Raw genomic sequence first — 72,089 nt, forward strand, 5'->3', positions numbered from 1 at the left:
GAGCGAGAATCGATTCTTCAATCATTTGTTCTGTGCTTTGCATGTTAACTGTTACCCATATCTCATTTTACACACTGTCCTTTAGGAACCTGGTTTAAAATGTTCATTGCTGATGACACCAGGAATCTGGGCCAACTTTATTCAAATTGAACAGGGCCGGTTATTTCCACCGTGCACAGAAAATAGAATCAGCAGTGAATATCAACTGCAATGGTGCTGACTTTCAGATTTAACGCAGTCAGATTTGCAATCAAGTGAAATAATTTCACAGTGAAAAGATTGTAAGTGTTACTTGCATTTGAGCTTTTAATTAATGTTTGTGGCGTCTGACTCCCGTTCATGTCTCTTCTTCCTCTTTTGAATAAAACAGGAGGGGCTGGACGTTGACCAGACTGCACTGCCCCTGATATCTGTGAGCTCATCCTTTATATTGAGTAGTTTCTCGCCCTTTGATCGGCTGCAGTGTGGCGGTTACCGTGTTCGCCTCACACGCGATGGATCCTCGGTGAATCAGTTTACTCTCACTCAAAGTTATCTATTTAGTGAAGTGAAATAAGAGCAATTAAAGAATAAGTGAGCAGTCACTGCAGCCCTTTTGGTTAGAAAATGAACTCGGAAGCAAGCATTAAACATAATGCTCTCGCCCGGGATCGAACCGGGAAACTCCTGCGTGCAAAGCGAACGTGATAACCACCACACTAAGGGAACCGCTGGCGAACGATTTTTAACAGAGGGGAACTGACCAGTGAAGCAACTCTCTGCTGATTGGTTCACCTTAAACAGCATCACTCAAGTAAAGGATGAGCTCACTAATATCAGGTGCAGTGCAGTATGGTTAACGTCAAAACCCTCCTTTCTTATTAAACAGAGGAAGAAGAGACATGAACCGGAGTCAGACGGCACAAAATTTAATTAAAGGCACAAATACGATTAACAATTACTAACAATCGTTTCACTGATAAAATCTTTCACTTGACGTAAAAGCTGACTACGTTGAATCTGAAAATGAGCACCCTGGGATATTTTGTTCACTACTGATTCTATTCTCTGTGATCAGTTGTGCAGCAGTGTCCGTAATGTATCGGTTATCACGCTCCCCTCACACGCGGAAAGTCCCCGGTTCGAGCGCAAGTAAACACAATACATTCGCAAAAATTTTATTCTGTTCAGTGAATAGTCCTGTTAATTTTAGCAAAAGTTGCCCCAGATTTCTGCTTTCATAAGCAATTAATATATTAAACGAGATTCCTAAAATGCAATGTGTAAAATGAGATATGGTTAACAGTTGATTACTTACAAAGGGCAAAATGCGTTATTGAAGTGTGTATCGCCTTTCTTTCATTCTGTAAATTATGGTAATCGGTTATTTAATGGTGATTGCAAAAGATTCAACTGCAGTTTGAATAGTGGCCGGCGACACGAGCGCTCGTTTGGGATTTGGGGCTTCTCTGAAATTTATTCAAACAACCGAAGCGAAAAATCGATCCCCGAGAACGCTGGTTCAAACCTAGCCAGGTGAGGAGCTAACCATTGCAAAACCATTTTGTGTGTGTGGCTATTCTTGATGAACAGAGCACTGGAGACTGAGACAGTGACTTTGCCTTTTCGACCTGTCTTCTGAAGCGCCGCCCGTCCCACTGCAACACTTAATGAGCTGTTAGGATGTTAATGTATCCGGGCTGCAGGAGGGCGCTCCAGGAGCAGCAGAGGAGTCTCAGCATTAGTTCTCCGTGGAAACGGTAATTTCCCCTTCGCTCTTCCTCCTCTCTATATCCCTGTGCTTTTATTTCTCTATTCCTCCCCCGGCTCAGTTTCCGGAATCATAACACGGTGTGGGGCATTTTTGGAGACGCGTTTTCTTTGTTTCTTATTGAATGGACACTCAGACAGACCGATTGAAACTGCACTTTGAATCCCGTCGCTGACCTTGTGTTTTCCTATTAATCTGTGTTATTTTGCTTCCACATTCTCAATGAGAAAGTCCCCAGCCTCAATTTTTAAATAAAATAAGGCCCACCTCGTCAAATTGCGACACGCGCGGCGGAGATTCCCTGAATCAGCGGCAACTTTCCCCAAATCCTCCTTACAGTACCGCAACCCAAACTGTGCCCTATATGGGAAATACCATTGAGAATTACTTCACTCACTGTAATGCTACCATTTGAATGGCATAATTCGCCTGTCAATGCGTGTTTTATTTATACTGAACCAATCATGCAAACTATTTCAATTTTCATATTTACTATACTTGAATGGAGAAAATACTTTAAATTGCCTCTGCCCACTTTCGAACCATTGAGTTTTCGGAAAGCGATCACCATTACATCCCGGAAACTCTCCAACACTGGGGTACATTGCATTGTAGCGACTCAATAGGAACAGGAGGAGGCCATTCAGCCCCTCGATCCTGTTGCGCCATTCAATTAGATCAGGGTTGATCTGTATCTTCATTTCATCTACCCGCTTTGTTTCCTTAACCCGTAATAACCTTACCCAACAAAAAGTTATCGCCAGTAGCGGCAATCTTGATCCTGAATCCAGCTGCACTCCCGGATCCGGACAGAAAAGGCTTCTCGCTGACGGCCACCCTGCAGATCAATGAATTACATTTCTGAACTTCAGGGATTCGGAGATTCCAGGGTTTAAAAGGGAACAAACGATGAAATGGGCCTCACTGTGGCTCAGTTTTCTCTCACTCAGAGGTATCTGATTAGTGAAGTTAAATAAAGAACAAGGGAGGAGCCGCTGTAGCCCTATTGACAGGAGAATAAACTAGCCATACATCTCTCACGTTTCCCAATTCTAACAGAAGTGTAATCGACTTGAAACGTTCACTCTGTTTCTTTATCCACATATACTGCCTGACCTCTTGAGAAGTTCCACCATTTTCCGTTTCTATTTGAGATTTACAGCATTTGCAATAATTTTCTTTTGTAACTTAAATTAAACCCGCTGGTTGTTCATCCACAGCAGCATTAAACATGATGTTCCCACCCGGGCTCGAACCGGAGACTTTTCGCGTGTAAAACGAACGTGATAACCACTACACTACGGAAACTGCGGGGTCCGTATCTTCAAGAGAGGGGAACTGACCAGGGAAGCCCCTCTGTGCTGATTGGTTCAGCTGAAACAGCATCAGTCAATATAAAGGAGGAGCTCAGAAATATCAGGCGCAGTGCAGTCTGGTCAACGTCAGCCCCTCCTTTGTTATTCAACAGAGGAACAAGAGACATGAGCGGGAGTCAAACGTCACAAACTTTTGTTAAAGCTACAAATACGAGTAACACATACTTCCAAATCGTTTCACTGAAAACTTCTTTCATTGATGAAAAAGCAGTCTGCGTTGAATCTGAAAATGTGCACTGGGCAATATTTTGTTCACTACTGATTCTATTATCTGAGGGCTATGCCGCAGCGGTTGGTGTAGTGTACATGTTATCATGTTCGCCTCGCACGCGAATTGTCCCGGGTTCGAGCCCGAGCGGGAAACATTTACATTCGCCAGAATTTCGTTATGTGCAGTGAACGATCCTGTTCGCTTTGAATAAAGTTGCGCCAAATTTCTGCTTTCATAAGCAATTAGCAATTTAATCGAGATTCCAAAAATGCAATGTGTAAAATGAGATATGGTTAACAGTTGATAACTTACAAAGGGGAAAATGCGTCATTGAAGAGCGTTTATGCCTTTTTTGCATTCTGTAAATTATGGTAATCGGTTATTAAAGGGTGATTGCAAAAGATTCAACTGCAAGTTGAATACTGGCCGGCGACATGAGTGCTCATTTGGGATTTGAACCGTGGGCTTCTCGGAAATTTAAACAAACACCGAAGCGAAAATCGGACTACCGAGAACGCCGCTTCAAAGCCTAGCCAGGTGAGGAGCTAACCATTGTAAAACCATCGTGTGTGTGTGGCTATTCTTGATGAGCAGAGCACTTTAGACCGAAACAGTGACTTTGCCTTTTCGACCTGTCTTCTGAAGCGCCGCCCGGTCCCACTCCTACAGTTAATGAGCTGTTAGGATGTTAATGTATCCGGGCTGCAGGAGGCCACCCCAGGCGCAGCAGAGGAGTCCCTGCATTAGTTCTCCTTGGAAACAGTATTTTCCCCTTTGCTCTTCCTCTTCTCTATATCCCTGTGCAGTTTCCTGAATCATAACAGGGTGGGGACATTTTTAGAGACGCGCTTTTTTTTATTACTTATTGAAAGGACAGCCAGACAGACCGATTGAAACTGCAATTTGAATCCTGTCGCCGACCTTGTGTTTTCCTGTTAATCTGTGTTGTTCTGCTTTCCACCTTCTCAATGAGAAAGTCCCCAGCCTCGAATTTTAAACATAATAATGCCCAGCTCGTCAAATAGCGACACGCGAGTGGGAGATTCCCTAAATCAGCGCCAACTTTCCCCAAATCCTCCTTACAGTAGCGCAACCGAAACTGTGTCCTTTTTGGGAAATATTATTGAGAATTACTTCACTCATTGTAACGCTGCCATTTGAATGGCATAATTCGCCTGTCAATGCGAATTTTATTTATACTGAACCAAGCATGCAAATTATTCCAGTTCTCATAATCACTAAACTTGAATGGAGAAAAGGCATTAAATGGCTTCTACCCACTTTCGAACCATTGAGTTTTCGTGCGTTAGCGGAATGCGATAACCACAACACACCGGAAACCCCCCAGCACTCGGGTGCATTGTATTGCAGTGACTCCATTGGAAGAGGAGGAGGCCATTCAGCCCCTCGAGCCTGTTGCGCCATTCAATTAAATCAGAGCTGATCTGTATCTTCACTCCATCTACCCGCTTTGGTTACGTAACCCTGAATACGCTTACCCAACAAAAATCTATCGACAGTACCGGCAATCTTCAGCCGGAAGCCATCACCTCTCCCGGATCCAAACAGAAACGGTTTCTTACTGACTGCCACCCTGCAGATTCATGGATTACATTTCTGAACTTCAGCGATTCGGAGACTCCAGTGTTTAAAAGTGAACATAAGATGAAATGGGTCTCACTGTGGATCGGTTTTCTCTCACTCGAAGTTATCTATTCAGTGAAGTGACATAAAGAACATTTAAAGAACAGGGGAGAAGCCGTTGTGGCCGTTTTGACAGGAGGATAAATTCGCCTCTGGTTGCTCGCCAAACCTCGAACGTGACAACCGCTACACTGCGGACACCCCGGCTCTATATCAGCAGCAGAGGGGACCTGACTCAGTGAACTCCCTCTGTGCTGATCGGCAATGTGTTGCCTCACTTTAAACAACTTCTGCCCACACTGAAAGCTCTCAGTCCTTCTTCTCCGCTGCCCTTTACAAAAAATGTCACTGATTCCCCCCGCACGCCCCTAACGTGTTTTCTTCCGCACCCACACAGTGGGGCCGCTCAGCCTCCCCCTGCCTGATCACGATCAGCCATGTCACCCAGTTTGTAATATTAAACCCAGAACAAGCGCCCCGCAAAGAGAGTCTGTAACCTAAATCTGTAACAGAAAGTACTGGGTTTATTAACGGTGATGCAAGCAATTATAACTCGTCTCACAGACTAGATTTACTTTTATACAGTGAACTGTAGCCAAATCTTTTGTCACGCTGAATTCCTTGATTAAGAATCATAACCGGGTGAGTTCCAGTCGACCACCAGGGACCAGCTATGATTCTTGTATATATATATATATATGTATCAACCTGAATATGATTGGGAGCTGTCTAGACCTCGTGTCGCAATGGCAGTGCGCCTGATCCCGAGGCTGCGTGTTCAAATGACGTCGGGGTCATGGTTGCTTTGCAGCTCATATGAGTCTGGATAATTAAGATATTAATGGTTATCTCACAACAATGAGAACTTGAATTAGATGTATTTTATTAGATTGGTTTCTGGGATGTAGGTCTCGCTGGCAAGGCCAGCATTTATTGCCCATCCCTGAGGTGCTGGTCAGCCACTGTAGTCGCCTTTCACCACTTACAGAACAACATCATAGAATCAGAGAATGGATACAGCAGAGAAAGAGGCCATTCGGCCCGTCCAGCCCGTGCCGGCTCTCTGCAAGAGCCCTTCAGTTAGTCCCACTCCCCCGCCCTTTCCCCGTAGGCCTGCACACTTTATTCCTTCAGTTACTTATCCAATATTTACATGTATCGGTATTATTTATTCATTTATTTGGGTGAAGCTGTCTCATTCAAAAATATGTTCTGGCTATTTATTTCTGTCTTACTTTTAAATTACACGCAAATGACTTTATGCAGAACACCGATACACACAAATACTTTGATCAATAACACACAGATACATTCACATTTATTCATCACCAGCGCAATGTTACACCCAAAATCCATTTAGAAGAATCACAGTTTCAAACACAGATATTTATATATTAATATCCTGAAGTATGTTATAAAAATAAAGAAAATAAATGTACAACTGACTCCAGTATTTTTACATGTATGTGTAACCTTTAGGTCGATGACCTTTCACCATTAATTCTCGATATACATATATAGAACTGGAAGATGCCAGCGCGCCGTGTGAGGTTACATTTGATTTGTGGCTCTTGTACAGCCGGTATGATGGAAATAGGAGAGCTTCGAGCACTTTAATGAGGTTTCCAATGAAGATAGATGCACCCCAATAAATGACAAAATATTTCAGATATAATGTAAATAGATCTATAAGCCGCAGAGTCATGAAATGCTTTACATGTAAACACGTTAAATTAATTTGTATCCAATACAGATTGACTCATTCTAATTATGATTATTGCGTCACTTTACTTCAGTGTTCCCTGGCAGTCTCATGATTAGAATTCGGCACTCTTACTGTCCGGGTTCAATTCCCGGTCAGGGAAGTCATTTTTATAACAGTTTTTTATTAAGTTAAACTAATTTTGTTTCAACTCTAACACGCATCTAACCTGGAAAATTGTCTTTATTATTATTAATTAACCGATAATCTTAATTTACAGAATGACATAAATGCTAAAGGTACTTCACTAACATATATTGTGCTTTCTATGTGATGAACTGTTATGCATATCTTATTTTACACCATGGCCCGGATTTTACGGTGCTTCCTACAGCGAATGCACAGCATAGGCTATTGTACACCTTCCGAACGACTACACAAGTGCCAGGTATCCGCACGCCCAGAATTTGCGATCTGTCAAGTTTCGCTTTGACAGATTCACCGCAACCGCTCCGACATCACTTTTGCTGTCACAGAGTTGGGCTAACTACTGTCCAGCGAATGCCCAGGAAACCCTTACACCTGATAATAGCTGGCATAAGGCTTTCTTTTACCATCGTAAGGGTTAAAATCAATATTAAAATATATTTTTAAAGTGATATAAACATATACTTACATTTAAAATTCGTTTAGGTAAATTTTGTTACGTTTTAAAATGTTACATTTATATTTCAAAACATTCAATTTGAATTTTAAATCATAGATTCATAGGATCATAGATGATACGGTACAGAAGGAGGCCATGCAGCCCATTGAGTCTGCACTGGCACTTTGAAAGAGCTCTTCAAATAGTTCCACTCCACAACTTTTCCCCATAGTCCTGCAAATTTCTCCTTTACAATTATTTATTCAATTCACTTTGGAAAGTTACTATTCCGTCTGCTCCACCGCCCTTTCAGGCAGCGCATTCCCGATCACAGCAACTGGCTGTGGTAAAAAGAAACTCATCTCCCCTCTGGTACTTTTGCCGGTTAGGTTCAATTAGTCTCCTCCAGTTACCGACCCTCCTGCCACTGGAAACAGATTCTGCTTATTTACTCTTATCAAAACATCTTGTAAATTTAAAAACCTCGATTAAATTTCCTCTTAACCTTCTGCAGGAAACAATTCCAGCTTCTCAGTCTCTCAACATAACTGAAGTCAACTCATCCCTGGGACCATTCGCTCTTTGTGCTTGTCTCTCTTTCTTTGTCTCTATCTGTCTCTCTCTTTGTCTCTGCCTCTCTCTTTGTCCCTGTCTCTCTCTCTGTCTGTCTGTCCCTTCTGTCTCTTTCTCACTCTGTTCACAGGTCCATTCTAGTTCTGATCAAATACTGCAGTTTTCAGTTCCTCGTTGGTATAGTGGCAAGTATCCTCGCCTGTCACGTGGGAGACCGGGGTTCAATTACCCGACGGAAGATTATGGTCAGCACCTCCGTAATTCCCACCTTTACTCCCCTCAACATCCTCGGATGCATTTCAACTGGTCCTGGTACAGCCAGCTTTCTCGTACCTCCTCTTTATCAATTTTTATCCCATCCAATATTCAACACAGCTCATTAACTGTAGCAGTGGGCCCGGGCGGCGCTTCAGTAGACAGTTCGAAAAGACAAAGTCACTGTCTCGGTCTTAAGTGCTCTGCTCATCAAGAACAACCACACAAACAAAATGGTTTTACAATGCTTACCTCTAGTCAAATTTATCAGTTCGCTAGTTTGGTATGATTCTCGCTTCGGGGTTATTGGTTGAAACTTGCGAGAGATCCCGGACGAGCCCTTACTTTGCCCGCGAATTATGAACTTGCTGTTCGAACTTTTGCAAAAGGTTTGTGGCGTCTGACTACCGCTCATGTCTCTGAATAAGAAAGGAGGGGCTTGACGTTGACCAGACTGCACTGTGCCTGATGTTTGTGAGCTCATCCTTTATATTGAGCGGTTTCTCATCCTTTGATCGGCGTCAGCATCAGCTCAGTGTGTAACTTCGCAGCCTTAACTTAATTGTAAGCTCGAGTGCAGTTAAAAGCAGAATTAATTCAAAGAAAGTCCACATCATTGAGGCGCCTGAGTCTATGCACCGAACTCCTTCCCAAAGAGTTGAGATTAATGTGGGGGTGATTTTGGCACATTTTCCCCAACATTACAACACTTCAAAGGGACTTCAATGGGGCTAAAGCCCTTTGGGACGTCCTGAATTCGTGAAAAGCTCTGTATCAAAGCCAGTGTTGTTTTTTCCAGAAGTTCGAACAGCAAGTTCATAATTCGCGGGCAAAATAAGGGCTCGTCCGGGATCTCTCGCAAGTTTCAACCAGTAACCCCGAAGCGAGAATCATACCAACGAGCCAACTGATAAATTTGACTGGAGATAAGAGGTAAGCATTGTAAAACCATTTTGTTTGTGTGGTTGTTCTTGATGAGCAGAGCACTTAAGACCGAGACAGTGACTTTGCCTTTTCGAACTGTCTACTGAAGCGCCGCCCGGGCCCACTGCTACAGTTAATGAGCTGTGTTGAATATTGGATGGGATAAAAATTGATAAAGAGGAGGTACTAGAAAGCTGGCTGTACCAGGACCAGTTCAAATGCATCCTAGGATGCTGAGGGGAGTAATGGTGGGAATTACGGAGGTACTGACCATAATCTTCCAATACTCATTGGATATGGGGTGGTGCCAGACGTCTGGAGAATTGCAAATGTTACACCCTTGTTGAAAAAAGTGTATAAGGTTCAACCCAGCAAATACACGCCAGTCAGCTTAACGTCGGTAGTGAGGAAGCTTTTAGAAAGGATAACCCTGCACAAAATGACCAGTCACTTGGACAAGTGTGGATTAATTAAGGAAAGTCTGCTCGGATTTGTTAAACGCAACTCATCTTTTCCCAACTTGATTGAATTTTTTGATGAGGTGAAAGAGAGGGTCGATGAGGGAAATTAATTTGATTTGGTGGACATGGACATCCAAAAGGCATTTGATAAAGTGCCACGTAACAGGCTTGCCGGCAAAGCTGAAGCCCATGTAATAAAAGGGACAGCATGGATCTCAAATTGGCTAAGTGACAGGAAACAGAGAGTAGTGCTGAACTGTTGTTTCTCTGACTGCAGGAAGGTACACAGTGGTTTTCCCCAGGGGTCGGTACTGGGAGCCTGCTCCGTCATTCAATGAGATCATGGCTGATCATTCACATTCAGTACCCTGTCCCTGCCTTCTCCCCATATCCCTTGATCCCTTTAGCCTTAAGTAATATATCTAACTCAGTGAAGTGAAATAAAGAGCAATTAAAGAAAAGGTAGAAGCCGCTGTGGCCCATTTGACAGGAGAATAAATTCGCCTCTAGTTTTTCGCCACAGCAAGTTTAAAACATATATGTTTCCACCCGGGCTCGAACCTGATAACCGCTACAATGTGGAAACCACCGGTTCTGTAGCAGCAGCAGAGTGGTCCTGAGTCAGTTAACGCGCTCTGTGCGGATTGGCAATGTGTTGCCTCACTTTAAACACCTTCGGTCCCACATTGAATGCTCTCAGTCCTTCTCCCCCGCTGCCCTTTACAAAAAATGTCACGCAAAGAGCGTCTGTAACCGAAATCTGTAACAGAAAGTAATGGATTTATTAACCAAGATTAAAGCAATTATTACTCGTCTCACAGACTTGAATTATCTTTCTGCAATGCACTGTTCCCAAACCTTATGTCAAGATGAATTCCTTGATTGTGAATCGAAAGCAGATGAGTGTCATTCGACCACCACGGACCAGGTATGATACTTTTGTATATATGAACCTGAATACACAACGAAAGTTGTCGAGACCTCGTGGCGCAACGGTAGCGCGCCTGACTCCAGATCATAAAGTCATAGAGTCATAGAGTTTTACAGCACAGAAAGAGGCCCTTCGGCCCATCGTGTCTGCGCCGTCCATCAATCCCTGTCCAGTCTAATCCCATTTTCCAGCATTTGGTCCATAGCCTTGTATGCAATGGCATTTCAAGTGCTCATCCAAATGCTTTTTGAATGTTGTGAGGGTTCCTGCCTCTACCACCCTTTCAGGCAGTGAGTTCCAGATTCCAACCACCCTCTGGGTGAAAAAGTTCCTCCTCAAATCACCTCTAAATATCCTGCCCCTTACCCTGAATCTATGCCCCCTTGTTATTGACCCCCCTACTAAGGGGAAAAGTTCCTCTTTATCTACCCTATCTATGCCCCTCATCATTTTGTACACCTCAATCGGGTCCCCCCTCAGCCTTCAATGCTCCAAGGAAAACAACCCCAGCCTGTTTAGCCTTTCTTCATAGCTGAGGTACTCCATCCCAGGTAACATCCTGGTGGATCTTCTCTGCACCCTCTCCAAAGCAATCACATCCTTCCAATAGTGAGGCGACCAGAACTGCACACAATACTCCAGCTGTGGCCTCACCAGCGGTTTGTACAACTCCATCATAATCTCCCTGCTCTTATATTCTATGTCTCGGTTAATGAAGGCAAGTATCCCATATGCCTTTTTAAACACCTTATCTACCTGTTCCGCTGCCTTCAGGGATCTATGTACATGTACACCAAGGTCCCTCTGACCCTCTGTACTGTCTAGGGTCCTACCACTCATTGTGTATTCCCTTGCCTTATTTGTCCGTCCAAAATGCATCACCTCGCACTTTTCAGGGTTAAATTCCATTTGCCACTTTACCGCCCATCTGACCAACCCGTTTATATCGTCCTGTAGCCTGAGGCTTTCCTCCACGCAATTTACCACCCCACCAATTTTCGTGTCATCTGCGAACTTACTGATCATACCTTTTACATTCTCATCCAAATCATTTATGTAGATCAGAAACAGCAAGGGACCCAGCACCGATCCCTGAGGTACCCCACTGGACACAGGCTTCCAGTCACAAAAGCAACCTTCGACCATCACTCTCTGCCTCCTGCCACTCAGCCAGTTTAGGATCCAATGCACCAAGGCACCCTGGATCCCATGGGCTCTTACCTTCTTGACCAGTCTCCTATGCGGGACTTTGTCAAAAGCTTTACTGAAGTCCATGTAAACCACATCCACAGCATTTCCCTCATCCACACAACTAGTCACCCCCTCGAAAAATTCAATCAGATTTGTCAGACATGATTTAACCTGGCTCTACACACAGATTGCCACTTTTGTCCGTAATCGGCACTACCCTTTCCCTGGTTATCCTCTTGCCCTTAATATACTTATAAAACATCTTAGGATTTTCCTTTATTTTGCTCACCAGTGTTATTTCATGGCCACTCCTCGCCCTCCTAATTTCTCTTTTAAGTATGCCCCTGCACTTTTTATACTCCTCTAGGGCTTCCTCTGTCTTTAGTCTTTTGTAATTGCCAAAATCCCCCTTTTTTTCCTTGATGCATTTTTGTATATCCCTTGTCATCCAAGGTTCCCTTTGCTTGTTGGTCCCACCTTTCACCTTTAAAGGAACATGTTGGCGTTGTGCTCTCTCTATCTCCCTTCTGAAAGTCTCCCACTGTTTTGATGTGGATTTTCCTATAAGTAGCTGCTTCCAGTCCACTTTGGCCTTATCCTGCCTTATCATATTAAAATCATATTAAAATCGGCCTTCCCCCAATTTAGAACCCTTATTTCCGGGCCGTCTTTGTCTTTTTCCATGACCACCTTAAATCTCACCGAATTATGGTCACTGTCGCCAAAATGCTCTCCTACTGACACTTCCACCACTTGCCCGGCTACATTCCCTAGAATTAGGTCCAGTACCGCCCCCTCTCTTGTAGGACTTTCTACATGTTGGCTCAAAAAGCTCTCCTGGATGCACTTTAAGAATTCTGCACCCTCTAAGCCTTTCACACTCTGACTATCCCAATTAATATTGGGGAAGTTGAAATCCCCCACTATTATTCCTCTACACGCCAAATGAACCACGCAGAGCTAGAGACAGTACTAGGCATGGTTAACTACTTAGCCAACTTTGCCTCGAGTCTCTCCGAAATCAACGCACCCATGCGTCAGTTGCTCAAACAATCCAATGAGTTCCTGTGGGACAAACAACATGACACAGCATTTCAGAAAATGAAAGACCTAATCACCAGAGAACCAGTACCAGTTCTTGCCTACTTCGACCCCAACAAAGAGCTCAGACTACAAGTGGACGTGTCAAAGCATGGACTAGGCACTGTATTACTGCAAGAAGGAAAGCCCATTGGCTACGCTTCCAGATCTCTCACAGACAGTGAAATCAACTGTGCTCAAATCGAGAAAGAGTTATATGCAATTCTCTTTGGATGTAAGCATTTCCACCAGTACGACTATGGTCGACAAGTCATTGTGGAATCCGACCACAAGCCCCTCGAGTCAATCATGAGGAAACCACTAGCCACAGCCCCACCAAGGCTACAGAGAATGATCCTTCAGCTACTGAAGTATGACTTCACAATCATTCACCGTCCAGGCAAAGACATTCCTGTCGCAGACACGCTCTCCAGAAAGTCTCTTAGCTACCAGGACAGCAGCTTCAGTGAATGCATGGATGTGCAGCTGCACATGGTGTACAACAGCTAACCTGTGAGTGACTCAAAACTGAAGGAGATCCGAGCAGAAACAGAGAAAGATGCACAACTCACACTGCTGAGCAAAGTCATACATGAAGGATGGCCTGAGGAAAGGAGGAAATGCCCTCAGAGCATATCTGAATTCTGGAACCACAGAGACAAACTGTCACAAATCAACAGAATCGTCTTCAAAGGGGAGAAAATCATCACTCCTACCAGTATCAGAGAAGAGATGTTGACAGAAATTCATGCTGGACATATGGGCATGGAAAAATGCAAACAAAGAGCACGTGACATTATGTTTTGGCCCGGAATGTGCAAACATATTGAGGACATTGTCGGAAAATGTTCCATTTGTCTCGAACGCCGCCCATCAAATGTCAAAGAGCCCATGATACCTCACCATATCCCAGACAGGCCCCTGCAGGTCGCGGCAATTGATCTGTTCACATGGAACAACGAGGACTACATAGTGACTGTTGATTACAACAGCAGATTTTTTGAACTGGACAAGCTTCACAGCACCACATCTGCAGCTCTGATCCACACGCTAAAGGCAGCCTTTGCCAGGCATGGCATGGTAGAGACTTTAGTCTCAGACAATGGCCGCCAATATAAATCAAAAGAGTTCGAGTCGTTTGCCAAGGCATGGGATTTCACACATGTCACATCAAGGCCGTGATTTTAAACTTATGCTGCTCATAGCGATCACCTTTAAATGATTCAGAAAACCAGTCCTTTCACCTCCGCCACACGGTTTCGATTCCTGGCCAGGAAAGTGACTTTTATAACAGATTTTAAATCACAACCTGATGAAATTGACTACATTCAGCTGATTTGAAAAAATTAGAATTGTATAAATTACCATTACTTACCCCATAACTTTCATTTGCAGAACGAAAGAATTAATAGCTTTGCACCATTTAAAAATATTCTGTTTGTCTATTCTTCCTACCAAAGTGAATAACCTCACATTTCCCTACATTATATTCCATCTGCCATCTTATTGCCCGCCCACTCACTTAATCTGTCTATATCCCATTGTAGGCTCTTTGTGTCCTTCTCACAACTTACTTTCCCACCTAGCTTTGGATCTTCAGAAAACTTGGATACATTACACTCTGTCCCTTCATCTAAGTCAGTAATATCGACTGTAAATAGCTGAAGCATGCGCACTTGATCCTTGCGGCACCTCACTAGTTACAGCCTGCCAATCTGAAAATCACCCGATAATTCTTGCTCTCTATTTTCTGTTCGTTAACCAATCCTCTATTCTTGCTAATAAATTACCTCCTGTCCCATGAGCCCTTATCTTGTGTAACAAGCTTTTACGTGTTTCCTTATCGAATGCCTTTTGGAAATCCAAATATGCTGCCTCCACTGGTTCCCCTTATAGTTCCAATGAATGCCTAAAGCAGAACATCCCGTTGTGCGAATGGAGCCTGTTTGTCGCACAATGCTACATGTAAGGAAGGAGTGTGGTAAGGAGATAAGGGAAGTGATACTCTGGTAACAAGGTCGGGTAATAAAAATAGAAAGTGCTGGAAACACTCAACAGGTCAGGCAGCAGCTGTGGAGAGAGAAGCAGATTTATCGTTTCCGGTCGAAAACCTTCCATCAGAAGGTGGGCAGTTGTGTTAGGTTACACTATTAAACGTGCAAATTGTCACGTAGTAGAGGTAAGGAAAAGATATCAAATGTTTGGAACAGATACTTTAGAATTCGATAAAGGTTTGATTAACTTGTATATCGAACTCGGAACTATAACGTGTTGGAGATCCTCGGCTAAAATTCTCAAAGATTTGTTTAAGAGCTGTTGTTAATTATATGTCTAATTATTGCGGGATTAATAAATCTGACATTTAATGCTGTGAACACTTTTACTGCACTGCGCGTTCTCCAGCTGTGCTCGGAGCGCCGTCCCCTTCAATCCATCGCTCACAGGGACTGTTCCATTCAGCATTTCTTTTCTCTGGGCCTTGGTGAAATTTCATAGATTGAAAGCGATGCCTCTCAACCCAAAGCTCGTCACCGACTTGCTAACCGCTGCGCAGCGACCACACTCTGCTCCCGTGAGATGGAAGCCCAGGAGATGTTTCAAGCTCGAGTGCAGTTACAAGCAGAACTCATTCAAAGAAAGTTCACATCATTTAGGCGCCTGAGTCTTTGCACCGATCTCCTTCCCAAAGAGTTGAGATTCATGTGGGGGTGATTTGGGCACATCTTTCCCCACATTACTTCAAGGGACTTCAATGGGCTTAAAGCGCTTTGGGACGTCCTGAGTTCGTGAAAAGCTCTGTATCATAGAGTCATAGAGTCATAGAGTTTTACAGCACAGAAAGAGGCCCTTCGGCCCATCGTGTCTGCGCCGCCCATCCATCCCTGTCCAGTCTAATCCCATTTTCCAGCATTTGGTCCATAGCCTTGTATGCAATGGCATTTCAAGTGCTCATCCAAATGCTTCTTGAATGTTGTGAGGGTTCCTGCCTCTACCACCCTTTCAGGCATTGAGTTCCACATTCCAACCACCCTCTGGGTGAAAAAGTTCCTCCTCAAATCCCCTCTAAATCTCCTGCCCCTTACCCTGAATCTATGCCCCCTTGTTATTGACCCCCCTACTAAGGGGAAAAGTTCCTCTTTGTCTACCCTATCTATGCCCCTCATCATTTTGTACACCTCAATCAGGTCCCCCCTCAGCCTTCTTTGCTCCAAGGAAAACAACCCCAGCCTGTTCAGCCTCTCTTCATAGCTGAGGCGCTCCATCCCAGGTAACATCCTGGTGAATCTTCTCTGCACCCTCTCCAAAGCAATCACATCCTTCCTATAGTGAGGCGACCAGAACTGCACACAGTACTCCAGCTGTGGCCTCACCAGCGTTTTGTACAGCTCCATCATAACCTCCCTGCTCTTATATTCTATGCCTCGGCTAATGAAGGCAAGTATCCCATATGCCTTTTTAACCACCTTATCTACCTGTTCCGCTGCCTTCAGGGATCTATGTACAAGTACACCAAGGTCCCTCTGACCCTCTGTACTTCCTAGGGTCCTACCACTCATTGTGTATTCCCTTGCCTTATTTGTCCGTCCAAAATGCATCACCTCGCACTTTTCAGGGTTAAATTCCATTTGCCACTTTTCCGCCCATCTGACCAACCCGTTTATATCGTCCTGTAGCCTGAGGCTTTCCTCCTCACAATTTACCACCCCACCAATTTTCGTGTCATCTGCGAACTTACTGATCATACCTTTTACATTCTCATCCAAATCATTTATGTAGATCACAAACAACAAGGGACCCAGCACCGATCCCTGAGGTACCACACTGGACACAGGCTTCCAGTCACAAAAGCAACCTTCGACCATCACCCTCTGCCTCCTGCCACTCAGCCAGTTTATGATCCAACGCGCCAAGGCACCCTGGATCCCATGGGCTCTTACCTTCTTGACCAGTCTCCTATGCGGGACTTTGTCAAAAGCTTTACTGAAGTCCATGTAAACCACATCCACAGCATTTCCCTCATCCACCCCCCTAGTCACCCCCTCGAAAAATTCAATCTGTTTTGTCAGACATGATTTACCCTTGACAAAGCCATGCTGACTATCCCCGATTAATCCTTGCCTCTCCAAGTGGAGACTAATTTTGTCCCTCAGAATTTTTTCCAATAATTTCCCTACCACAGATGTTAGGCTCACTGGCCTGTAATTCCCTGGTTTATCCCTGCTACCCTTCTTGAATAATGGTACTACGTTAGCTGTTCTCCAGTCCTCTGGTACATCCCCTGTGGCCAGAGAGGTTCTGAAAATTTGTGTCAGAGCCTCTGCAATCTCATCCTTTGCCTCCCACAGCAGCCTGGGATACATCTCGTCTGGGCCTGGGGATTTATCCACTTTTTGGCCTGCTAAAACCGCTAGCACCTCCTCCCTCTCGATGCTAATATGTTCAAGTATGTCACAGCCCCCTTGCCCGATTTCTATGTCTGCATCGTCTTTCTCCATAGTGAACACAGATGCAAAAAATTCATTTAAAACCCCGCCTACATCATCTGGCTCTACACACAGATTGCCACTTTGGTCCCTAATGGGCCCTACCCTTTCCCTGGTTATCCTCTTGCCCTTAATATACTTATAAAACATCTTAGGATTTTCCTTTATTTTGCTCGCCAGTGTTATTTCATGATCCCTCCTCGCCCTCCTAATTTCTTTTTTAAATATGCCCCTGCATTTTTTATACTCCTCTAGGACTTACTCCGTCTTTAGTCTTTTGTAACTGCCAAAAGCCCCCCTTTTATTTCTAAAGCATTTTTGTATATCCCTTGTCATCCAAGGTTCCCTTTGCTTGTTGGTCCCACCCTTGACCTTTACAGGAACATGTTGGCGTTGTACTCTCTCTATTTCCCTTCTGAAAGTCTCCCACTGTTTTGATGCGGATTTTCCTATAAGTAGCTGCTCCCAGTCCAATTTGGCCAGATCCTGCCTTATCATATTAAAATCGGCCTTCCCCCAATTTCCGGGCCGTCTTTGTCTTTTTCCATGACGACCTTAAATCTCACCGAATTGTGGTCACTGTCGCCAAAATGCTCTCCTACTGACACTTCCACCACTTGCCCGGCTACATTCCCCAGAATTAGGTCCAGTACCGCCCCCTCTCTTGTAGGACTTTCTACATGTTCGCTCAAAAAGCTCTCCTGGATGCACTTTAAGAATTCTGCACCCTCTAAGCCTTTCACACTCTGACTATCCCAATTTATATTGGGGAAGTTGAAATCCCCCACTATTATTACCCTATTATTTTCGCACTTTTCTGAGATTTGCCTACATATCTGTTCCTCTATCTCCCCCTGACTGTTTGGGGGCCTATAGTACACTCCCAGCAAAGTGCTTGCCCCCTTTTTGTTTTTAAGTTCTACCCATATGGCCTCATTAGAGGAACCCGCTAATATATCATCCCTCCTTACAGCAGTAATTGACTCCTTAATTAATATTGCAACAGCCCCTCCCCTTTTACACCCCCCTCTGTCTCGCCTGAAGATTCTATACCCCGGAATATTGAGCTGCCAGTCCTGACCCTCCCTCAACCATGTCTCCGTGATAGCAACAATATCGTACTCCCATGTGTTCAACAACAACTTCAGTTCATCCACCTTATTTGCAAGACTCCTTGCATTAAAATAAATGCCTTCCAGCCCTGCCATATTCTCTTTTGCCTTCACATATTTGCTTTGCCTTCCCAGCTGACTTGTTTTTCCCTCTGTATTTGGCTGTAAATCACCCCCTACTATAGCTCCACTCTGTACCGCATCCCCCTGCCAAGTTAGTTTAAACCCCCCCCCAGCAGTGCTAGCAAACCTCCCCGCAATGATATTGGTTCCCCTCTGGTTCAGGTGTAAACCGTCCGACTTGTACAAATCCCACCTTTCCCAGAAGCAGACCCAGTGATCCAGGAAACTAAAGCCCTCCCCCCTGCACCATCCCTTTAGCCACGCATTCATCTGTTCTATCTTCCTATTCCTATACTTACTAGCACGTGGCACCGGGAGTAATCCAGAGATTACAACCCTTGAGGTCCTGCTCTTTAATCCTTCACCTAGCTCCCTAAATCAAAGCCAGTGTTATTTTTTGCAAAAGTTCGAACAGCAAGTTCATAATTCGCGGGCAAAAAAACGGCTCGTCCGGGATCTCTCGCAAGTTTCAACCAATAACCCCGAAGCGAGAATCATACCAACGAGCCAACTGATAAATTTGACTGGAGATATGAGGTAAGCATTGTAAAACCATTTTATTTGTGTGGTTGTTCTTGATGAGCAGAGCACTTAAGACCGAGACAGTGACTTTGTCTTTTCGAACAGCCTACTGAAGCGCCGCCCGGGCCCACTGCTACAGTTAATGAGCTGTAGTTGAATATTGGATGGGATAAAAATTGATAAAGAGGAGGTACTAGAAAGCTGGCTGTACCAGGACCAGTTGAAATGCATCCTAGGATGCTGAGGGGAGTAAAGGTGGGAATTACGGAGGTACTGACCATAATCTTCCAATACTCATTTAATATGGGGTGGTGCCAGACGCCTGGAGAATCGCAAATGTTACACCCTTGTTGAAAAAAGTGTATAAGGTTCAACCCAGCAACTACACGCCAGTCAGCTTAACGTCGGTAGTGAGGAAGCTTTTAGAAAGTGTAACCCTGCACAAAATGACCAGTCACTTGGACAAGTGTGGATTAATTAAGGAAAGTCTGCTCGGATTTGTTAAACGCAAATCGTCTTTTCCCAAATTGATTGCATTTTTTGATGAGGTGAAAGAGAGGGTTGATGAGGGAAATGCAGTTGATGTGGTGGACATGGACTTCCAAAAGGCATTTGATAACGTGCCACGTAACAGGCTTGCCAGCAAAGCTGAAGCCCATGGAATAAAAGGGACAGTGGCATGGATGTCAAATTGGCTAAATGACAGGAAACAGAGAGTAGTGCTAAACTGTTGTTTCTCTGAATGCAGGAATGTACACAGTGGCGTTCCCCAGGGGTCGGTAATAGGACCACGGCCCTTCTTGACATATATTAATCATTTGGAGTTAGGTGTCCAGGGCACAATTTCAAAATTTGCAGGTGATACAAAACTTGGAAGTATAGTGAGCAGTGAGGAGTGTAGTGATAGACTCCAAGTGGACATGGATCGGCTGGTGGAATGGGCGGACATGTGGCAGATGAAGTTAAAAACAGAAAAGTGCAAATTGATACATTTTGGTCGGAAGAATGAGGAGAGGCAATATAAACTAAAGGATACATTTCCAAAGTGGTTGCAGGAACAGAGAGACCTGGGGGTGTATGTATACAAATCGTTCAATGTGGCAGGACAGGTTGAGAAATCAGTTAAAAAAGCTTGCAGAATCCGGGGCTTTATAAATAAAGGCGCAGAGTACAAAAGCAAGGAAGTTATGATGAACCTTTATAAAACACTGGTTCGGCCACAACTGCAGAAATTATGTGTTCCAGAAAATTTTATCCTGTGCAATAACTGGTCCCATTAAATTAAACAAAAGTTGCCCCAGATTCCTGGTGACATAAGCAATGAACATTTTAAAGCAGACTCCTGAAATACAATCGGCCTGGAAAATGCGATCGGAAACTCGCCGCTGGCTAACGCCTCTGAATCTAAAAAACAATACGACTTACCTGGTGTCTCCAGACCTTCGGACTCTTGCTGCCCTGGGCCTGCTGGCATACGCCTGCATAAAGGCCCATGGATCTCAGGGGCGCACACGGTTCGCAAGCCTGGGTGTCCTTGTGCACCAGTCGCTGAAGGTAAGCATGCAGGTGCAGCAGGCGGTTAAGCAGGCAAATGGTATGTTGGCCTTCGTAGCGAGAGGATTCGAGTACAGGAGCAAGGATGCCTTGCTGCAGTTGTACAGGGCCTTGGTGAGATCACATCTTGAGTATTGTGTGCAGTTTTGGTCGCCTTATCTGAGGAAGGATGTTCTTGCCATGGAAGGAGTTCAACGAATATTCACCAGGCTGATACCTGGGATGGCAGGAATGACATATGAGGAGAGATTGGGACGATTGGGCTCGTACTCGCTGGAGTTTAGAAGAATGAGAGGGGATCTCATTGAAACTTATAAAATTCTGACAGTACTGGAAAGACTAGATGCAGGAAGGATGTTCCTTATGGTCGGGGACTCCAGAACCAGGCGTCACAGTCTAAGGATAAGGGGTAGGCCATTTAGACATGATGAGGAATTTCTTCACCCAGAGAGTGGTGAACCTGTGGAATTCTCTACCACAGAAGGCAGTAGAAGCCAATTCATTAAATATAATCAAGAAGGAGTTGGATATATTTCTTAAGGCTAAAGTGATAAAGGGATATGGGGAGAAAGCAGGGACAGGATACTGAACGTGGATGATCAGCCATGATCTCATTAAATGGCGGAGCAGGCTCGAGGAGCCAAATGACCTACTCCTGCTCCTATCTTCTATGTTTTTATGTTTCTATGTGAATGGAGGAGGTGAACCGCTGAATCCCACTTTTAAGTGATGTCCCAAAGCGCTTGACAGTGGTGTGAAAAGAAATGAGTTCCACTTAGTAATTAAAAGTAAAGACTGTCAGAAGTGGGATTCTGGCCCACGTTTCCAGAGAAGATTGCGACTTGAACGCAGCGTCTCAGAGCGCTCGGCCAGCTTGACTTGCGTATGTCTTTTCTGCAGCTCACCACTTCCGCATGGAAAACGTTTCAGTCCGGATGCTTGTTCAATGCTGCTCGAAGGCTCAGTGACCGGGATATCATCTCCCCCGGAGTTTTCCTGAGCCTGTGCTCGGTATATGGGGAGGTTTGGCCCCGGTCCCTGGTATCTTGCAGCTCCAGGGATGGGCAATAACAATCTGAGCTCTGGAGCTGGGGAAGAGCGAATAATTAACGGTGTTTGTTTCCGCGTCTGAAATGCGGCTTAGATCTGTTGGTATTAACCGAGGCCGGGGCTGCGAGATATTTCATTTTGTTCACGTTTAATCAGTGGAATATCCGCAGTCAGGAGCTGAAAAGGACAAAGAGCTGAAAAAACACAAGAAAAAAGATAAGAAATATCAGCAATTGTGATCAACTCTTTAATCTGTTTTATGGTAGTTTAGTGGTTTAATTGTTTTAATCAACATTCATTAGCCGAAAGCGTTGTTTTGCAGAATGAAGGAAATGCTCACAGTAAGAGACAGTCAAAAGTTGAATAATTTAACTTTAATAATTTGCAAAGATTTATTCAGTGATGAAGATTTATACCGTATCAGAATTTACGCACTGTATTTTAGCAGTCTGTTTTAAATTGTTCATTGCTTCTGACACAAGAAACCTGTTAAATTTATTTCAGGGAAAAAGTAATCAGTAACATAAACTTTCCGCCCGGGCTCGAACCGGGGATTTTTCGCGTGTGAGGCGAACGTGATAACCACTACACTACGGAGACCTGTGCTTGATCGTGTTTCGAGAAAGCACTGTTCAGACAGAAGGAGCAATACAGAATCGCTCGTTCTGCAATGATTTCCTTTCACTGGCATTTCTCTGACCGAACTGCACAAGTCAAAAATGTTCCTTTCAAACTCATTAAACTGCCGAATTTCCTTCCCTCTGAATCTGATGCCTTTGGTTTTGCCCACTCAACCAATGTCCCTTTGCAATTTTCTGCTCCCTTCTGCACTACTTACTCTGCCACTAACTTAGTGTCGTTAAACTTGGTAATATATGCCTATAGAAGACTTTGGGATTACCTTTTATGTTAGCTGCCATTCTATTCTCAGACCCTCTCTTTGCCCCTCATATTTTCCTTTTCACTTCTCCTCTGAACTCTCTATATTCAGATATATTAGGATAGTTGAAGCCCCCATTATAACTAGTCTATAATTCATATTCATAGAGTCATAACGGCACAGAAGGAGGCCATTCGGCCCATCGATTCTGTTCCAGCTCTCTGTGGAGCAATCCATTCAGGCCCATTCCCCCGCTCTATCCCCATAGCCCTGCAAGTTTATTTCCCTCAAGTTTCTCTCCAATCTCCCCTTGAAAACATTGAGTGTCTCCGCTTCTACGACTTCCATCGGCAGCGAGTTCCTGGTTCTCACCACTCACTGCGTAAAAAAGTTTTCCTCTCATCCCTCGTGTATCTCTTGCCCAAAACCTTAAACCTGTGTCCACCAGTCCTTGTACCATCAACTAGTGGGAACAGCCTTTCCCCGTCTCGCGGACCCAAACATGCCATAATCTTGTACACATCTATCAAATCACCCCTCAACCTCCTTTTTCTTAAAATCATCCTGTGCAGCGCCTTGGGACGTTTTACTACGTTAAAGATGCTGTATAAATAGAAGTTGTTGTTGTAGTTGTTGTTGTGGTGATGAAAACAAATCCAGCTTCTCCAACCGGCCCTTGTATCTAACATGCCCCATCCCCAGAACCATTCTGGTAAGTCTGCTCTGCACCCTCTCAAGGGCATTCACATCCTTCCTAAAGTGTGGTGACCAGAACTGGACGCAATACTCCCGTTGTGGCCTAACCAGCACTTTATATAGGTTCAGCATAACTTCTCTACTTTTGTACTCAATACCTCTATTTATGAAGCCCAAGATCCCATATGCTTTGCTAACCACTCTCTCAATATGTCCTGACACCTTCAGAGACCTATGTACATTAACTCCCAGGCCCCTCTGTCCCTGCACACTCTTTAAAACTGTGCCATTAAGTGTATATTGCCTCTCCCTTTTCCTTCTACCAAAATGCATCACTTCACACTTCTCTGTATTAAATTCCATCTGCCATTTGTCTGCCCATTCTGCTAGCCTTTCTATATCCTGCTGCAGTCGATTGGTATCATCCTCACTGTTTGCCACACCCCCAAGTTTGGTGTCATCAGCAAATTTAGAAATTCTACTCTCTATTCCAATATCCATGTCAATTATATATACATATCAAAAAACGCAGTGCCCCCAGCACTGACCCTTGGGGAACACCACTGTCTACTATTCTCCAGTTTAAAAAAAAACCTTTATCACAACTCGCTGTTTTCTATCGTTAAGCTATCCTTCAGTCTCCAAGCTGCTACTGACCCATCTATTCCATGAGCCTGAAAATGGTTATCCAGCCTTCTATGTGGTATCTTGTCAAACGACTTCATAAAATCCATGCCGACAACATCCATTGCATTCCCTTCATCAATGCTCCCTGTTACTTCATCAAAAAATTCAATTACATTAGTCAAACACGAACTGCTTTTTACAAATCCATGCTGGCTCTCCTTAATTAGCTTAAACCTCTCCAAGTGTCCGTTAATATTTCCCTTGATTATTGTTTCTAGCACCTTACCCACCATTGATGCTAAACTGACCGGCCTGTAGTTACTAGGATTATCCTTACACCCTTTCTTGAACAGTTCTTGCATCTCTCTGTAATTTCCCTGCAAATTTGCTTCTCCATATTTCCTCACTTTTTGGTGGCCTATAGAATACATCTAGTAGTGTAATGGCCCCTCTATTATATCTTAACTATAGCCATATAGATTCAGTCCTTGTCCTCGCAGGGCATCCTCTCTCTCCAGCACTGTAACATTCTCCTTAAACAATACTGCCACACCACCTCCGACCTTTCCTTCCCTATCTTTCCTGAGCACCTTCTATCCAGGAATATTTAATAGCCAATCCTGCCCTTTTTTGAGCCAGGTCTCCGTTATTGTCATGACATCATATTCCCATGTGGGTATTTGCACCTGCAGCTCACCAACCTTGTTTACTATGCTTTGTGCGTTCACATACATACACTGTAACCCTATCTTAGAACATCCTGTGTTCTCTCTTAGTCTGACCCCACCAAATACCTTACTATTTCTTACATTAGTGCTATCCTTCTCTCCAAATCTGTAGTGCATCTTGTTTCTTCTTTCTATTGGTACATCCTGGTGCCCATACCACTGCCTACTTAATAAAAATCCTCCCCAACAGCACTAGCAAACCTCCCCGTGAGGATATTTGTACTGGCTCTGTTGAATTGCAACCTGTCTGGCCTGTACTGGACCCACCTCCCCCAGAACCTGCCGCAATGCCCCAGGAATCTCAGCCCTCTTTCTACCTGTGTCATGGGTACCCATATACACCTCGACCTCGGGCTGTTCACCTCCACCTCAGAATATTCTGCAGCCGTTCAGTGACATCCCTGACTGGCACCAGGGAGGCAACATTAACATCCTGGAGTCATGTCTGTCCTCCTCCTCTGTCTAACGGTCACTCATTCCCTCTTTGCCTGCACACTCCTTAGCTGTGGGGTGACCACCGCCTGAAACGTGCTGTCCAGGTAGCTCTCAGCCTCGCGGATGCTCCGCAGTGATACCAGCTGCTGCTCAAGCTCTGAAACCCGGAGTTCGAGCTCCTCCAGCTGACGACACTTCCTGCACAGGTGGTTGTCTCGGACATGTGAAGCCTCCTGGATTTCCCACATGGCACAGGATGCACATTCCGTGGCACTGAGCTGCCCTGCCATGCCTTTATTTATTCGAAACTTAACTAACTTTACAGAAATTTAAGACTAAGATGTAACTAATTAAATTTATTAATGTAATATATTATTAACAGTTACTAATTTAAAGCAGTATTACATCTTTGATAACAGTATCTTGTGTGAAAACTTATCAGATGCCTGCTAGAAGTCGTCATATTAAATCTAGGAAATCCCTCCCCTTGATTCAGTTTCCGTTTTCCTCCTGTCTATGGCAGTTTATCCTCTACTATGAAGAACGATGCAAAGTAATTATTTAGCATGCCTATCGTGTCCTTATTTTGAATTACATTGTCACATGGCTTTGTCTTTAAGGGGCTTATATTCTATTTCATTTCTCCTGCCTTCTCCTGATTCCTCAGTGTCATGCACAGAAGTGCCTGATGCCCTCATTTGTTTAAAGTAACAAACAGAGACAAACACAGGTATTCCTTCAAAATCAACCCGCAGGTGGCCACACACAGAATAAACAGAGCCAGAGAGACAGACAGAATCGGGAAACAGCGAGAAATAGACAAGAGGTATTGACAAGAACTAAAGCGCTTTGCGATCAGAAAATTGCCTGAACCCCTGTAGTTAATGAAAGGGATTTTAATGCTTGAGTTCCTTTTCCGCCTTGGGCCTCTGGAGAATTTGGTTCCTAATTGGCAGAAACGCGGCTCAGATATGCTGTTGTGACCGGGCCGGAACACCAGATTCCTGACTGCAATCAGCGACAAAAATATCATTTCAAAAGTCCCGGCTAACTCAGTCGGCAAAGTATGACACTCTTAACTTGAGGATCGTGGGTTCGAGCCACCCGTTGGGGGGAAGTTATTTTGTTAAACTTTTATGTTGCTTTCAAAGCATTATTAATTAAGCGATAACCTTGTTTTGCACAATGAATGAAATGCTAATTGAGAAAATACTGCAGATGCTGCAAATCTGAATTAAAACCGGAAATGCTGGAGATACTCAGCAAGTCAGGCAGCATCTGCGAAGAGAGAAACAGAGTAAACGTTTCAGGTCGATAACCTTTCGTCAGAACTGGAAAAAATAGCTAATGGAACAGATTTATAAGCAAGTGTAGGGGATTCAATGAGATCATGGCTGATCTTCTGCCTCAATTCCATTCACCAGCCCTATCGCCACTTCCCTTGATGCCCTGACCAGTCAGAAATCTACCGACTTCTGTTTGGAATATACCCAATGACTGAGCATCCACTGCCCTCTGAGGTTGAGAATTGCAAAGATTCACAAGCATCTGAGTGAAGAAATGTCTCCTCATCTGAGCCTCAAATGGCCGGCCCCTTATCTTGAGACTCTTCCCCCTAGTTCTAGACTCTCCAGCCAGGGGAAACAACCTCTCAGCTTCTACCCTTTCAAGCCCTCCAAGAAAATTGTACCTTTCAATGAGAACACCTCTCGTTCTTCTGACCTCCAGACATTATAGGCACAATCTACTCAATCTCTCCTCATAGGACAATCCTATCATCATTGAAAACAATCAGGTTTGATTCCCAGTCAGGGATTTCAGTTCTGACAAAGACCATTGAAGTCTGTGAGAATCTTAATAATTGTATTAAAACCAACAAAAATGTGTGTTGCACACTGAAGGAAATTGTAACATGTTTGCTGGGTGACAGTCAAACTTTAATAACTTTCTTCATAGATTGATAGCTTTATAGCAAAAGGCGACGAACTTGCCCCACGTTTCCGTAGTGTAGTGGTTATCACGTTCGCTTAACACCCGAAACAGTCCCCGGCTCGAAGCCGTGCGGAAACCTTTTGCAAATCATGTTCATTTATATCGTATAAAAATGGATCAATTCGCATTTGTTATGCAATGTAACAAAGTCCTGTTGCATTTGTGTTATTCTGTACAGTTCTGCACAAACACAGAACACTACGGTGTCGCTCGCTCACTTCCGTTTCCAGCCCTGACCGTGCAGACAGCCCCTCTCAAAGTTGCTTTCAGTTGATTTGTTAAAGATTATTCAAGGTTCCTGCAGCTTTACCTCGGTTCACAACAGCAGATCTAAGCCGCGTTTCTGCAAACTACAAACCATGTTTTCCAGAATTCCAAGGTGTATACGGAACTCAACCATTAAAATTCCCTTCATTAACCACAGGGCTTCAGGCAATTTCCTATGAATCTATAAAAAGTTATTAAAGTTTGACTGTCATCCGGTATACATGTTAGTATTCCTGCAGTGTGCAACAAAATGTTGTGGGTTGATTTTTGATAATAGAAACAATTATGAAGTGTCTCACAGACTTTATTGATCCCTTAATACCGTTGTTTAAATAAAATCTATCAATCGCAGGTTAAAATCAGCAATTCATGTTGCATCTTTGAAAGAGCTATCCAATCAGTCCCACTCCGCTGCTCTTCCCCCATAGCCCTGCTGACACTCCTGCCAGTGGAAACTGTTGCCCCCATAATTTTGATCACCTCGATTAAATCTCCCCTGACCAGTGATTAATGGTGTTCAACTCGGGCAAGTGCCAGATCATCCACTTGGGGCCGAGCAAAGATCGGTCAGTGTGTGGTCTGAAAACATCATGTGAAAGAATAGGTTTTTTCTGTGAAATAGCCGGTCCCGTTAAATTTTACAAATGTTGCCCCAGATCGCTGCTCTCTCAAGCAATGAACATTTTAAACCATTCTCCTGAAATGCAATGTGTAAAATGAGATATGGGTTAAAAGTTCAGGAGATGCAAAGAGCAAAATAAATGAATGAAGTTTCGACTGTCCCTCAGTAACCATATTATTATGACTTTCATTCTGCAAAATAAAGTTACCGGTTAATTAATGGTGATTAAAGCAGTTCTTATTTATTCACATTTGATGCATGTAATTAATTTAATAAAATTACATCGCATTCATGAATAAGAAACGGTGATATCAAAATGTCTTCCCTAACCGTGAATCGAACCCAGCCTGCAACACTGATAGGAATAAGTTACTGAATCATTTAATGGTGCATCGAAAAATATCACACTACTAAATTAAAATCACTGCTGTAATGTGTTTCGCTGTTGAAAGGAATTGAAAAAAGCCCAGGCTGCGCCCGCGGTGAGAGAGAGTTCGAACTTACAAAGAAGTTGATGCTGCGAAGTAACCGCTGAGCGAAAGCTGGCACCGATTAAAGGACGAGAAACCGCTCAATATAAAGGATGAGCTCACAAACGTTAATTTCTGTATTCTGTGCAAAAGGACTCTCAAATCCTTGAATATACTCAATGACTGAGCATCCACTGCCCTCTGAGGTTGAGAATTGCAAAGATTCACAAGCCTCTGAGTGAAGAAATGTCTCCTCATCTGAGTCTCAAGTAGCCGGCCCCTAATCCTCAGACTCTGCCCCCCAGTTCTAGACTCCCCAGCCAGGGGAAACAACCTCTCATCTTCTACCGTTTCAAGCCCTCCAAGAAAATTGTACCTTTCAATGACAACACATCTCGTACTTCTGAACTCCAGAGATTGTAGGCCCAATCTACTCAATCTCTCCTCATAGGACAATCCAATCATCATTGAAAACAATCAGGTTTGATTCCCAGTCAGGGATTTCAGTTCTGACAAAGACCATTGAAGTCTGTGAGAATCTTAATAATTGTATTAAAACCAACAAAAATGTGTGTTGCACACTGAAGGAAATTGTAACATGTTTGCTGGGTGACAGTCAAACTTTAATAACTTTCGTCAGAGATTCATAGATGTATAGCAAAAGGCGAGTGTTTGATCCAGCGTTTTCGCAGTGTAGTGGTTATCACGTTCGCCTAACACGCGAAAAGTCCCCTGGTTCAAAACCGGGCGGAAACATTTTGTAAATCATGTTCATTTAAATCGTAGAATAATGCATCAATTCGCATTTGTTATGCAATGTAACAAAGTCCTGTTACATTTGTGTTATTCTGTGCAGTTGTGCACACACACAGAACACTCTGGCGATGCTCGCTCACTTCGGTTTCCAGCCCTGACCGTGCAGACAGCCCCTCTCAAAGCTGCACATTCCAGCTGCTTTCAGTTGAATTGTGAAAGATTATTCAAGGATCCTGCAGCTTTACCTCGGTTCACAACAGCTGATCTAAGCCGCGTTTCTGCAAAATACAAACCATGTTTTCCAGAATTCCAAGGTGTATACGGAACTCAACCATTAAAATTCCCTTCATTAACCACAGGGGTTCAGGCAATTTTCTATGACTCTATAAATAGTTATTGAAGTTTGACTGTCATCCGGTATACATGTTAGCAATTCCTGCACTGTGCAGCAAAATGTTGCGGGTTGATTATTGATATTAGAAACAATTATGAAGTGTCTCACAGACTTCAATGATCCCTTAATACCGTTGGTTAACTAAAATCTATCAATCGCAGGTTAAAATGAGCAATTCATATTGCATCTTTGAAAGAGCTATCCAATCAGTCCCACTCCGCTGCTCTTCCCCCATAGCCCTGCTGACACTCCTGCCAGTGGAAACTGTTTCCCCCATAATTTTGATCACCTCTATTAAATCTCCCCTGACCAGTGATTAATGGAGTTCAATGCGGGCAAGTGTCAGATCATTCACTTGGGGCCTAGCAAAGATCGGTCAGTGTGTGGTCTGAAAACATCATGTGAGAGAATAGGTTTTTTCTGTGAAATAGCCGGTCCCGTTAAATTTTACAAATGTTGCACCAGATCGCTGCTCTCTCAAGCAATGAACATTTTAAACCATTCTCCTGAAATGCAATGTGTAAAATGAGATATGGGTTAACAGTTCAGTAGATGCAAAGAACAAAATAAATGAATGAAGTTTCGACTGTCCCTCAGTAACCATATTATCATGTCTTTCATTCTGCAAAATAAAGTTACCGGTTAATTAATGGTGATTAAAGCAGTTCTTATTTATTCACATTAGATGCTTGCAATTAATTTAATAAAATTACATTGCATTCATGAATAAGAAACGTTGATATCAAAATTTCTTCCCTAACCGGGAATCGAACCCTGCTCGCAACACTGATAGGAATAAGTTATTGAATCATTTACTGGTGCCTCGAAAAATGTCACGCTGCAAAATTAAAATCACTGCTATAATGTATTTCGGTGTTGAAGGGGATTGAAAAAAGCCCAGACTGCGCCGGCGGTGAGACAGAGTTCGAAATTACAAAGAAGTTGGTGCTGCGAAGTAACCGCTGAGCGAAAGCTGACACCGATTGAAGGACGAGTAACCGCTAATTATAAAGGATGAACTCACAAACGTTAACTTTCTGTATTCTGTTTAAAAGCACTCTCAAATCCTTGAATATACTCAATGACTGAGCATCCACTGCCCTCTGAGGTTGAGAATTGCAAAAATTCACAAGCCTCTGAGTGAAGAAATGTCTCCTCATCTGAGTCTCAAATGGCCGGCCCCTTATCCTGAGACTCTGCCCCCTAGTTCTAGACTCTCCAGCCAGGGGAAACAACCTCTCAGCTTCTACCCTTTCAAGCCCTCCAAGAAAATTGTACCTTTCAATGAGAACACCTCTCGTTCTTCTAAACTCCAGAGATTATAGGCACAACCTACTCAATCTCTCCTCATAGGACAATCCAATCATCATTGAAAACAATCAGGTTTGATTCCCAGTCAGGGATTTCAGTTCTGACAAAGACCATTGCAGTCTGTGAGAATCTTAATAATTGTATTAAAACCAACAAAAATGTGTGTTGCACACTGAAGGAAATTGTAACATGTTTGCTGGGTGGCAGTCAAACTTTAAAAACTTTCTTCATAGATTCATAGATGTATAGCAAAAGGCGACTGTTTGATCCAGCGTTTTCGCAGTGTAGTGGTTATCACGTTCGCCTAACACGTGAAATAGTCCCCGGTTCAAAACCGGGCGGAAACATTTTGTAAATCATGTTCATTTAAATCGTAGAATAATGCATCAATTCGCATTTGTTATGCAATGTAACAAAGTCCTGTTACATTTGTGTTATTCTGTGCAGTTGTGCACACACACAGAACACTCTGGCGACGCTCGCTCACTTCGGTTTCCAGCCCTGACCGTGCAGACAGCCCCTCTCAAAGCTGCACATTCCAGCTGCTTTCAGTTGAATTGTGAAAGATTATTCAAGGATCCTGCAGCTTTGCTTCGGTTCACAACAGCAGATCGAAGCCGCGTTGCTGCAAACAACAAACCATGTTTTCCAGAATTCCAAGGTGTATACGGAACTCAACCAGTAACATTCCCTTCATTAACCTCAGGGGTTCAGGTAATTTTCTATGATTCTATAACAAGTTATTAAAGTTTGACTGTCATCCGGTATACATGTTAGCAATTCCTGCAGTGTGCAACAAATTGTTGTGGGTTGATTAATGATAATAGAAACAATTATGAAGTGTCTCACAGACTTCAATGATTCATTAATACCGTTGGTTGACTAAAAGCTATCAATCGCAGGTTAAAATGAACAATTCATGATGCATCTTTGAAAGAGCTACCCAACTCAGTCCCACTCCGCTGCTCTTCCCCCATAGCCCTGCTGACACTCCTGCCAGTGGAAACTGTTTCCCCCATAATTTTGATCACCTCTATTAAATCTCCCCTGACCAGTGATTAATGGAGTTCAACGCGGGTAAGTATCAGATCATCCACTTGGGGCCGAGCAAAGATCGGTCAGTGTGTGGTCTGAAAACATCATGTGAGAGAATAGGTTTTTTCTGTGAAGTAGCCGGTCCCGTTAAATTTTACAAATGTTGCCCCAGATCGCTGCTCTCTCAAGCAATGAACATTTTAAACCATTCTCCTAAAATGCAATGTGTAAAATGAGATATGAGTTATCAGTTCAGGAGATGCAAAGAGCAAAATAAATGAATGAAGATTCGACTGTCCCTCAGTAACCATATTATCATGTCTTTCATTCTGCAAAATAAAGTTACCGGTTAATTAATGGTGATTAAAGCAGTTCTTATTTATTCACATTAGATGCATGTAATTAATTTAATAAAATTACATCGCATTCATGAATAAGAAACGGTGATATCAAAATTTCTTCCCTAACCGGGAATCGTACCCAGCTCGCGATACTGATAGGTGTACCTTATTGAATCATTTAATGGTGCCTCAAAAAATATCACACTGCTAAATTAAAATCACTGCTTTAATGTGTTTCGGTGTTGAAGGGGATTGAAAAAAGCCCAGACTGCGCCCGCGGTGAGACATAGTTCGAACTTACAAAGAAGTTGGTGCTGTGAAGGAACAGCTGGGCGAAAGCTGACACCGATTAAAGGACGAGAAACCGCTCAATATAAAGGATGAGCTCACAAACGTTAATTTCTATATTCTGTGTAAAAGGACTCCCAAATTCTTGAATATACTCAATGACTGAGCATCCACTGCCCTCTGAGGTTGAGAATTGCAAAGATTCACAAGACTCTGAGTGAAGAAATATCTCCTCATCTGAGTCTCAAATGGCCGGCCCCTTATCCTGAGACTCTGCCTCCTAGTTCGAGACTCTCCAGCCAGGGGAAACAACCTCTCATCTTCTACCGTTTCAAGCCCTCCAAGAAAATTGTACCTTTCAATGACAACACATCTCGTACTTCTGAACTCCAGAGATTATAGGCCCAATCTACTCAATCTCTCCTCATAGGACAATCCAATCATCATTGAAAACAATCAGGTTTGATTCCCAGTCAGGGATTTCAGTTCTGACAAAGACCATTGAAGTCTGTGAGAATCTTAATAATTGTATTAAAACCAACAAAAATGTGTGTTGCACACTGAAGGAAATTGTAACATGTTTGCCGGTTGACAGTCAAACTTTAATAACTTTCGTCAGAGATTCATAGATTTATAACAAAAGGCGACTATTTTATCCAGCGTTTCCGTAGTGTAGTGGTTATCACGTTTGCCTAACACACGAAAAGTCCCACGTTCGAAACTGGGCGGAAACTTTTTGTAAATCACGTTCATTTAAATCATAGAAAAATGGATCAATTCCCATTTGTTATGCAAAGTAACAAAGTCCTGTTACAATTGTGTTATTCTGTACAGTTATGCACACACACAGAACACTACGGTGTCGCTCGCTCACTTCCGTTTCCAGCCCTGACCGTGCAGACAGCTCCTCTCAAAGCGACACAATCCGGCTGCTTTCAGTTGAATTGTGAAAGATTATTCAAGGATCCTGCAGCTTTACTTCGGTTCACAACAGCAGATCGAAGCCGCGTTGCTGCAAACAACAAACCATGTTTTCCAGAATTCCAAGGTGTATACGGAACTCAACCAGTAACATTCCCTTCATTAACCTCAGGGGTTCAGGTAATTTTCTATGATTTTATAACAAGTTATTAAAGTTTGACTGTCATCCGGTATACATGTTAGCAATTCCTGCAGTGTGCAACAAAATGTTGTGGGTTGATTAATGATAATAGAAACAATTATGAAGTGTCTCACAGACTTCAATGATTCCTTAATACCGTTGGTTGACTAAAAGCTATCAATCGCAGGTTAAAATGAGCAATTCATGATGCATCTTTGAAAGAGCTACCCAACTCAGTCCCACTCCGCTGCTCTTCCCCCATAGCCCTGCTGACATTCCTGCCAGTGGAAACTGTTTCCCCCATAATTTTGATCACCTCTATTAAATCTCCCCTGACCAGTGATTAATGGAGTTCAACGCGGGTAAGTATCAGATCATCCACTTGGGGCCGAGCAAAGATCGGTCAGTGTGTGGTCTGAAAACATCATGTGAGAGAATAGGTTTTTTCTGTGAAGTAGCCGGTCCCGTTAAATTTGACAAATGTTGCCCCAGATCGCTGCTCTCTCAAGCAATGAACATTTTAAACCATTCTCCTAAAATGCAATGTGTAAAATGAGATATGAGTTATCAGTTCAGGAGATGCAAAGAGCAAAATAAATGAATGAAGTTTCGACTGTCCCTCAGTAACCATATTATTACGTCTTTCATTCTGCAAAATAAAGTTACCGGTTAATTAATGGTGATTAAAGCAGTTCTTATTTATTCACATTAGATGCATGTAATTAATTTAATAAAATTACATCGCATTCATGAATAAGAAACGGTGATATCAAAATTTCTTCCCTAACCGGGAATCGTACCCAGCTCGCGATACTGATAGGTGTACCTTATTGAATCATTTAATGGTGCTTCAAAAAATATCACACTGCTAAATTAAAATCACTGCTTTAATGTGTTTCGGTGTTGAAGGGGATTGAAAAAAGCCCAGACTGCGCCCGCGGTGAGACAGAGTTCGAACTTACAAAGAAGTTGGAGCTGCGAAGTAACAGCTGGGCGAAAGCTGACACCGATTAAAGGACGAGAAACCGCTCAATATAAAGGATGAGCTCACAAACGTTAATTTCTATATTCTGTGTAAAAGGACTCCCAAATTCTTGAATATACCCAATGACTGAGCATCCACTGCCCTCTGAGGTTGAGAATTGCAAAGATTCACAAGCCTCTGAGTGAAGAAATGTCTCCTCATCTGCGTCTCAAATGGCCGGCCCCTTATCCTGAGACTCTGCCTCCTAGTTCGAGACTCTCCAGCCAGGGGAAACAACCTCTCAGCTTCTATCCTTTCAAGCCCTCCAAGAAAATTGTACCTTTCAATGACAACACATCTCGTACTTCTGAACTCCAGAGATTATAGGCCCAATCTACTCAATCTCTCCTCATAGGACAATCCAATCATCATTGAAAACAATCAGGTTTGATTCCCAGTCAGGGATTTCAGTTCTGACAAAGACCATTGAAGTCTGTGAGAATCTTAATAATTGTATTAAAACCAACAAAAATGTGTGTTGCACACTGAAGGAAATTGTAACATGTTTGCTGGGTGACAGTCAAACTTTAATAACTTTCGTCAGAGATTCATAGATTTATAACAAAAGGCGACTATTTTATCCAGCGTTTCCGTAGTGTAGTGGTTATCACGTTCGCCTAACACGCGAAAGGTCCCCGGTTCGAAACCGAACAGAAACATTTTGTAAATCATGTTCATTTAAATCGTAGAAAAATGGATCAATTCCCATTTGTTATGCAAAGTAACAAAGTCCTGTTACATTTGTGTTATTCTGTACAGTTATGCACACACACAGAACACTCCGGCGTCGCTCGCTCACTTCCGTTTCCAGCCCTGACCGTGCAGACAGCCCCTCTCAAAGCTGCACATTCCAGCTGCTTTCAGTTGAATTGTGAAAGATTATTCAAGGATCCTGCAGCTTTACCTCGGTTCACAACAGCAGATCTAAGCCGCGTTTCTGCAAAATACAAACCATGTTTTCCAGAATTCCAAGGTGTATACGGAACTCAACCATTAAAATTCCCTTCATTAACCACAGGGGTTCAGGCACTTTTCTATGATTCTATAAAAATTTATTGAAGTTTGACTGTCATCCGGTATACATGTTAGCAATTCCTGCAGTGTGCAGCAAAATGTTGTGGGTTGATTATTGATAATAGAAACAATTATGAAGTGTCTCACAGACTTCAATGATCCCTTAATACCATTGGTTAACTAAAATCTATCAATCGCAGGTTAAAATGAGCAATTCATATTGCATCTTTGAAAGAGCTATCCAATCAGTCCCACTCCGCTGCTCTTCCCCCATAGCCCTGCTGACACTCCTGCCAGTGGAAACTGTTTCCCCCATAATTTTGATCACCTCTATTAAATCTCCCCTGACCAGTGATTAATGGAGTTCAATGCGGGCAAGTGTCAGATCATTCACTTGGGGCCTAGCAAAGATCGGTCAGTGTGTGGTCTGAAAACTTCATGTGAGAGAATAGGTTTTTTCTGTGAAATAGCCGGTCCCGTTAAATTTGACAAATCTTGCCCCAGATCGCTGATCTCTCAAGCAATGAAGATTTTAAACTATTCTCCTAAAATGCAAAATGTAAAATGAGATATGGGTTAACAGTTCAGGAGATGCAAAGAGCAAAATAAATGAATGAAGTTTCGACTGTCCCTCAGTAATCATATTATCATGTCTTTCATTCTGCAAAATAAAGTTACCGGTTAATTAATGGTGATTATAGCAGTTCTTATTTATTCACATTAGATGCATGTAATTAATTTAATAAAATTACATCGCATTCATGAATAAGAAACGGTGATATCAAAATTTCTTCTCTAACCGGGAATCGAACCCAGCTCGCAACACTGATAGGAATACGTTATTGAATTATTTAATGGTGCCTCGAAAAATGTCACGCTGCTAAATTAAAATCACTGCTTTAATGTGTTTCGGTGTTGAAGGGGATTGAAAAAAGCCCAGACTGCGCCCGCGGTGAGACAGAGTTCGAACTTACAAAGAAGTTAGTGCTGTGAAGTAACCGCTGAGCGAAAGCTGACACCGATTAAAGGACGAAAAACCGCTCAATATAAAGGATAAGCTCACAAACGTTAATTTCTCTATTCTGTGTAAAAGGACTCCCAAATCCTTGAATATACTCAATGACTGAGCATCCACTGCCCTCTGAGGTTGAGAATTGCAAAGAATCACAAGCCTCTGAGTGAAGAAATGTCTCCTCATCTGACTCTCAAATGGCCGGCCCCTTATCCTGAGACTCTGCCCCCTAGTTCTAGACTCTCCAGCCAGGGGAAACAACCTCTCAGCTTCTACCCTTTCAAGCCCTCCAAGAAAATTGTACCTTTCAATGACAACACATCTCGTACTTCTGAACTCCAGAGATTATAGGCCCAATCGATTCAATCTCTCCTCATAGGACAATCCTATCATCATTGAAAACAATCAGGTCTGATTCCCAGTCAGGGATTTCAGTTCTGACAAAGACCATTGAAGTCTGTGAGAATCTTAATAATTGTATTAAAACCAACAAAAATGTGTGTTGCACACTGAAGGAAATTGTAACATGTTTGCTGGGTGGCAGTCAAACTTTAAAAACTTTCTTCATAGATTCATAGATGTATAGCAAAAGGCGACTGTTTGATCCAGCGTTTTCGCAGTGTAGTGGTTATCACGTTCTCCTACCATGCGAAAAGTCCCCGGTTCAAAACCGGGCGGAAACATTTTGTAAATCATGTTCATTTAAAACGTAGAATAATGCATCAATTCGCATTTGTTATGCAATGTAACAAAGTCCTGTTACATTTGTGTTATTCTGTGCAGTTGTGCACACACACAGAACACTCTGGCGACGCTCGCTCACTTCGGTTTCCAGCCCTGACCGTGCAGACAGCCCCTCTCAAAGCTGCACATTCCAGCTGCTTTCAGTTGAATTGTGAAAGATTATTCAAGGATCCTGCAGCTTTACCTCGGTTCACAACAGCTGATCTAAGCCGCGTTTCTGCAAAATACAAACCATGTTTTCCAGAATTCCAAGGTGTATACGGAACTCAACCATTAAAATTCCCTTCATTAACCACAGGGGTTCAGGCAATTTTCTATGATTCTATAAAAAGTTATTGAAGTTTGACTGTCATCCGGTATACATGTTAGCAATTCCTGCAGTGTGCAGCAAAATGTTGCGGGTTGATTATTGATAATAGAAACAATTATGAAATGTCTCACAGACTTCAATGATCCCTTAATACCGTTGGTTAACTAAAATCTATCAATCGCAGGTTAAAATGAGCAATTCATGTTGCATCTTTGAAAGAGCTATCCAATCAGTCCCACTCCGCTGCTCTTCCCCCATAGCCCTGCTGACACTCCTGCCAGTGGAAACTGTTTCCCCCATAATTTTGATCACCTCTATTAAATCTCCCCTGACCAGTGATTAATGGAGTTCAATGCGGGCAAGTGTCAGATCATTCACTTGGGGCCTAGCAAAGATCGGTCAGTGTGTGGTCTGAAAACATCATGTGAGAGAATAGGTTTTTTCTGTGAAATAGCCGGTCCCGTTAAATTTTACAAATGTTGCCCCAGATCGCTGCTCTCTCAAGCAATGAACATTTTAAACCATTCTCCTGAAATGCAATGTGTAAAATGAGATATGGGTTAACAGTTCAGGAGATGCAAAGAGCAAAATAAATGAATGAAGTTTCGACTGTCCCTCAGTAACCATATTATCATGTCTTTCATTCTGCAAAATAATGTTACCGGTTAATTAATGGTGATTAAAGCAGTTCTTATTTATTCACATTAGATGCATGTAATTAATTTAATAAAATTACATCGCATTCATGAATAAGAAACGGTGATATCAAAATTTCTTCCCTAACCGGGAATCGTACCCAGCTCGCGATACTGATAGGTATACCTTATTGAATCATTTAATGGTGCCTCAAAAAATATCACACTGCTAAATTAAAATCACTGCTTTAATGTGTTTCGGTGTTGAAGGGGATTGAAAAAAGCCCAGACTGCGCCCGCGGTGAGACAGAGTTCGAACTTACAAAGAAGTTGGAGCTGCGAAGTAACAGCTGGGCGAAAGCTGACACCGATTAAAGGACGAGAAACCGCTCAATATAAAGGATGAGCTCACAAACGTTAATTTCTATATTCTGTGTAAAAGGACTCCCAAATTCTTGAATATACCCAATGACTGAGCATCCACTGCCCTCTGAGGTTGAGAATTGCAAAGATTCACAAGCCTCTGAGTGAAGAAATGTCTCCTCATCTGAGTCTCAAATGGCCGGCCCCTTATCCTGAGACTCTGCCTCCTAGTTCGAAACTCTCCAGCCAGGGGAAACAACCTCTCATCTTCTACCGTTTCAAGCCCTCCAAGAAAATTGTACCTTTCAATGACAACACATCTCGTACTTCTGAACTCCAGAGATTATAGGCCCAATCTACTCAATCTCTCCTCATAGGACAATCCAATCATCATTGAAAACAATCAGGTTTGATTCCCAGTCAGGGATTTCAGTTCTGACAAAGACCATTGAAGTCTGTGAGAATCTTAATAATTGTATTAAAACCAACAAAAATGTGTGTTGCACACTGAAGGAAATTGTAACATGTTTGCTGGGTGACAGTCAAACTTTAATAACTTTCGTCAGAGATTCATAGATTTATAACAAAAGGCGACTATTTTATCCAGCGTTTCCGTAGTGTAGTGGTTATCACGTTCGCCTAACACGCGAAAGGTCCCCGGTTCGAAACCGGGCGGAAACATTTTGTAAATCATGTTCATTTAAATCGTACAAAAATGGATCAATTCGCATTTGTTATGCAATGTAACAAAGTCCTGTTACATTTGTGTTATTCTGTACAGTTATGCACACACACAGAACACTCCGGCGTCGCTCGCTCACTTCAGTTTCCAGCCCTGAGCGTGCAGACAGCCCCTCTCAAAGCTGCACATTCCAGCTGCTTTCAGTTGAATTGTGAAAGATTATTCAAGGATCATGCAGCTTTACCTCGGTTCACAAAAGCAGATCTAAGCCGCGTTTCTGCAAAATACAAACCATGTTTTCCAGAATTCCAAGCTGTATACGGAACTCAACCATTAAAATTCCCTTCATTAACCACAGGGGTTCAGGCAATTTTCTATGATTATATAAAAAGTTATTGAAGTTTGACTGTCATCCGGTATACATGTTAGCAATTCCTGCACTGTGCAGCAAAATGTTGCGGGTTGATTATTGATAATAGAAACAATTATGAAGTGTCTCACAGACTTCAATGATCCCTTAATACCGTTGGTTAACTAAAATCTATCAATCGCAGGTTAAAATGAGCAATTCATATTGCATCTTTGAAAGAGCTATCCAATCAGTCCCACTCCGCTGCTCTTCCCCCATAGCCCTGCTGACACTCCTGCCAGTGGAAACTGTTTCCCCCATAATTTTGATCACCTCTATTAAATCTCCCCTGACCAGTGATTAACGGAGTTCAATGCGGGCAAGTGGCAGATCATTCACTTGGGGCCTAGCAAAGATCGGTCAGTGTGTGGTCTGAAAACATCATGTGAAAGAATAGGTTTTTTCTGTGAAATAGCCTGCCCGTTAAATTTTTCAAATGTTGCCCCAGATCGCTGCTCTCTCAAGCAATGAACATTTTAAACCATTCTCCTGAAATGCAATGTGTAAAATGAGATATGGGTTAACAGTTCAGGAGATGCAAAGAGCAAAATAAATGAATGAAGTTTCGACTGTCCCTCAGTAACCATATTATCATGTCTTTCATTCTGCAAAATAAAGTTACCGGTTAATTAATGGTGATTAAAGCAGTTCTTATTTTTTCACATTAGATGCATGCAATTAATTTAATAAAATTACATCGCATTCATGAATAAGAAACGTTGATATCAAAATTTCTTCCCTAACCGGGAATCGAACCCTGCTCGCAACACTGATAGGAGTAAGTTATTGAATCATTTACTGGTGCCTCGAAAAATGTCACACTGCAAAATTAAAATCACTGCTATAATGTATTTCGGTGTTGAAGGGGATTGAAAAAAGCCCAGACTGCGCCCGCAGTGAGACAGAGTTCGAAATTACTAAGAAGTTGGTGCTGCGAAGTAACCGCTGAGCGAAAGCTGACACATTTTGAAAGACGAGAAACCGCTCAATATAAAGGATGAGCTCACAAACGTTAACTTTCTGTATTCTGTGTAAAAGCACTCTCAAATCCTTGAATATACTCAATGACTGAGCATCCACTGCCCTCTGAGGTTGAGAATTGCAAACATTCACAAGCCTCTGAGTGAAGAAATGTCTCCTCATCTGAGTCTCAAATGGCCGGCCCCTTATCCTGAGACTCTGCCCCCTAGTTCTAGACTCTCCAGCCAGGGGAAACAACCTCTCAGCTTCTACCCTTTCAAGCCCTCCAAGAAAATTGCACCTTTCAATGAGAACTCCTCTCGTTCTTCTAAACTCCAGAGATTATAGGCCCAACCTACTCAATCTCTCCTCATAGGACCTCCTATCATCATTGAAAACAATCAGGTTTGATTCCCAGTCAGGGATTTGAGTTCTGACAAAGACAATTGAAGTCTGTGAGAATCTTAATAATTGTATTAAAACCAACAAAAATGTGTGTTGCACACTGAAGGAAATTGTTACATGTTTGCTGGGTGGCAGTCAAACTTTAAAAACTTTCTTCATAGATACATAGATGTATAGCAAAAGGTGACTACTTTGCTCGGCGTTTCCGTAGTGCAGTGGTTATCACGTTCGCCTAGCGTGCGAAAAATCCCCGGTTCGAAACCAGGCAGAAACATTTTGTAAATCATGTTCATTTAAATCGTACAAAAATGGTTCAATTCGCATTTCTTCTGCAATGTAACAAAGTCCTGTTACATTTGTGTTATTCTGTACAATTGTGCACACACACAGAACACTACGGTTTCGCTCGCTCCCTTCCGTTTCCAGCCCTGACCGTGCAGACAGCCCCTCTCAAAGCTGCACATTCCGGCTGCTTTCAGTTGAATTGTGAAAGATTATTCAAGGGTCGTGCAGCTTTACCTTGGTTCACAACAGCAGATCTAAGCCGCGTGTCTGCAAACTGCAAACCATGTTTTCCAGAATTCCAAGGTGCATACGGAACTCAACCATTAAAATTCCCTTCATTAACCACAGGGGTTCAGGCAATTTTCTATGATTCTATAAAAAGTTTTTAAAGTTTGACTGTCATCCTGTATACATGTTAGCAATTCCTGCAGTGCGCAACAAAATGTTGTGGGTTGATTAATGATTATAGAAACAATTATGAAGTGTCTCACAGACTTCAATTATCCCTTAATACCGTTGGTTAACTAAAATCTATCAACATACACATAAAATTCGTTTAGGTAAATTTTGTCAAGGTTTAAAATTTTAAGTTTTACATTTATATTTCAAAACATTCAATTTGAATTTTAAATCATAGATTCATAGAATCATAGATTGATACGGCACAGAAGGAGCCCATGCAGCCCATTGAGTCTGCGCTGGCACTTTGAAAGAGCTCTTCAAATAATCCCACTCCCCTGATGTTTCACACAGAATCACACAGAAACCCCACAATGCAGATGGAGGCCATTTCGGCCCATCGAGCCTGCACCGACACATGTCCCACCCGATTCCCGTAACCCCTACACGAACACATATCCCACCCTATCCCCGTAACCCCACGTATTTAATCCCCCTAACACTAAGGGTCAATTTATCATAGCCAATCAACCTAACCTGCACACCTGCAAATTTCTCCTTTACAATGATTTATTCAATTCTCTTTTGAAAGTTACTATTGTGTCTGCTCCACCGCCCTTTCAGGCAGCGCATTCCCGATCACAACAACTGGCTGTGGTAAAAAAAACTCCTCATCTCCCCTCTGGTACCTTTTGCCGGTTAGGTTCAATCCGTGTCCTCCAGTTACCGACCCTCCTGCCACTGGAAACAGATTCTCCTTATTTACTCTTATCAAAACATCTTGTAAATTTACAAACCTCGATTAAATTTCCTCTTAATCTTCTGCGGAAAAACAATTGCAGCTTCTCAGTCGCTCAACATAACTGAAGTCAACTCATCCCTGGGGCCACTCGCTCTTTGTGATTGTCTCTCTTTTTTATCTCTATCTGTCACTCTCTTTGTCCCTGCCTCTCTCTTTGTCCCTGTCTCTCTCTTTGTCTCTGCCTCTCTCTTTGTCCCTGTCACTCTCTTTGTCTCTGCCTCCCTCTTTGTCCCTGTCTCTCTATCTGTCTGTCTGTCTCTTTCTCACTCTGTTCACAGTTAGCTTCTAGTTCTGATCAAACAGTGCAAGTTTCAATTCCACGTTAGTATTGTGGTGAATATCCCTGCATGTCTCGCGGGAGACCGGGATTCAATTCCCCGGCGGGCAGGTTTCTTTTTAACAACCCCAATTTTTTAATTTCTTCCCAGTTCCTTGAAATGCTCCTTGGAAAAGTTGAACTGAAAAAGTTCAAGTGAAATAATTTTAAAAGATTTACCGACATAAGAAGAACTGTATAAAAACTTCCTGCACCTGTTCCTCGTTGGAATCGTGCTCTCCCTCTATTTCCCTCTCACTGTTGTGTGGGGCAGAGAGGAGTCATAACGGCACAAAATGAGACCATTGAATGCTTAATTAAATTCATTTATTTTGAACATGTGACCATTTATTCTTACTTCCGTGGTGTGAAATGTTATTTATTTGGAGATTTCTATTATGCTTATGGGATTCCGTACATAAAGCATCATAGGAATCCCCTGTGTGATTGGTTGGCCTGGCCAACGGATGATGCTGAACCGTGAGCGCCAATGGTATCCGTGGGCCTTTATGCTTGCGTACGCCAGCAGGCCCAAGACCGCAAGAGTGCGAAGCTCCGGAGACACCAGTTAATTGGGATTTGTTTCTCGGTTCGGAGGCGTAAGCCGGCGCCAAACCTCCGATCGCAATTTCAAGGCCCATCGTATTTTAGGAGGCTGGTTTAAAATGTTTATTACTTACGACATCAGGAATCTGGGGCAAATTTTGTTCAATATAACCGGGCCGGTTATTGCGCAGAATAAAAATGTTCCACTCGAACATATCCACCCGGGCTCGATTTGGGAACTGTTCATGTAGGAGGCGAACATGATCGTCGCTGCACTACGGAAACTGGAGCGTTAGTGTCCACGGAAAAGCGAATCAGCAACGAGCATAAAATCTGATGGTGATCATTTTCAGATTCAATGCAGTCAGCCATTAAATAAAGTGAATAATTTTACAGTGAAAAGATTTGGAAGTATTACTCGCATCTGTGCCTTTAGTTAAAGTTTGTGGCGTCTGACTCCCGCTCATGTCTCTGAATAAGAAAGGAGAGGCTTGACATTGACCAGACTGCACTGCGCCTGGTGCTTGTGAGCTCATCCTTTATATTGAACGGTTTCTCATTCATTGACCGGCGTCAGCATCAGCTCAGCGATTACTTCGCAGCACCAACTTAATTGTAAGCTCGATCCTCTCTCACCGCGGGCGTTGCATAGTGATTTTATCGTCATTTTCAATCCCCTTCTTCTCCAACAGCCTGCCAATCTGAAAATGACCCGATAATTCCTACTCTCTATTTTCTATCCATTAACCAACCTCTATTCTTGCTAATACATTACCTCGAGTCCCATGAGCCCTTACCTTGTGTAACAAGCTTTTATGTGTTTGCTTATCGAATGCCTTTTGGAAATCCAAATATGCTGCCTCCACTGGTTCCCCTTATAGTTCCAATTAATGCCTGAAGCAGAACATCCCGTTGTGCCAATGGAGCCTGTTTGTCGGACAAGGCTACATGTAAGGAAGGAGTGTGGTAAGGAGATAAGTGAAGTGATACTTTGGTAACAAGGTCGGGTAATAAAAATAAAAGTGCTGGAAACACTCAGCAGGTCAGGCAGCTTCTGTGGAGAGAGAAGCAGAGTTAACGTTTCAGGTCGAAAATCTTCCATCAGAAGGTGGCCAGTTGTGTTAGGTTACACTATTAAACGTGCAAATTGTCACGTAGTAGAGGTAAGGAAAAGATATCAAAAGTTTGGAACAGATACTTTAGAATTCGATAAAGGTTTGAGCAACTTGTATATCGAACTCGGAACTATAAAGTGTTGGAGTTGCTCAGCTAAAATTCGCAAAGATTTGTTTAAAAGCTGTTGTTAATTATACTTCTAATTGTTGCAGGATTAATAAATCTGACATTTATTGTTGCGAACACTTTTACTGCTCTGCGCGTTTCCCAGCTGTGCTCGGAGCGCCGTCCCCTTCAGTCCATCGCTCACAGGGTCTGTTCCATTCAGCGTTTCTATTCTCTGGACCTTGGTGAAATTTCATGAATTGAAAGGGACGCGTCTCAACCCCGAGCTCGTCACCGACTCGCTAACTGCTGCACAGCGACCACACTCTGCTCGTGTGAGATGGAGGCCCAGGAGCTGTTTCAAGCTCGAGTGCAGTTACAAGCAGAACTCATTCAAAGAAAGTCCAAGTCATTGAGGCGCCTGATTCTTTGCACCTTCCCAACGTGTTGAGATTCATGTGGGGGAGATTTGGGCACTCCTTTCCCCACATTGCAACACTTCAAAGGTACTTCAATGGTTATAAAGCGCTTTGGGACGTCCTGAGTTCGTAAAAAGCTCTGTATCAATGCCAGTGTTTTTTTTTGCAGAAGTTCGAACAGCAAGTTCATAATTCGCGGGCAAAATAAGGGCTCGTCTGGGATTTCAACCGGGGACCTCTCGCAAATTTCAACCAATAACCCCGAAACGAGAATCATACCTCTAAAGCAACGAGCCAACTGATAGATGTTACTGGAAATAAGAGCTAACCATTGTAAAACCATTTTTTCTGTGTGGTTTTACTTGATGATCAGAGCACTTGAGACCGAGACAATTACTTTGCCTTTTGGACCTGTCTTCTCAAGCGCCGCCCGGTCCCAGACCTACAGTTAATGGGCTGTGGTTCAGATATTGGATGGGATAAAAATTGATAAAGAGGAGGTACTAGAAAGGCTGGCTGTAAACCTTTTGTTTATATTCTCTTCTGGACGCCGGTTTGCTGCAGCTCTCTTTTTCCCATAACATACTGAAAACCAAGGAGCCGACTGGTAAAAAGTAGTGGATATAAGAAGTAACTATTGTAAAAACCATTTTGTGTATGTGGCTATTCTTGATGAGCAGAGCACTTGAAACCGAGACAGTGACTTTGCCTTTTGGACCTGTCTTCTGAAGCGCCGTCCGGTCCCAGACCTACAGTTATTGAGCTGTGGTTGAGATATTGGATGTGATAACAATTGTAAAGAGGAGGTACCAGGAAAGCTGGCTGTATTTATGTCCATAAGTCACCAGGATCAGATGAAACGCATCCTCGGATGCTCAGGGAAGCACAGGTGGAAATTGTGAAGTTACTGGCCACAATCTTCCGATATTCATTGGATACGGCGGTGGTGCCAGACGTCTGGAGAATTGCAAATGTTACACCCTTGTTCAAAAAGGAGTATAAGGTTCAACCCAGCAACTACAGGCCAGTCAGCTTAACGTCGGTAGTCAGGAAGCTTTTAGACAGGATAATCTTGGACAAAATGACCGGTCACTTGGACAAGTATGGATGAATTAAGGAAAGTCTGCACGGATTTGTTAAAGGCAAATCGTCTTTTACCAACTTGATTAAATTATTTGATGAGGTGAAAGAAAGGGTTCATGAGGGAAATGCGGTTGATGTGGTGAACATGGACTTCCAAAAGGCACTTGATAAAGTGCCGCATAACAGGCTTGCCAGCAAAGTTGAAGCCCATGGAATAAGAGGGACAGTGGCAGCATGGATGTGAAATTGGCTAAGAAACAGGAAACAGATTAGTGGTGAACGGTTATTTCTCTGACTGGAGGAAGGTGTTCCTCAGGGATCGGTACTAGGACCACGGCCCATCTTGACATATATTAATTATTTGGAGTTAGGTGTCCAGGGCACAATTTCAAAACTTGCTGATAATACAAAACTTGGAAGTATAGTGAGCAGTGAGGAGTGTAGTGATAGACTCCAAGTGGACATGGACAGGCTGGTGGAATGGGCGGACATGTGGCGAGATGAAGTTAAATGCAGAAAACTGTGAAGTGATACATTTTGGTTGGAAGAATGAGGAGAGGCAATATAATTTAAAGGATACATTTCCAAAGTGGGTGCAGGAACAGAGAGACCTGGGGGTATATGTGCACAAATCATTGAAGGTGGCAGGACAGGTTGAGAAATCAGTTTAAAAAGCTTATGGAATCCGGGGCTTTACAAATAGAGGCATAGAGCACAAAAGCAAGGAAGTTATGATGAACCTTTATAAAACACTGGTTCGGCCACAACTGCAGTATTCATGTTCCAGAAAATGTTATTCTGTGCAATAACCGGTCCTGTTAAATTGAACAAAAGTTGCACAAGACTCCTGGTGACATAAGCAATGAACATTTTAAACCAGACTCCTGAAATACATTGGCCTGGAAATTGCGATCGGGGGCTCGCCACCGGCTAATGCCTCGGAATCGAAAAAAAAATCCGAATTACCTGGTGTCTCCGGAGCTTCGGACTCTTGCCGCCCTGGGCCTGCTGGCGTCCGCCTGCATAAAGGCCCACGGATCCCAGAGGCGCACTCGGTTCGCAAGCATCCCTGAGATCACATGGGCCAGACCAACCAATCAAAAAGGGGGGTTCCTATGAGGGTAATGGGGATTTCACTTATGTATAGAAACCCCATAACATAGTCGACATCTCCAAATAAATAACATTTCACACCACGGAAATAAAAATAAATGATGACTTGTTCAAACTTAATGAAATTAATTAAACATTTAAAATACAATTTTTAATTTTATGAAATATATATTTGAACATTTTAAAGCGGGCCAGAGTTTACCTAAACTAATTTAAAATGTATGTATGTGTATATCATTAAAAAAAAATATTTTAACATTTATTTTCACCCGTGCACTGGCAAAAGAAGTTCTTACGCCTGCTATTAGGCTGGATAGCTCTTTCGACCAACGTGGACACGAAGGGCCGAATGGCCTCTTTCTGTGCCGTAAATTTCTATGATTCTATTACCAGGTGTAAGGGTTTCCTGGGCATCCGCTGGGCAGTAGTTAGCCCAAATCTGCACCAGCAAAAGTGATGTTGTAGCGGATGCGGTGGCTCTGTCCAAGCGAAACTTGACAGATCACAAGTTCTGGGCTTTCGGGCGTGCGGAAACCTGGAACTTGCGGGGTGGTTCTGAAGGCGGACGAGAGCCTTCGCTGTGCATTCGCTGTCGGAAGCACCGTAAAATCCGGGCCATGGTGTAAAATGACATATGCATAACAGTTCATCACATAGAAAGCACAATACACGTTATTGAAGTATCTTTAGCATTTAATTCATTCTGCAAATTAAGATTATCGGTTAATTAATGGTAATTAAAACATTTGTTCACATTAGATACATGTAAGTAATTTTTACAAGTTAGTTTAAATTAATTAAAAACTGCATCCCTGACCAAAAATCGAACTCGGGCCGCGGCGATGAAAGCGCCGAATTCTAACCACTAGACTGCTAGGGAACACGGCAGCCTAATGCGATAATTGTAAATAGAATGGGTCAATCCGTATTGGATACAAATTCGTTTTGATTGTTTACATCAAAAAGCACTTCATGACACTGCGGCTTACAAATCCAGTTTCATGTACCTGAAGCTATGATAAAAATGACCCTTAGTGTTAGGGGGATTAAATACGTGGGGTTACGGGGATAAGGTGGGATATGTGTTGGTGTAGGGGTTACGGGGATCGGGTGGGATATGTGTTGGTGTAGGGGTTACGGGGATCGGGTGGGATATGTGTCGGTGCAGGCTCGATGGGCCGAAATGGCCTCTATCTGCACTGTGGGGTTTCTGTGATTCTGTGATTCTGTGATTTATTGGGGTGCATTTATCTTCATTCGAAACCTCAGTAAAATGCTCCAACCTCTTCTGTTTCCCTCATACCGGCTGTGCAACAGCCACAACTCAAATGTAACCTCACACGGCGCGCTGGCGTCTTCCAGTTCTATATCTGTATATAGAGAATTAATGACGAAAGGTCATCGACCTAAAGATTACACATACATGTAAAAATATTTATAGCATTCTGGACTCAACATCGAGTTCAACAATTTCAGACCATAACCTCTGCTCCTATTGTTCAGATGGCAGCTGTTGATGACTCTGCCATTCCCATTTACACCTCCTCTGGTCCCATCTCTCCTTCCTTTACTTGTCCCATTGCCATCTCCTTTTGCCTCGCACCTTCAACCCTTTTGTCATTTAATCTCTCCTGCCTTCCACCTTATCACTAATATTGCCTCTTGCTGTGTCCTCCTCTCCCCCATTTGCCTAAAATCTGTTTCATCTCTAACTTCTCCCAGTTCTGACGAAAGGTCATCGACCTGAAACGTTAACTCTGTTTCTCTCTCCACAGATGCTGCCTGACGTGCTGAGTATTTCTAGAATTTTCTGTTTTTATGTCAGATTCCCAGCCTCTGCAGTATTTCGCTATTGCATACTTTACTCCAAATAGACTCACATGCATTGACAAATATTGTGACGGTGCAATGCAACATTCCCTTGTGGGTAGGATTCAGCGTTCTCTTGGATTTGATTCCAGGTCAGGGGAGTAACAGTTTTTAATTCGAGACCTGATTTAAATGTATTACATGACTTTCATGTGGAAAAAAGAATAAATTATTTAAACATCATTTATTAATCCATAAAGTAATTTTGTGGAACTTCAATCATTTAATTAGCCCTCAGCATGTGATGAACCTTTATCCCGAGCTCATTGTATTTTAGGAGCCTTGGTTTAAAATGTTGTGTGTTTATGACACGGACGCAGCCCCAGAATCGCCCCTGTGAAAGTAGGAAACTGCTCGAAATACACAACAGGGCGGGCAGTTTGTGAAAAACAATTATACTTTTGGCGTGTAGACTTTTCACAGAAATGGAACCAGCTTCGTGTGACAATATGAGCTGTGACTGTGTGTACATGGGTGGCATGTTTCTATATCAAGTGAGTGTTTGTGTTCTGATGCGATACTTTGCATGTCATTGAGTCATAGAGTCATAGCGGCACAGAAGGAGGCCATTCGGCCCTTCGAGTCCGTGCCGGCCCTCTGTGGAGCAATCCAGTCAATCCCATTCCCCCCGCTCGATCCCCGTAGCCCTGAAAGTTTATTTCCCTCAAGTGCCTATCCAGTCTCCCCTTGTGTGTCAGTTGCACATTTAATTTCTTGACTTTTATCATATGCATCAGGTTGTCAATATGTAAATATCTGTGTTTGAAAGTGAGATTCTTCTAAATGGATTTTAGGTGTATCAGTGAGCTGGTGATGAATAAATGTGATTGTATCTGTGTGTTATTTCTCAATGTATTTGTGTGTATCTGTGTTCTGTATAAATGTATTTGCGTGGCATTTAAAAGGAATACAGACATAAAGAGCCAGAACATGCTTTTTGAATGAGACAGAATCCCCCAAATAAATAAATCAATAACACAGATGCATGGAAATCTTGGATAAGTGCCTGAAGGAAATAAAATGTGCAGGGCTACGGGGTGAGGGCGGGGGAGTGGGACTAGCTGAAGGGCTCTTGCAGAGAGCCGGCACGGGCTGGACGGGCCGAATGGCCTCCTTCTGTGCTGTATCCATTCTCTGATTCTATGATGTAGATCTATCTGTAAGTGGTGAAAGGCGACTACAGTGATTCACCACCACCTCGGTGATGAGCAATAAATGCTGGCCTTGCCAGCGAGACCTACATCCCAGGAACGAATATAAAAAATATATCTAATACCAGTACTCATTGTTGTGAGTTAACAAATAAGATATTAATTGTCCAGACTGATGTGAGCTGTAATAGAATAGTGACCCGCGACGTGATTTGAACACGCAGCCTTCTGATCGGGAGTCAGACGCGCTACCGTTGCGCCAGGAGGTTTAGACAACTTTTGTTCTGTATTCAAGTTCATATATACAGAAGTGTCATACCTGGTTCCTGGTGGTCGAATGACACTCACCTGCTTTCGATTCTCAATCAAGGAATTTATGTTGACACAAGATTTGGGAACAGTAACTTACAGAAAGATAATTCAAGTCTGTGAGACGAGTGATAATTGCTTTAATCTTGGTTAATAAATCCATTACTTTCTGTTACAGATTTCGGTTACAGACGCTCTTTGCGTGACATTTGTTCCGCGTTTAATTTTGCAAACTGGGAGAGATCGCTGATCGCGGGGAGACAGTGGGAGCTTCAGCGGCCCCACTGTCAGGATGTGGAAGGATTCACGTTAGGGGTGTGCGGGGGGAATCAGTGAAATTTTTTGTAAAGGGCAGCGGGGGAGAAGGACTGAGAGCATTCAGTGTGGGACAGAAGCTGCTAAAATTGAGGCAGCACATTGCCGATCAGCACAGAGTGAGTTAACTGACTCAGTGCCCCTCTGCTGCTGCTACAGAGCCGGTGATTTCCACATTGTAGCGGTTATCAGATTCGAGCCCGCGTGGAATTAAATATGTTTTAAACTTGCTGTGGCGAACAAACAGAGGCGAATTTATTCTCCTGTCAAAAGGGCCACAGCGGCTTCTACCTTGTTCTTTAATTGCTCTTTATTTCACTTCACTGAGTTAGATATATTTCTTATTGCTAAAGGGATCAAGGAATATGGGGAGAAGGCAGGGACAGGGCACTGAATTTGAATGATCAGCCATGATCTCATTGAATGATGGAGCAGGCTCGACAGACCGAATGGCCTACTCCTGCTCCTACCTTCTATGTTTCTCTGTTTCTATGAATAGATAACTTTGAGTGAGAGAAAACTGATCCAGAAATATAATCCATTAATCTGCAGGGTGGCCGTCAGTAAGAAGCCTTTTCTCTCTGGATCCGGTAGCGGTTCTGGTTTCAGGCTCAAGATTGCCGGTACTGTCGATAGATTTTTGTTGAGTAAGGGTATTAAGGGTTAAGGAACCAAAGCGGGTAGCTGGAGTGAAGATACAGACTAGCCCTGATCTAATTCAATGACGGAACAGGCTCGAGTGGCTGAATGGCCTCCTCCTGTTCCTATGGAGTCGCAGCAATGCAATGTACTCGATGCTGGATGGTTTCTGGTGTGTAATAGTTATCGCACTCCGCTAACACACGAAAACTCAAAGGTTCGAAAGTGGGTAGAGGCAATTTAATGCCTTTTCTCCATTCAAGATTACTAAATATGAAAACAGGAATAATTTACATGTTTGTACAAATAAAACACGCATTGTCAGGCGAATTATACCTTTCAAATGGCAGCGTTACAGTGAGTGAAGTAATTCTCAATAATATGTCCCATATAGGACACAGTTTGGGTTGCGGTACTGTAAGCAGGGTTTGGGGAAAATTGGCATGATTTAGGGAATCTCCCCCTCGCGTCTCGCTACATTAAAGAGGTTCAGAATGCGGAAGCAAAACAACACAGATTAATAGGAAAACACAGGGTGAGCGACGGGATTCAAAGTGCAGTTTCAATCGGTCTGTCTGGGTGTCCTTTCAATAACTAACAAAGAAAGCGCGTCTCCAAAAATGTCCCACACCGTGTTATGATTCAGGAAACTGAGACGGAGGTAGAAATAAGAAAAAAAAACAGAGTGATATAGAGAAGAGTAAGAGAGAAGGGGAAAAATACTGTTTCCACGGAGAACTAATGCAGAGACTCCTCTGCTGTGCCTGGGGTGGCCTCCTGCAGCCCGGATACATTAACATCCTAACAGCTCATTAACTGTACGAGTGGGACCGGGCGGCGCTTCAGAAGACAGGGCGAAAAGGCAAAGACACTGTGTCGGTCTCAAGTGCTCTGCTCATCAAGAATAGCCACACACAAAAAATGGTTTTAGCATGGTTACCTCTTAATCTGCATTACCGCCAATCAGTCGACTCTTTGGTCCAGGGGGTATGATTCTCGCTGCTTGAAACTTGCGAGATATTGTGGGTTGAAATCCTGGACGTGCACTACTTTTGTCCACGGATTATGAACTTGCAGTTGAAACTATTGCAAAGAAAGTCTCCCATTGACACAGCGCTTTTCACGAGCTCAGGACAGCCCAAAGCGCTTTACAACCATTGCAGTATCTTTGAAGTGTTGTAAGGTGGGGAAAGATGTGCCCAAATTCCCCCCACGTGAATCTCAACTCTTTGGGAAGGAGTTTGGTGGAAAGACTCAGGCTCCTCAATGTCTTGGACTTTCTTTGAATGAGTTCTGCCTGTAACTGCACTCGAGCTTGAAACAGCTTCTGGGCCTCCATCTCACGGGAGCAGAGTGTAGTCACTGTGCAGCGGTTAGCGAGTCGGTGACGAGCTCGGGGGTGAGACACGTCGCTTTCAATCTATGAAATTTCACCAAGGGCCAGAGAATAGAAACGCTGAATGGAACAGTCCCTGTGAGCGATGGATTGAAGGGGGCGGCGCACCGAGCACAGCTGGAGAACGCGCAGTGCAGCCAAAGTGTTCGCAACATTAAATGTCAGAGTTATTAATCCTGCAATAATTAGACATATAATTAACAACAGCATTTAGACAAATTCTTGCGAATTTTAACCGGAGAACTCAAATACGTTATAGTTCCGATCTCGATATACAAGTTAATCAAACCTGTATCGGATTCTAAAGTATCTGTTCCAAACGTCACTTTTACATCCTTTCCACGCCTCTTCTACGCGACCCCTCAAACTATTACAGCTGTTCAAATCGATGCATCACCTCACCTAATACAAATTCTCGAACTGATACACTATCTCAAATTAATACACCTCAAAAAAATATAGCACCTCAAACTAATACAGCACCTCAAACCAATTCAGCTCCTCAAACGAATGCAGCACCTCAAACTAATCGAGCACCTCAAACAAATACAGGTCAAACTAATATGGCACATCAAATTATTACAGCACCTCAAACTAGTACACCTCAAAATAATACACTACCTCCAACTAATAGAAATTCTCAAACTAATAGACTATGTCATTATAATACAACAACTCAAGCTAATACACTGTGTCAAAATAATACAACACCTCAAAATAATACAGCCCCTCAAAATAATATCGCGGCTCAAACTAATGCAACAGATCAAAATCATACACCTCAAAATAGTACACTACATCAAACGAATACAAAACCTCAAACGAATACAGCAACTCAAACTAATACAGCCCCTCAAACTAATAAAGCACCTCAAACTAATACAGCACCTCAGAGTAGTACACTACATCAAACGAATACAAAACCTCAAACGAATACAGCAACTCAAACTAATACAGCCCCTCAAACTAATAAAGCACCTCAAAATAATACAGCACCTCAAACTAATACAGCGCCTCAAACTAATACAGCGCCTCAAACTAATACAGCACCTCAAATGAATACGGCACCTCAAACTAATACAGCACCTCAAACTAATACAGCACCTCAAACTAATACAGAGCCTCAAACTAATACAGTGCCTCAAACTAATACAGCACCTCAAACTAATGCAGCATCTCAAACTAATACAGCCCCTCGAACTAATACAGCACCTCAAACTAATAAAACATCTCAAACTAATACAGCACCTCAAACTAATACAGTGCCTCAAACTAATACAGCGCCTCAAACTAATACAGTGCCTCAAATTAATACAGCACCTCAAACTAATACAGCACCTCAAACTAATACAGTGGCTCAAACTAATACAGCACCTGAAACTAACACAGCCCCTTAAAATAACACAGTGCATCAAACTAATGTAGCACCTCAAGTCATAGAAAGATAGAGGATAGGAGCAGGAGTAGGCCATTCGGCCCCTCGATGCTGTTCCTTCATTCAATGAGATCATGGCTGATCTCCAAATTCAGTACCCTGTCCCTGCCTTCTCCCGATATCCCTTGATCCCTTTAGCCTTAAGAAATATATCTAACTCCTTCTTGAATATATTTAATAAATTGGCCTCAACTGCCTTCTGTGGTAGAGAATTCCACAGGTTCACCACTCTCTGGGTGAAGAAATTCCTCCTCATCTCAGTCCTTAATGGCTTACCCCTTATCCTTAGACTGTGACCCCTGGTTCTGGAGTCTCCCACCATCGGGAACATCCTATCTGCATCTAGTCTGTCTATTTCTGTTAGAATTTTTTAAGTTTCAATGCAATCCCCTCTCATTCTTCTAAACTCCAGCGAGTATAAACCCAATCGACCCAATCTCTCCTCATACGTCATTCCTGCCATCCCAGGTCAATCAATAGAGCATGTAAAACTAATAAAGCACCTCAAACTAATACGGCACCTCAAACTAATACAGCACCTCAAACTAATACAGCACCTCAAACTAATACTGCACCTCCAACTAAAACAGCAGCTCAAACTAATACAGCACCTCAAACTAATACAGCGCCTCAAACTAATACAGCCCCTCAAACTAATACAGCACCTCAAACTAGTACAGCGCCTCAATACTAATACAGTGCCTCAAACTAATGTGGCACCTCAAACTAATACAGCACCTCAAACTAATACAGCACTTCAAACTAATACAGCACCTCAAACGAATACAGACCCTCAAACTAATACAGCGCCTGAAACTAGTACAGCAATGCAAAGTAATACAGCACCTCAAACTAAAAGATCACCTCAATCTAATACAGCACCTCAAAATAATACAGCACCTCAAACTAATGCAGCCCCTCCAACTAATACGGCACCTCAAACTAATACAGCACTTCAAACTAAAAGAGCACCTCAAACTAATACAGCACTGCAAACTAATACAGCACCTCAAACTAATACAGCTCCTCAAACCAATACAGCGCCTCAAACTAATACAGCACCTCAAAGTAATACCGCACCTCAAACTAATACAGCACCTCAATCTAATACAGCATCTCAAACTAATACAGCACCTCAAAGTAATACAGCACCTCAAACCAATACAGCGGGTCAAACTAATAAAGCACCTCAAATTAATATAGCATCTCAAACTAATACAGCACCTCAGACTAATACAGTGCCTCAAACAATACAGCACCTTAAACTAATACAGCACCTCAAACTAATACAGCACCTCAAACTAATACAGCACCTCAAACTAAGACAGCACCTGAAACTAATACGGCACCTCAAACTAATACGGCACCTCAAACTAATACAGCACCTGAAACTAATACAGCACCTCAAACTAATACAGAACCTCAATCTAATAAAGCACCTCAAACTAATACAGCACCACAAACCTAATCAAAAATAAAGAATGTTAGAAGTGGGATCTGAACCCACACCTCCAGGGGAGACCGCTCGACCATCCTGACTTCTAAACGTTATGTCGGGGCACCTGCAAGTTGATTCTGAACGAATATTTGTGATCGTGTCTTGTCCGCTTATTTTACTGATGCCATCAGGCTCTTCTCTCCCTGACTCTGGGGAAACAGTGAGACAGAATTTCGAGCAAGCGTCTGGTTATTGTGAAACAGCAAAGAAAATATTAAATCCGGATTTATCCAAAAAAGTTGTGACCCGACCTGATTTGAACACACAGCTAACGTTGCGTCATGAGGTCGACAACAACAAGCGGGATGTTTATCCATATCAACGTTCCTCAATAAAAGGGCTTTAAAATCCCACTCCCACTCGGTGTCAGACAGCTGCACAAGCAGCGCTTACCTGTCACTCACCGGACGTCTTTTGTTAAACTGTGGTCTTTTTTTCACGGGAAAGCATCATTAATTAACCGATTATTATCTTTTGCACAACTAAAGGAATGCTAACGGAGCGAGAATCGATTCTTCAATCATTTGTTCTCTGCTTTGCATGTTAACTGTTACCCATATCTCATTTTACACACTGTGCTTTAGGAACCTGTTTTAAAATGTTCATTGCTGATGACACCAGGAATCTGGGCCAACTTTTGTCAAATTGAACAGGACCGGTTATTTCTACCGTGCACAGAAAATAGAATCAGCAGTGAATATCAACTCCAGTGGTGCTGACTTTCAGATTTAATGCAGTCAGATTTGTAATCAAGTGAAATAATTTCACAGTGAAAAGATTGTAAGTGTTACTCGCATTTGTGCCTTTAATTCAAGTTTGTGGCGTCTGACTCCCATTCATGTCTCTTCTTCCTCCGTTGAATAAAACAGGAGGGGCTGGACGTTGACCAGACTGCACTGCCCCTGATATCTGTGAGCTCATCCTTTATATTGAGTGGTTTCTCGCCCTTTGATCGGCTGCAGTGTGGCGGTTACCGTGGTCAACTCACACGCGATGGATCCTCGGTGAATTAGTTTACTCTCACTCAAAGTTATCTATTTAGTGAAGTGAAATAAGAGCAATTAAAGAATAAGTGAGCAGTCACGGCAGCTCTTTTGGTTAGAGAATGAACTCGGAAGCAAGCTTAAACACAATGCTCTCGCCTGGAATCGAACCGGAAACCTACTGCATGCAAAGCGAACGTGATAACCACTACACTAAGGGAACTGCTGGCTAAGGGCTTTTAACAGAGGGGAACTGACCAGTGAAGCAACTCTCTGCTGATTGGTTCACCTTAAACAGCATAACTCATGTTAAGGATGAGCTCACTAATATCAGGCGCAGTGCAGTCTGGTTAACGTCAAAATCCTCCTTTCTTATTAAACACAGGAAGAAGAGACATGAACCGGAGTCAGACAAAATTTAATTAAAGGCACAAAAACGATTAACACTTACTAACAATCGTTTCACTGATAAAATCTTTCACTTGACGTAAAAGCTGACTACGTTGAATATGAAAATGAGCACCGTGGGATATTTTGTTCACTACTGATTCTATTCTCTGTGATCAGATGCGCAGCAGTGTCCGGAGGGTAGCGGTTATCACGCTCCCCTCACACGCGGAAAATCCCCGGTTCGAGCGCAAGTAAACACAATACATTCGCAAAAATTTTATTCTGTTCAGTGAATAGTCCTGTTAATTTTAGCAAAAGTTGCCCCAGATTTCTGCTTTCATAAGCAATTGGTATTTTAAACGAGATTCCTAAAATGCAATGTGTAAAATGAGATATGGTTAACAGTTGATTACTTACAAAGGGCAAAATGCGTTATTGAACTGTGTGTCGCCTTTCTTTCATTCTGTAAATTATGGTAATCGGTCATTTAATGGTGATAGCAAAAGATTCAACTGCAGTTTGAATAGTGGCCGGTGACACGAGCGCTCGTTTGGGATTTGGGGCTACTCTGAAATTTATTCAAACAACCGAAGCGAAAAATCGAACCCCGAGAACGCCGGTTCAAACCTAGCCAGGTGAGGAGCTAACCATTGCAAAACCATTTTGTGTGTGTGGCTATTCTTGATGACCAGAGCACTGGAGACCGAGACAGTGACTTTGCCTTTTCGACCTGTCTTCTGAAGCGCCGCCCGGTCCCACTGCTACAGTTAATGAGCTGTTAGGATGTTAATCCAGTTTCCGGAATCATAACACGGTGTGGGGCATTTTTGGAGACGCGTTTTCTTTGTTTCTTATTGAATGGACACTCAGACAGACCGATTGAAACTGCACTTTGAATCCCGTCGCTGACCCTGTGTTTTCCTATTAATCTGTGTTGTTTTGCTTCCACATTCTCAATGAGAAAGTCCCCAGCCTCAATTTTTAAATAAAATAAGGCCCACCTCGTCAAATTGCGACACGCGCGGCGGAGATTCCCTAAATCAGCGCCAACTTTCCCCAAATCCTCCTTACAGTACCGCAACCCAAACTGTGTCCTATATGGGAAAAACCATTGAGAATTACTTCACTCACTGTAACGCTGCCATTTGAATGGCATAATTCGCTGTCAATGCGTGTTTTATTTATACTGAACCAATCATGCAAACTATTTCAATTTTCATATTTACTATACTTGAATGGAGAAAATACTTTAAATTGCCTCTGCCCACTTTCGAACGATTGAGTTTTCGGAAAGCGATCACCATTACACACCGGAAACCCTCCAACACTCGGGTACATTGCATTGCAGCGACTCAATAGGAACAGGAGGAGGCCATTCAGCCCCTCGATCCTGTTGCGCCATTCAATTAGATCAGGGTTGATCTGTATCTTCATTTCATCTACCCGCTTTGTTTCCTTAACCCGTAATAACCTTACCCAACAAAAAGTTATCGCCATTAGCGGCAATCTTGAGCCTGAATCCAGCTGCACTCCCGGATCCGGACAGAAAAGGCTTCTCACTGATGGCCACCCTGCAGATCAATGAATTACATTTCTGAACTTCAGGGATTCGGAGATTGCAGGCTTTAAAAGGGAACAAACGATGAAATGGGCCTCACTGTGGATCAGTTTTCTCTCACTCAGAGGTATCTGACTAGTGAAGTTAAATAAAGAACAAGGGAGGAGCCGCTGTAGCCCTATTGACAGGAGAATAAACTAGCCATACATCTCTCACGTTTCCCAATTCCAACAGAAGTGTAATCGACTTGAAACGTTCACTTTGTTTCTTTATCCACATATACTGCCTGACCTCTTGAGAAGTTCCACCATTTTCCGTTTCTATTTGAGATTTAAAGCATTTGCAATAATTTTCTTTTGTCACTTAAAATAAACCCGCTGGTTGTTCATCCACAGCAGCATTAAACATAATGTTCCCGCCCGGCTCGAAGCGCAGACTTTTCGCGTGTAAAACGAACGTGATAACCACTACACTACGGGAACTGCTGGGTCCGTATCTTCAACAGAGGGGAACTGACCAGTGAAGCTCCTCTGTGCTGATTGGTTCAGCTGAAACAGCATCAGTCAATATAAAGGAGGAGCTCACAAATATCAGGCGCAGTGCAGTCTGGTCAGCGTCAGCCCCTCCTTTGTTATTCAACAGAGGAAGAAGAGACATGAGCGGGAGTCAAACGTCACAAACTTTTATTAAAGCTACAAATACGAGTAACACATACTTCCAAATCGTTTCACTGAAAACTTCTTTCATTGATGAAAAAGCTGACTGCGTTGAATCTGAAAATGTGCACTGGGCAATATTTTGTTCACTGCTGATTCTATTATCTGTGGGCTATGCCGCAGCGGTTGGCGTAATGTACATGTTATCATGTTCGCCTCGCACGCGAATTGTCCCGGGTTCGAGCCCGGGCGGGAAACATTTACATTCGCCAGGATTTCGTTATGTGCAGTGAACGATCCTGTTCGCTTTAAATAAAGTTGCGCCAAATTTCTGCTTTCATAAGCAATTAGCAATTTAATCGAGATTCCAAAAATACAATGTGTAAAATGAGATATGGTTAACAGTTGATAACTTACAAAGTGGAAAATGCATCATTGAAGAGCGTTTACGCCTTTTTTGCATCCTGTAAATTATGGTAATCGGTTATTAAAGGGTGATTGCAAAAGATTCAACTGCAAGTTGAATAGTGGCCGGCGACACGAGTGCTCGTTTGGGATTTGAACCGTGGACTTCTCGGAAATTTAAAGAAACACCGAAGCGAAAATCGGACTACCGAGAACGCCGCTTCAAAGCCTAGTCAGGTGAGGAGCTAACCATTGTAAAACCATCGTGTGCGTGTGGCTATTCTTGATGAGCAGAGCACTTTAGACCGAAAGAGTGACTTTGCCTTTTCGACCTGTCTTCTGAAGCGCCGCCCGGTCCCACTCCTACAGTTAATGAGCTGTTAGGATGTTAATGTATCCGGGCTGCAGGAGGCCACCCCAGGCGCAGCAGAGGAGTCCCTGCATTAGTTCTCCTTGGAAACAGTATTTTCCCCTTCGCTCTTCCTCTTCTCTATATCCCTGTGCAGTTTCCTGAATCATAACAGGGTGGGGACATTTTTAGAGACGCGCTTTTTTTTAATTACTTATTGAAAGGACAGCCAGACAGACCGATTGAAAGTGCAATTTGAATCCTGTCGCCGACCTTGTGTTTTCCTATTAATCTGTGTTGTTCTGCTTTCCACATTCTCAATGAGAAAGTCCCCAGTCTCGATTTTTAAATAAAATAAGGCCCAGCTCGTCAAATAGCGACACGCGAGTGGGAGATTCCCTAAATCAGCGCCAACTTTCCCCAAATCCTCCTTACCGTACCGCAACCCAAACTGTGTCCTTTTTGGGAAATATTATTGAGAATTACTTCACTCATTGTAACGCTGCCATTTGAATGGCATAATTCGCCTATCAATGCGCATTTTATTTATACTGAATCAAGCATGCAAATTATTCCAGTTTTCATAATCACTAAACTTGAATGGAGAAAAGGCATTAAATGGCCTCTACCCACTTTCGAACCATTGAGCTTTCGTGCGTTAGCTTAATGCGATAACCACAACACACCGGAAACCCTCCAGCACTCGGGTGCATTGTATTGCAGTGACTCCATAGGAAGAGGAGGAGGCCATTCAGCCCCTCGAGCCTGTTGCGCCATTCAATTAAATCAGAGCTGATCTGTATCTTCATTCCATCTACCCGCTTTGGTTACGTAACCCTGAATACGCTTACCCAACAAAAATCTATCGACAGTACCGGCAATCTTCAGCCGGAAGCCATCACCTCTCCCGGATCCAGACATAAACGGTTTCCTACTGACTGTCACCCTGCAGATTCATGGATTACATTTCTGAACTTCAGCAATTCGGAGACTCCAGTGTTTAAAAGTGAACATAAGATGAAATGGGTCTCACTGTGGATCGGTTTTCTCTCACTCGAAGTTATCTATTCAGTGAAGTGAAATAAAGAACAATTAAAGAACAAGGGAGAAAAAGTTGTGGCCCTTTTGACAGGAGGATAAATTCGCCTCTGGTTGCTCGCCAAACCTCGAACGTGACAACCGCTACACTGCGGACACACCGGCTCTATAGCAGCAGCAGAGGGGACCTGACTCAGTGAAATCCCTCTGTGCTGATCGGCAATGTGTTGCCTCACTTTAAACAACTTCTGTCCCACACTGAATGCTCTCAGTCCTTCTTCTCTGCTGCCGTTTACAAAAAATGTCACTGATTCCCCCCGCACACCCCTAACGTGTTCTCTTCTGCACCCACACAGTGGGGCCGCTCAGCCTCCCCCTGCCTGATCACGATCAGCCATGTCACCCAGTTTGTAATATTAAACCCAGAACAAGCGCCCCGCAAAGAGAGTCTGTAACCTAAATCTGTAACAGAAAGTACTGGGTTTATTAACGGTGATGCAAGCAATTACAACTCGTCTCACAGACTAGAATTACTTTTATACAGTGAACTGTAGCCAAATCTTTTGTCACGCTGAATTCCTTGATTAAGAATCATAACCGGGTGAGTTCTAGTCGACCACCATGGACCAGCTATGATTCTTGTATATATATATATATATATATCAACCTGAATATGATTGGGAGCTGTCTAGACCTCGTGTCGCAACGGTAGTGCGCCTGATCCCGAGGCTGCGTGTTCAAATGACGTCGGGGTCATGGTTGCTTTGCAGCTCATATGAGTCTGGATAATTAATATATTAATGGTTATCTCACAACAATGAGAACTTGAATTAGATGTATTTTATTAGATTGGTTTCTGGGATGTAGGTCTCGCTGGCAAGGCCAGCATTTATTGCCCATCCCTGAGGTGCTGGTCAGCCACTGTAGTCGCCTTTCACCACTTACAGAACTACATCATAGAATCAGAGAATGGATACAGCATAGAAAGAGGCCATTCGGCCCGTCCAGCACGTGCCGGCTCTCTGCAAGAGCCCTTCAGCTCGTCCCTCTACCCCGCCCTTTCCCCGTAGGCCTGCACACTTTATTCCTTCAGTTACTTATCCAATATTTACATGTATCGGTATTATTTATTCATTTATTTGGGTGAAGCTGTCTCATTCAAAAATATGTTCTGGTTATTTATTTCTGTCTTACTTTTAAATTACACGCAAATGACTTTATGCAGAACACCGATACACACAAATACATTAATCAATAACACACAGATACATTCACATTTATTCATCACCAGCGCAATAATACACCCAAAATCCATTGAGAAGAATCACAGTTTCAAACACAGATATTTATATATTAATATCCTGAAGTATGTTATAAAAATAAAGAAAATAAATGTACAACTGACGCCAGTATTTTTACATGTATGTGTAACCTTTAGGTCAATGACCTTTCACCATTAATTCTCTATATACATATATAGAACTGGAAGATGCCAGCGCGCCGTGTGAGATTACATTTGATTTGTGGCTCTTGTACAGCCGGCATGATGGAAATAGACGAGGTTCGAGCACTTTAATGAGGTTTCCAATGAAGATAGATGCACCCCAATAAATGGAAAAATATTTCAGATATTATGTAAATAGATCTATAAGCCGCAGAGTCATGAAATGCTTTACATGTAAACACGCGAAATTAATTTGTATCCAATACAGATTGACTCATTCTAATTACGATTATTGCGTCACTTTACTTCAGTGTTCCCTGGCAGTCTCAAGATTAGAATTCGGCACTCTTACTGTCCGGGTTCAATTCCCGGTCAGAAAAGTCATTTTTATGACAGTTTCTTATTAAATTAAACTAATTTTGTTTCAACTCTAACACGCATCTAACCTGGAAAATTGTCTTAATTATTATTAATTAACCGATAATCTTAATTTACAGAATGACATAAATGCTAAAGACACTTCACTAACATATATTGTGCTTTCTATGTGATGAACTGTTATGCATATCTTATTTTACACCATGGCCCGGATTTTACGGTGCTTGCTACACCGAATGCACAGCATAGGCTATTGTATGCCTTCAGAACGACTACACAAGTGCCAGGTATCCGCACGCCCAGAATTTGCGATCTGTCAAGTTTCGCTTTGACAGATTCACCGCATCCGCTACAACATCACTTTTGCTGTCACAGAGTTGGGCTAACTACTGTCCAGCGAATGCCCAGGAAACCCTTACACCTGATAATAGCAGGCATAAGGCTTTCTTTTACCAACGTAAGGGTTAAAATCAATATTAAAATATATTTTTAAAGTGATATAAACATACACTTACATTTAAAATTCGTTTAGGTAAATTTTGTTACGTTTTAAAACGTTACATTTATATTTCAAAATATTCAATTTGAATTTTAAATCATACATTCATAGAATCATAGATGATACGGCACAGAAGGAGGCCATGCAGCCCATTGAGTCTGTGCTGGAACTTTGAAAGAGCTCTTCAAATAGTCCCACTCCCCTGCTTTTCCCCACAGTCCTGCAAATTTCTCCTTTACAATTATTTACTCAATTCACTTTGGAAAGTTACTATTGTGTCTGCTCCACCGCCCTTTCATGCAGCGCATTCCCGATCACAACAACTGGCTGCGGTAAAAAGAAACTCATCTCCCCTCTGGTACTTTTGCCGGTTAGGTTCAATTAGTCTCCTGCAGTTACCGACCCTCCTGCCACTGGAAACAGATTCTCCTTATTTACTCTTATCAAAACATCTTGTAAATTTAAAAACCTCGATTAAATTTCCTCTTAACCTTCTGCAGGAAACAATTCCAGCTTCTCAGTCTCTCAACATAACTGAAGTCAGCTCATCCCTGGGACCATTCGCTCTTTGTGCTTGTCTCTCTTTCTTTGTCTCTATCTGTCTCTCTCTTTGTCTCTGCCTCTCTCTTTGTCCCTGTCTCTCTCTCTGTCTGTCTGTCCCTTCTGTCTCTTTCTCACTCTGTTCACAGGTCCATTCTAGTACTGATCAAACACTGCAGTTTCCAGTTCCTCATTGGTATAGTGGTGAGTATCCTCGCCTGGCACGCAGGCGACCAGGGTTCAATTCCCCGACAGAGAGGATTTTTTTTTTTAACAACCCCAATTTTAAACTTCTTCCCAGCTCCTTGAAATGCTCCTTTGAAAAGTTCAAGTGAAATAATTTTAAAAGATTTCCTGGCATATGAAGAACTGTTTAAAAACTTCCTGCACCTGTTCCTCGTCGGAATCGTGCTCGCCCTCTATTTCCCTCTCACTGTTCTGTGGGACAGGGAGGAGTCATAACGGCACAGAATGAGACCATTGAATGCATAATTACATTCATTTATTTTGAACATGTGACCATTTATTCTTACTTCCGTGGTGTGAAATGTTATTTATTTGGAGATTTCTATTATGCTTATGGGATTCCGTACATAAAACATCATAGGAATCCCCCTGTTAGATTGGTTGGCCTGGCCAACGTGAATCCAGGGATGCTGCCGAACCGTGAGCGCCAATGGTATCCGTGGGCCTTTATGCAGGCGTACGCCAGCAGGCCCAAGACCGCAAGTGTGCGAAACTCCGGAGACACCAGTTAATTGGGATTTGTTTCTCGGTTCGGAGGCATAAGCCGGAGCCAAACCTCCGATCGCAATTTCAAGGCCCATCGTATTTTAGGAGGCTGGTTTAAAATGTTCATTACTTACGACATCAGGAATCTGGGGCAAATTTTGTTCAATATAAATGGACTGGTTATTGCGCAGAATAAAAATGTTCCACTCGAACATATCCACCCGGGCTCGATTTGGGAACTGTTCATGTAGGAGGCAAAAATGATAGTCGCTGCACTACGGAAACCGGAGCTTTAGTGTCCACGGAAAAGCGAATCAGCAGCGAACATAAAATCTCATGGTGATCATTTTCAGATTCAATGCAGTCAGCCATTAAATAAAGTGAAATAGTTTTACAGTGAAAAGATTTGGAAGTGTTACTCGTATCTGTGCCTTTAATTAAAGTTTGTGGCGTCTGACTCCCGCTCATGTCTCTGAATAAGAAAGGAGGGGCTTGACGTTCACCAGACTGCACTGTGCCTGATGTTTGTGAGCTCATCCTTTATATTGAGCGGTTTCCCATCCTTTGCTCGGCCTCAGCATCAGCTCAGCGGTAACTTTGCAGCATTAACTTAATTGTAAGCTCGAACCCTCTCTCACCGCGGGCGTTGTATGGTGATTTTATAGTCATATTCAATCCCCTTCTTCTACACCGAAACAAATTGTAGCCGTGATTTTAAACCTATGCTGCGTGATTCATAGCGATCACCTTTAAATGATTCAGAAAACCAGTCCTTTCACCTCCGCAACACGATTTCGATTCCTGGTCAGGAAAGTGACATTTATAACAATGTTTTTAAATCACAACCTGATGAAATTGACTACATTCAGCTGATTTGAAAAAATTAGAATTGTATAAATTACCATTACTTACCCCATAACTTTCATTTGCAGAACGAAAGAATTAATTGCTTTGCACCACTTAAAATTATTCTGTGTGTCTATTCTTCCTACCAAATTGAATAACCTCACATTTCCCTACATTATATTTCATCTGCCACCTTCTTGCCCGCCCACTCACTTAATCTGTCTATATCCCATTGTAGGCTCTTTGTGTCCTTCTCACAGCTTACTTTCCCACCTAGCTTTGTATCATCAGAAAACTTGGATACATTACACTCTGTCCCTTCATCTAAGTCAGTAATATAGACTGTAAATAGCTGAAGCATGCGCACTTGATCCTTGCGCCACCACACTAGTTACAGCCTGCCAATCTGAAAATGACCCGATAATTCCTAATCTCTATTTTCTGTCCATTAACCAAACCTCTATTCTTGCTAATACATTGCCTCCAGACCCATGAGCCCTTATCTTGTGTAACAAGCTTTTACGTGTTTGCTTATCGAATGCCTTTTGGAAATCCAAATATGCTGCCTCCACTGGTTCCCCTTATAGTTCCAATGAATGCCTGAAGCAGAACATCCCGTTGTGCGAATGGAGCCTGTTTGCCGGACAAGGCTACATGTAAGGAAGGAGTGTGCTAAGGGGATAAGGGAAGTGATACTCTGGTAACAAGGTCGGGTAATAAAAATAGAAAGTGCTGGAAACACTCAACAGGTCAGGCAGCAGCTGTGGAGAGAGAAGCAGATTTAACGTTTCCGGTCGAAAACCTTCCATCAGAAGGTGGGCAGTTGTCTTAGGTTACACTATTAAACGTGCACATTGTCACGTAGTAGAGGTAAGGAAAAGATATCAAAAGTTTGGAACAGATACTTTAGAATTCGTTAAAGGTTTGATTAACTTGTATATCGAACTCGGAACTATAACGTGTTGGAGTTCCTCGGCTAAAATTCGCAAAGATTTGTTTAAGAGCTGTTGTTAATTATACTACTAATTATTGCATGCTTAATAAATCTGACATTTACGGTTGCGAACCCTTTGACTGCACTGCGCGTTCACCAGCTGAGCTCGGAGCGTCGTCCTCTTCAATCCATCGCTCACAGGGACTGTTCCATTCAGCATTTCTTTTCTCTGGGCCTTGGTGAAATTTCATAGATTGAAAGTGATGCGTCTCAACCCCAAGCTCGTCATCGACTTGCTAACCGCTGCACAGCGACCACACTCTGCTCCCGTGAGATGGAGGCCCAGGAGCTGTTTCAAGCTCGAGTGCAGTTACAAGCAGAACTCATTCAAAGAAAGTCCACATCATTGAGGCGCCTCAGTCTTTGCACCGAACTCCTTCCCAAAGAGTTGAGATTAATGTGGGGGTGATTTGGGCACATTTTTCCCCACATTACAAAACTTCAAAGGAGCTTCAATGGGGTTAAAGCCCTTTGGGACGTCCTGAGTTCGTGAAAAGCTCTGTATCAAAGCCAGTGTTTTTTTCCCGAAGTTCGAACAGCAAGTTCATAATTCGCGGGCAAAATAAGGGCTCGTCCGGGATCTCCCGCAAGTTTCAACCAATAATCCCGAAGCGAGAATCATACCAACGAGCCAACTGATAAATTTGACTGGAGATAAGAGGTAAGCATTTTAAAACCATTTTGTTTGTGTGGTTGTTCTTGATGAGCAGAGCACTTAAGACCGAGACAGTGACTTTGCCTTTTTGAACTGTCTACTGAAGCGCCGCCCGGGCCCACTGCTACAGTTAATGAGCTGTAGTTGAATATTGGATCGGATAAAAATTGATAAAGAGGAGGTACTAGAAAGCTGGCTGTACCAGGACCAGTTGAATTGGATCCTAGGATGCTGAGGGGAGTAAAGGTGGGAATTACGGAGGTACTGACCATAATCTTCCAATACTCATTGGATATGGGGTGGTGCCAGACGTCTGGAGAATTGCAAATGTTACACCCTTGTTGAAAAAAGTGTATAAGGTTCAACCCACCAACTACACGCTAGTCAGCTTAACGTCGGTAGTGAGGAAGCTTTTAGAAAGCATAACCCTGCACAAAATGACCAGTCACTTCGACAATTCTGGATTAATTAAGGAAAGTCTGCTCGGATTTGTTAAACGCAACTCGTCTATTCCCAACTTGATTGAATTTTTTGATGAGGTGAAAGACAGGGTTGATGAGGGAAATTCATTTGATGTGGTGGACATGGACTTCCAAAAGGCATTTGATAAAGTGCCACGTAACAGGCTTGCCGGCAAAGCTTAAGCCCATGTAATAAAAGGGACAGTGGCAGCATGGATGTCAAATTGGCTAAGTGACAGGAAACAGAGAGTAGTGCTGAACTGTTGTTTCTCTGACTGGAGGAAGGTACACAGTGGTGTTCCCCAGGGGTCGGTACTAGGAGCCTGCTCCGCCATTCAATGAGATCATGGCTGATCATCCAAATTCAGTACCCTGTCCCTGCCTTCTCCCCATGTCCCTTGATCCCTTTAGCCTTAAGAAATATATCTAACTCAGTGAAGTGAGATAAAGAGCAATTAAAGAACAAGGTAGAAGCCGCTGTGGCCCATTTGACAGGAGAATAAATTCGCCTCCAGTTGTTCGCCACAGCAAGTTTAAAACATATATGTTTCCACCCGGGCTCGAACCTGATAACCGCTACAATGTGGAAACCACCGGCTCTGTAGCAGCAGCAGAGTGGTACTGAGTCAGTTAACGCGCTCTGTGCGGATCGGCAATGTGTTGCCTCACTTTAAACACCTTCTGTCCCACACTGAATGCTCTCAGTCCTTCTCCCCCGCTGCCCTTTACAAAAAATGTCACTAATTCCCCCACACACCCCTAACATGAATCCTTCCACATCCTGACAGTGGGGCCGCTGAAGCTCCCACTGTCTCACCGCGATCAGCGATCTCACCCAGTTTGTAAAATTACACGCGGAACAAATGTCACGCAAAGAGCGTCTGTAACCGAAATCTGTAACAGAAAATGATGGATTTATTAGCCAAGATTTAAGCAATTATTACTCGTCTCACAGACTTGAATTATCTTTCTGCAATGCACTGTTCCCAAATCTTATGTCAAGATGAATTCCTTGATTGTGAATCGAAAGCAGGTGAGTGTCATTCGACCACCACGGACCAGGTATGATACTTCTGTATATATGAACCTGAATACACAAAGAAAGTTGTCGAGACCTCGTGGCGCAACGGTAGCGCGTCTGACTCCAGATTATAGAGTCATAGAGTCATAGAGTTTTACAGCACAGAAAGAGGCCCTTCGGCCCATCGTGTCTGCGCCGTCCATCAATCCCTGTCCAGTCTAATCACATTTTCCAGCATTTGGTCCATAGCTTTGTATGCAATGGGATTTCAAGTGCTCATCCAAATGCTTCTTGAATGTTGTGAGGTTTCCTGCCTCTACCACCCTTTCAGGCAGTGAGTTCCAGATTCCAACCACCCACTGGGTGAAAAAGTTCCTCCTCAAATCCCCTCTAAATCTCCTGCCCCTTACCCTGAATCTATGCCCCCTTGTTATTGACCCCCCTTCTAAGGAGAAAAGTTCCTCTTTATCTACCCTATCTATGCCCCTCATCATTTTGTACACCTCAATCAGGTCCCCCCTCAGCCTTCTTTGCTCCTAGGAAAACAACCCCAGCCTGTTTAGCCTTTCTTCATAGCTGAGGCGCTCCATCCGAGTTAACATCCTGGTGAATCTTCTCTGCACCCTCTCCAAAGCAATCACATCCTTTCTATAGTGAGGCTACCAGAACTGCACACAATACTCCAGCTGTGGCCTCACCAGCGTTTTGTACAGCTCCATAATAACCTCCCTGCTCTTATATTCTTTGCCTTGGCTAATGAAGGCAAGTATCCCATATGCCTTTTTAACCAACTTATCTACCTGTTCCGCTGCCTTCAGGGATCTATGTACATGTACACCAAGGTCCCTCTGACCCTCTGTACTTCCTAGGGTCCTACCACTCATTGTGTATTTCCTTGCCTTATCTGTCTGTCCAAAATGCATCACCTCGCACTTTTCAGGGTTAAATTCCATTTGCCACTTTTCCGCCCATCTGACCAATCCGTTTATATCGCCCTGTAGACTGAGGCTTTCCTCCTCGCAATTTACCACCCCACCAATTTTCGTGTCATCTGCGAACTTACTGATCATACCTTTTACATTCTCATCCGAATCATTTATGTAGATCACAAACAGCAAGGGACCCAGCACCGATCCCTGAGGTACCCCACTGGACACAGGCTTCCAGTCACAAAAGCAACCTTCGACCGTCACCCTCTGCCTCCTGCCACTCAGCCAGTTTAGGATCCAACGCTCCAAGGCACCCTGGATCCCATGGGCTCTTACCTTCTTGACCAGTCTCCTATGCGGGACTTTGTCAAAAGCTTTACTGAAGTCCATGTAAACCACATCCACAGCATTTCCCTCATCCACACACCTAGCCACCCCCTCGAAAAATTAAATCAGATTGGTCAGACATGATTTACCCTTGACAAAGCCATGCTGACTATCCCCGATTAATCTTTGCCTCTCCAAGTGGTGACTAATTTTGTCCCTCAGAATTTTTTCCAATAATTTCCCTACCACAGATGTTAGGCTCACTGGCCTGTAATTCCCTGGTTTATCCCTGCTACCCTTCTTGAATAATGGTACTACGTTAGCTGTTCTCCAGTCCTCTGGTACATCCCCTGTGGCCAGAGAGGTTCTGAAAATTTGTGTCAGAGCCCCTGCAATCTCCTCCTTTGCCTCACACAACAGCCTGGGATACATCTCGTCCGGGCCTGGGGATTTATCCACTTTTTGGCCTGTTAAATCCGCTAGTACCCCCTCCCTCTCGATGCTAATATGTTCAAGTATGTCACAGTCCCCTTGCCCGATTTCTATGTCTACATCGTCTTTCTCCATAGTGAACACAGAAGCAAAAAATTCATTTAAAACCCCGTCTACATCATCTGGCTCGACACACAGATTGCCACTTTGGTCCCTAATCGGCCCTACCCTTTCCCTGGTTATCCTCTTGCCCTTAATATACTTATAAAACATCTTAGGATTTTCCATTATTTTGCTTGCCAGTGTTATTTCATGGCCCCTCCTCGCCCTCCTAATTTCTCTATTAATTATGCCCCTGCACTTTTTATACTCCTCTAGGGCTTACTCCGTCTTTAGTCTTTTGTAATTGCCAAAAGCCCCCCTTTATTTCCTAATGCATTTTTGTATATCCCGTGTCATCCAAGGTTCCCTTTGCTTGTTGGTCCCACCCTTAACCTTTACAGGAACATGTTGGCGTTGTACTCTCTCTATTTCCCTTCTGAAAGTTTCCCACTGTTTTGATGTGGATTTTCCAATAAGTAGCTGCTCCCAGTCCAATTTGGCCAGATCCTGCCTTATCATATTAAAATCGGCCTTCCCCCAATTTAGAACCCTTATTTCCGGGCCGCCTTTGTCTTTTTCCATGACCACCTTAAATCTCACCGAATTATGGTCACTGTCGCCAAAATGATCTCCTACTGACAGTTCCACCACTTGCCCGGCTACATTCCCTAGAATTAGGTCCAGTACCGCCCCCTCTCTTGTAGGACTTTCTACATGTTGGCTCAATAAGCTCTCCTGGATGCACTTTAAGAATTCTGCACCCTCTAAGCCTTTCACACTCTGACTATCCCAATTAATATTGGGGAAGTTGAAATTCCCCACTATTATTACCCTATTATTTTCGCACTTCTCTGAGATTTGCCGACATGTCTGTTCCTCTAACTCCCCTGACTGTTTGGGGGCCTATCGTACACTCCCAGCAAAGTGCTTGCCCCCTTTTTGTTTTTAAGTTCTACCCATATGGCCTCATTAGAGGAACCCGCTAATATATCGTCCCTCCTTACAGCAGTAATTGACTCCATAATTAATATTGGAACACCCCCTCCCCTTTTACACCCCCCTCTGTCTCGCCTGAAGATTCTATACCCCGGAATATTGAGCTGCCAGTCCTGACCCTCCCTCAACCATGTCTCCGTGATAGCAACAATATCGTACTCCCATGTGTTCAACAACAACTTCAGTTCATCCACCTTATTTGCAAGACTCCTTGCATTAAAATAAATGCCTTCTAGCCATGCCATATTCCCTTTTGCCTTCACATATTTGCTCTGCCTTCCCAGCTGACTTGTTTTTTCCTCCGTATTTGGCTGTAAATCACCCCCTACTATCGCTCCACTCTGTATCCCATCCCCCTGCCAAGTTAGTTTAACCCCCCCCAAGCAGTGCTAGCAAACCTCCCCGCAAGGATATTGGTTCCCCTCTGGTTCAGGTGTAAACCGCCCGACTAGTACAAGTCCCACCTT

At 43.0% G+C, this 72,089-nt stretch overlaps 3 non-coding genes across 3 annotated transcripts; 1 reads left to right on the plus strand and 2 right to left on the minus strand.

Moving 5' to 3' along the window:
- Positions 1-2,985: 2,985 nt before the first annotated feature.
- On the minus strand, positions 2,986-3,058 carry trnav-uac (transfer RNA valine (anticodon UAC)). The gene has a single exon. It is a non-coding gene; the product is annotated as a tRNA-Val (tRNA).
- Positions 3,059-22,116: 19,058 nt separating this feature from the next.
- On the minus strand, positions 22,117-22,187 carry trnav-cac (transfer RNA valine (anticodon CAC)). The gene has a single exon. It is a non-coding gene; the product is annotated as a tRNA-Val (tRNA).
- Positions 22,188-39,243: 17,056 nt separating this feature from the next.
- Positions 39,244-39,316, plus strand: trnav-aac (transfer RNA valine (anticodon AAC)). The gene has a single exon. It is a non-coding gene; the product is annotated as a tRNA-Val (tRNA).
- Positions 39,317-72,089: the final 32,773 nt, after the last annotated feature.

Source organism: Somniosus microcephalus, unplaced genomic scaffold (genome assembly GCF_052327205.1).
Source record: "Somniosus microcephalus isolate GS21.2 unplaced genomic scaffold, FLI_Smic_1.0 unresolved_chr4, whole genome shotgun sequence".
Taxonomy (NCBI): Eukaryota; Metazoa; Chordata; class Chondrichthyes; order Squaliformes; family Somniosidae; genus Somniosus; species Somniosus microcephalus.